At 40.3% G+C, this 61,898-nt stretch overlaps 1 protein-coding gene across 11 annotated transcripts; it reads right to left on the bottom strand.

Moving 5' to 3' along the window:
- Positions 1-11,523: 11,523 nt before the first annotated feature.
- On the bottom strand, positions 11,524-39,560 carry ALG8 (ALG8 alpha-1,3-glucosyltransferase; the record flags this gene model as incomplete). 11 transcript variants are annotated; one of them, XM_079709481.1, is made up of 13 exons in its annotated part: positions 11,524-12,044; positions 13,407-13,479; positions 13,821-13,918; positions 15,255-15,394; positions 16,601-16,740; positions 19,201-19,321; positions 20,132-20,235; positions 20,497-20,623; positions 23,945-24,012; positions 25,233-25,342; positions 28,417-28,610; positions 34,825-34,903; positions 39,418-39,560. In XM_079709481.1, 13 exons carry the CDS (start codon positions 39,510-39,512, stop codon positions 11,813-11,815), a joined length of 1,581 nt encoding a protein of 526 aa, XP_079565607.1. In that variant the 3' UTR covers positions 11,524-11,812. The 11 variants fall into 11 exon arrangements, with proteins under 11 accessions (XP_079565607.1, XP_079565611.1, XP_079565610.1 ...); XM_079709485.1 differs by having other exon boundaries at positions 15,255-15,360; positions 16,601-16,699; XM_079709484.1 differs by having other exon boundaries at positions 19,201-19,315.
- Between the last annotated feature and the right edge of the window lie 22,338 nt (positions 39,561-61,898).

Below are 61,898 nucleotides of genomic sequence, written 5' to 3'. Positions count from 1 at the left end.
GGGGGAACCTCTATACTGTTTTCCATAATGGCTGCACCATTTTACATTTCCAGAGTGCTTACAGGTTCTACTTTCTCCACATACTTGCCAACACTTCTTTTTTTTTTTTTTTTTTTTTTTTTTTTTGCGGTACGTGGGCCTCTCACTGTTGTGGCCTCTCCTGTTGCGGAGCACAGGCTCCAGACGCGCAGGCTCAGCGGCCATGGCTCACAGGCCCAGCCGTTCTGTGGCATGTGGGATCTTCCCAGACCAGGGCACGAACCCATGTCCCCTGCATTGGCAGGCGGACGCTCAACCACTGCGCCACCAGGGAAGCCCCGCCAACACTTCTTATTTTCCTTTCTTTTGATAGTGGTCATTCTACAACTGTGACTGTGGTTTTGATTTGCATTTATCCTGTGATTAGTGATGTTTAGCAACTTTTCATATGCTTATAGGTCATTTGTGTATCTTTGGAGAATTGTCTATTCAAGTCCTTTGCCCATTTTTAAATTGGGTTATTTGGTTCTTTTTGTTGTAGAAGTTCTTTATATATTCCAGATATTAATCCCTTATCAAATATATGATTTGCAAATATTTTCTTTCATTCCATAGGTTGCCTTTTCATTTTGTTGATTGTTTCCTTTGTGGTATAGTCCCAATTGTCTATTTTTGCTTTTGTTGCCTATGCTTTTGGTGTCATATCCAAGAAAATCACTACCAAATCTACTGTCCTAAAGCTTTCCACCTATGTTTTCTTCTAGGAGCCATCTTCCTGGCTCTTACAAATCTCTAGCCACTAGAATATAAATTCTTGAGTGCAGGAATATGTCTTTCTTGTTCACCTTTTTTTTTTTTTTTTTTTTTTTTTTTTTTGCTGTACGTGGGCCTCTCACTGTTGTGGCCTCTCCCATTGCGGAGCACAGGCTCCGGACGCCAGGCTCAACGGTCATGGCTCACGGGCCCAACCGCTCCACGGCATGTGGGATCTTCCCAGACCGGGGCACGAACCCGTGTCCCCTGCATCGGCAGGCGGACTCTCAACCACTGCGCCACCAGGGAAGCCCTCTTGTTCACCTTTTGATCTCCATCACCTAGCACAGTGCATGACACTCAATAGAAATTCAGTGAATTTTTTTTGAAGTAATAGTGAATTTGTTTCTCAAAGTTTTAGGAAGGATTAAAAGAGATAATGCCTAGCATAGTACCTGACATATAGTAGACTCTCAGCAGAAAGGACCACAATGTGGGACTTCCCCTTCGTGTATCACTTGAAGGGCTATCACAAATGGGAATAGAACCTCATTATGTATTGTTCCAGAGACCAACTGGTAAAAGTAAGAAGAAGAAAAATATTAATTCAGCATTAAATGCCCTAAGAAACAGCTGCACATGTGGGACAAGCTACTTTATGAGATGGTGAACACCTCGACACTGCCTAATCAGCTACCTATTCATTCAGGAAAACTGTTAAAAATAAATCCTCCTCGAATGCTCTTCTGAGAGTCTCTAGGATTCTAGGATTCCCATGATGTTGTACATAGGTATATTATGGGTCCTGTTCTTTTCACAGTTGTTTCTATATATACTATACTGTTTTTATTTCTGACTCCTTTAAACAAAGAAGAATAGGGAGTGTTGCTCATTGACCAGTTCTGTAAGGACTAACCTGCTGCAGTCGCTGATGGACAGTACACTCTCTGCTTCAGACAGAGGAAATTAAGACAACAGGATGCTCTATGCTTTGGACAACCAGTTCCCTTATAGTTAGATGTATATCTTAGGAAGAATTTTTGGATGACTTGAATTATATATATATATATATATTTTATACAGCAGGTTCTTATTAGTCATCAATTTTATACACATCACTGTATACATGTCAATCCCAATCACCCAATGCATCACACCCCCACCCCCACCCCCCACTGCTTTCCCCCCTTGGTGTCCATACGTTTGTTCTCTACATCTGTGTCTCAATTTCTGCTCTGCAAACTGTACCATTTTTCTAGGTTCCACATACATGCGTTAATATACAATATTTATTTTTCTCTTTCTGACTTACTTCACTCTGTATGACAGTCTCTAGTTCCGTCCACGTCTCAACAAATGACCCGATTTCATTCCTTTTTATGGCTGAGTAATATTCCATTGTATATATGTACCACATCTTCTTTATCCATTTGTCTGTTGATGGGCATTTAGGTTGCTTCCATGACCTGGCTATTGTAAATAGTGCTGCAATGAACATTGGGGTGCATGTGCCTTTTTGAATTATGGTTTTCTCTGGGTATATGCCCAGTAGTGGGATTGCTGAATCATATGGTAATTCTATTTTTAGTTCTTTAAGGAACCTCCATACTTTTCTCCATAGTGGTTGTATCAGTTTACATTCCCACCAAAAGTGCAAGAGGGTTCCCTTTTCTCCACACCCTCTCCAGCATTTGTTGTTTGTGGATTTTCTGATGATGCCCATTCTAACAGGTGTGAGGTGATACCTCATTGTAGTTTTGATTTGCATTTCTCTAATAATTAGTGATGTTGAGCATCTTTTCATGTGCTTCTTGGCCATATGTATGTCTTCTTTGGAGAAATGTCTATTTAGGTCTTCTGCCCACTTTTGGATTGGGTTGTTTGTTTTTTTAATATTGAGCTGCATGAGCTGTTTATATGTTTTGGAGATTAATCCTTTGTCTGTTGATTCATTTGCAAATATTTTCTCCCATTCTGAGGGTTGTCTTTTCATCTTGTTTATGGTTTCCTTTGCTGTGCAAAAGCTTTGAAGCTTCATTAGGGTCCATTTGTTTATTTTTGTTTTTATTTCCATTACTCTAGCAGGTGGATCAAAAAAGATCTTGCTGTGGTTTATGTCAAAGAGTGTTCTTCCTATGTTTTCCTCTAAGAATTTTATAGTGTCTGGTCTTACATTTAGGTCTCTAATCCATTTTGAGTTTATTTTTGTGTATGGTGTTAGTGAGTGTTCTAATTTCATTCTTCTACATGTAGCTGTCCAGTTTTCCCAGCACCACTTATTGAAGAGACTGTCTTTTCTCTATTGTATATCCTTGCCTCCTTTCTCATAGATTAGTTGACCATAAGTGTGTGGGTTTATCTCTAGGCTTTCTACCTTGTTCCATTGATCTATGTTTTTGTTTTTGTGCCAGTACCATATTGTCTTGATTACTGTAGCTTTATAGTGTAGTCTTAAGTCAGGGAGTCTGATTCCTCCAGCTCCATTTTTTCCCTCAAGATTGCTTTGGCTATTCGGGGTCTTTTGTGTCTCCATACAAATTTTAAGATTTTTTGTTCTAGCTCTATAAAAAATGCCACTTGTAATTTGATAGGGATTGCATTGAATCTGTAGATTGCTTTGGGTATATAGTCATTTTCATAATATTGATTCTTCCAATCCAAGAACATGGTATATCTCTCCATCTCTTGGTATCATCTTTAATTTCCTTCATCAGTGTCTTATAGTTTTCTGCATACAGGTCTTTTGTCTCCCTAGGTAGGTTTATTCCTAGGTATTTTATTCTTTTTGTTGCAGTGATAAATGGGAGTGTTTCCTTAATTTCTCTTTCAGATTCTTCATCATTAGTGTATAGGAATGCAAGAGATTTCTGTGCAGTAATTTTGTATCCTGCAACTTTACCAAATACATTGATTAGCTCTAGTAGTTTTCTGGTGGCATCTTTAGGATTCTCTCTCTATATATAGTATCATGTCATCTGCAAACAGTTACACTTTTACTTCTTCTTTTCCAATTTGTATTCCTTTTATTTCTTTTTCTTCTCTGATTGCCGTGGTTAGGACTTCCAAAACTACATTGAATAATAGTGCGAGAGTAGGCAACCTTGTCTTGTTCTTGATCTTAGAGGAAATTCTTTCAGTTTTTCACCATTGAGAATGATGTTGGCTGTGGCTTTGTCGTATATGGCCTTTATTATGTTGAGGTAGGTTCCCTCTATGCCCACTTTCTGGAGAGTTTTTATCATAAATTGGTGTTGAATTTTGTCAAAAGCTTTTTCTGCATCTATTGAGATGATCATATGGTTTTTAATCTTCAATTTGTTAATATGGTGTATCACATTGATTTGCATATATTGAAGAATCCTTGCGTCCCTAGGATAAATCCCACTGGGTCATGGTGTATGATCCTTTTAATGTGTTGTTGGATTCTGTTTGCTAGTATTTTGTTGAGGATTTTTGCATCTATATTCTTCAGTGATATTGGTCTGTAATTTTCTTTTTTTGTAGTATCTTTGTCTGGTTTTGGTATCAGGGTGATGGTGGCCTCATAAAATTAGTTTGGGAGTGTTCCTTCCTCTGCAATTTTTGGAAGAGTTTGAGAAGGATGGGTGTTAGCTCTTCTCTAAATGTTTGACAGAATTCACCTGTGAAGCCATCTGGTCCTGGACTTTTGTTTGTTGGAAGATTTTTAATCACAGTTTCAATTTCATTACTTGTGATTGGTCTGTTCATATTTTCTATTTCTTCCTGGTTCAGTCTCGGAAGGTTATACCTTTCTAAGAATTTGTCCATTTCTTCCAGGTTGTCCATTTTATTGGCATAGAGTTGCTTGTAGTAGTCTCTTAGGATGCTATGTATTTCTGCAGTGTCTGTTGTAACTTCTGCTTTTTCATTTCTAATTTTATTGATTTGTGTCCTCTCCCTCTTTTTCTTGATGACTCTGGCTAATGGTTTATCAATTTTGTTTGTCTTCTCAAAGAACCAGCTTTTAGTTTTATTGATCTTTGCTATTGTTTTCTTTGTTTGTATTTCATTTATTTCTGCTCTGATCTTTATGATTTCTTTCCTTCTGCTAACTTTGGGTTTTGTTTGTTCTTCTTTCTCTAGTTCCTTTAGGTGTGAGGTTTCTTGTTTCTTGAGGTATGCTTGTATAGCTATAAACTTCCCTCTTAGAACTGCTTTTGTTGCATCCCATAGGTTTTGGATCATCATGTATTCATTGTCATTTGTCTCTAGGTAGTTTTTGATTTCCTCTTTGATTTCTTCAGTGATCTCTTGGTTATTTAGTAACGTATTGTTTAGCCTCCATGTGTTTGTGTTTTTTACATTTTTTTCCCTGTAATTCATTTCTAATCTCATAGTGTTGTGGTCAGAAAAGATGCTTGACATGATTTCAATTTTCTTAAATTTACTGAGGCTTGATTTGTGACCCAAGATGTGATCTATCCTGGAGAATGCTCCGTGTGCACTTGAGAAGAATGTGTAATCTGCTGTTTTTGGATGGAATATCCTATAAATATCAATTAAATCTATCTGGTCTATTGTGTAATTTAAAGCTTCTGTTTCCTTATTTATTTTCATTTTGGATGATCTGTCCATTGGTGTAAGTGACGTGTTAAAGTCCCCCACTATTATTGTGTTACTGTCGATTTTCTCTTTTATAGCTGTTAGCAGTTGATTTATGTATTAAGGTGCTCCTATGTTGGGTGCATATATATTTATAATTGTTATATATTCTTCTTGGATTGATCCCTTGATCATTATGTAGTGTCCTTCCTTGTCTCTTGTAACATTCTTTATTTTAAAGTCTATTTTATCTGATATGAGTATTGCTACTCCAGCTTTCTTTTGATTTCCATTTGCATGGAATATCTTTTTCCATCCCCTCACTTTCAGTCTGAATGTGTCCCTAGGTCTGAAGTGGGTCACTTGTAGACAGCATATATATGGGTCTTGTTTTTGTATCCATTCAGCCAGCCTGTGTCTCTTGGTTGGAGCATTTAATCCATTCATGTTTAGGGTAATTATCGATATGTGTGTTCCTATGACCATTTTCTTAATTGTTTTGGGTTTGCTTTTGTAGGTCCTTTTCTTCTCTTGTGTTTCCCACTTCAAGAAGTTCCTTTAGCATTTGTTGTAGAGCTGGTTTGGTGGTGCTGAATTCTCTTAGCTTTTGCTTGTGTGTAAAGCTTTTGATTTCTCCATCGAATCTGAATGAGATCCTTGCCGGGTAATCTTGGTTGTAGATTCTTCCCTTTCCTCACTTTAAGTATATCATGCCACTCCCTTCTGGCTTGTAGAGTTCCTGCTGAGAAATCAGCTGTTAACCTTATGGGAGTTCCCTTGTATGTTATTTGTCGTTTTTCCCTTGCTGCTTTTAATAATTTTTCTTTGTTCTTAATTTTTCCAGTTTGATTACTATGTGTCTCGGCGTGTTTCTCCTTGGGTTTATCCTGTATGGGACTCTCTGTGCTTCCTGCACTTGGGTGACTATTTCCTTTCCCATGTTAGGGAAGTTTTCAACTATAATCTCTTCAAATATTTTCTCTGGTCCTTTCTCTCTCTCTTCTCTTTCTAGGACCCCTATAATGCGAATGTTGCTGTGATTAATGTTGTCCCAGAGGTGTCTTAGGCTGTCTTCATTTCTTTTCATTCTTTTTTCTTTATTTTGTTCCACAGCAGGTAATTCCACCATTCTGTTTTGTGGTCACTTATCCATTCTTCTGCCTCAGTTATTCTGCTATTGATTCCTTCTAGTATATTTTTCATTTCAGTTACTGTATTGTTCATCTCTGTTTGTTTGTCCTTTAATTCTTCTAGGTCTTTGTTAAACATTTCTTGCATTTTCTTGATCTTTGCCTCCATTCTTTTCCCGAGGTCCTGGATCATCTTCACTATCATTATTCTGATTTCTTTTTCTGGAAGGTTGCCTATCTCCACTCCATTTAGTTGTTTTTCTGGGGTTTTATCTTGTTCCTTCATCTGGTACATAGCCCTCTGCCTTTTCATCCTGTCTATCTTCCTGTGAATGTGGTTTTGTTCCAGAGGCTGCAGGATTGTAGTTCTTCTTGCTTCTGCTGTCTGCCCTCTGGTGGATGAGGCTGTCTAAGAGGTTTGTGCAAGTTTCCTGATGGGAGGGACTTGTGGTGGGTGGAGCTGACTGTTGCTCTGGTGGGCGGAGCTCAGTAAAACTTTAATCTGCTTGACTGCTGATGGGTGGGGCTGGGTTCCCTCCCTGTTGGTTGTTTGGCCTGAGGCAACCCAATACTGGAGCCTACCTGGGCTCTTTGGTGGGGCTAAAGGCGGTCTCTGGGAGGGCTCACGCCAAGGAGTACTTCCCAGAACTTCTGCTGCCAGTGTCCTTGTCCCCATGGTGAAGCACTGCCACCCCCGTCTCCCCAGGAGACCCTCCAATGCTAGCAGGTAGGTCTGGTTCAGTATCCCCTGGGGTCACTGCTCCTTCTCCTGGGTCCCGATGCGCACCCCACTTTGTGTGTGCCCTCCAAAAGTGGAGTCTCCGTTTCCCCCAGTTCTGTTGAAGTCCTGCAATCAAATCCCAGTAGCCTTCAAAGTCTGATTCTCTAGGAATTCCTCCTCCCGTTGCCAGACTCCCAGGTTGGGAAGCCTGACGTGGGGCTTAGAACCTTCACTCCAGTGGGTGAACTTCTGTGGTGTAAGTGTTCTCCAGTCTGTGAGTCACCCACCCAGCAGTTATGGGGCTTGATTTTACTGTGATTGCGCCCCTTGTACCATCTCACTGTGGCTTCTCCTTTGTCCTTGGACGTGGGGTATCTTTTTTGGTGAGTTCCAGTGTCCTGTTGATGATTGTCCAGCAGCTAGTTGTGATCCTGGTGCTCTCACAAGAGGGAGTGAGAGCACATCCTTCTATTCCACCATCTTGGTTCCAATTGGAAGAATTTTAATGAACCCTGATTCTTGCATCTTCCTTTACATAGAAAAGCACTAAAGTCATTAACCTGAGATATGTTCTTTGTAACTTGCAGTAATCTTTCACCAAGATGTATACTTGACTGTATGTATTCCCTAGCCCAAAAGTCACATATATACTTGAATCTCCCCCTACCTCTTCAGAGCTGTTGTCTCAGAGTTACTGCGAGGCCGTTTCCTAGCCTATAGTCCATGGTAACGTCCCTGAATAAAACTAAAACAACTCCTATGTTCTGTGTTTTTCTTGCAGTCAACACTCCTGAGACTGAAAAAGAATTTTTTAGTATATTTATTGACATTTCTATAAAGTGGGGATGCTGAATATGGGACTTTATTGTGAGAAACTAACGGCTATATTGATTCAGGTTTTTGAGGTTTATAAAATTGTTCTAAGTTCAGTTGCCATTAGCACAGTAGCCCATTTCTTTTTTTTTGGCTGCGTCAGGTCTTAGTTGCAGTGCATGGGCTCTTCGTTGCAGCACACGGGCTTCTCTCTAGTTGTGGTGCAGCGGTTCCAGGGTGCGCAGGCTCTGTAGTTTGCGGCATGCTGGCTGTCTCGTTGAGGTGCACGAGCTTGGTAGTTGAGGCGCATGAGCTCAATAGTTGTGGCGCGCGGGCTTAGTTGCCCCACGGCATGTGGGATCTTAGTTCCCCAACCAGGGATCGAACCTGCGTACCCTGCACTGGAAGGCGGATTCTTTACCACTGGACCACCAGGGAGGTCCCAGTAGCCCATTTCTTTGAACCACGAAAAAGGGAGTAGATGGGTCAAAAGTTTTTTTTTGTGTGTGTGTGTGTGTGTGTGTGTGTGTGTGGTACGTGGGCCTCTCACTGTTGTGGCCTCTCCTGTTGCGGAGCACAGGCTCCGGACACGCAGGCTCAACGGCCATGGCTCATGGGCCAAGCTGCTCCGCGGCATGTGGGATCCTCCCAGACCGGGGCACGAACCCGTGTCCCCTGCATCAGCAGGCGGACTCTCAACCACTGCGCCACCAGGGAAGCCCTCAAAAGTTTTTTTTACCATGATCATACTGGAAGAGTAATTTCATCAAACTACTTAAGAGTAAAACATCTTTTTCAAAGGTTATATTTTAATAGAATTTTTTTCTCCCATTAACTGCAAACAAGCTACATGGATTATACATAGGGGGCAATTCTCTCTGACACTGAAGTGCTTCCTCCACAAAGAATAGTTTCTAGGTGGAAATCATTAACAAGGAAAACTATGACAGTGTTGGGCTGGAAAGAGTGCATCTTCCATAGTTCCCTCCCAGTTCTGGCTCTCTCCCCTCAACCCAGGGAAAGATACGGTGACCAAGAATACCAAGTTCCTCCCACTTTTCTTTTTCTTCATCTTGTTAAATTTGGGTACATTGCAAATAAACTAAAAGCAGGTAAAAAATGGGCTTCTTATACATCTTGTTTAAATTTTGATAGTAACCTTTGCTTGCTCTTGACTTAATTCTAGATTTCAAAACATTGTGAAATGGCACTTTCATTTATTTAGTTAACTGCTGAAACCTAGGAATTTACTGTTGAAAACCACTCAGTTTTTGCAAAGTTTAAATACATGAATACAAAGTATAGTGCTTGGGACAGTCCCGGGCTGTAGGGAGGAAGTCTGTGTTGGCATCAACAAGCTTTTCCTCAGTCTCTGGAGCCATTGCCCTCCTGGTAATATAAGGGGTTGAATTGCTTTAAAGACTATATTTAGAGTTTGAATCCTTAAGTCAAACAAAAACTTACATGATGCCTAATATATAACAGATCAAAGCATATTTGCTTTGGTTGAAGATGCTTCAGGGCCCAGAGCCTCTAAGGCAGCTCTCAAGAACCTCCAAGGCTGTGCAGAACATTTTGGAAACCTCCACACCAGATGAGCTCTTCCAGTTCTGACATCACATCACTTTGACAGTAACAACCTACAAAGCATAATTAAATTTGGCCTTGTTGAGAGGCATCCAAATTCATCTTTTTTTGTTTGTTTGCATACCAATTGGCAAAGATATGAGGAACTACATTGGGTCCCTTGTGTTACTGCTGGTGCTACTAAACATTTAGATTTTAATCATGGCCTGTGTGGTGTGCTTCATTCATTCAACTGTGCCAAAAACTGGGACTATCAAGACAAGTGTGGTCTCTGCTGTCAAATTGTTAAAGTCTCCTGAGGAAAACAGATAAACAATTATTACAGCCATTAATAGTAGAAGTAGACCCCTGGCCTCGGAGCACATGGTGGGGTACTCAATTCTGGGGGAGGGGGAGAGAAGGTAGAGGGAAAGGGCTCGTAAAAATATCAAATATTTATTTATTGGACGCACTGCGCAGCTTGTGGGATCTTAGTTCCCCGACCAGGGATTGAACCTGGGCCCTCAGCAGTGAAAGTGCAGAGTCATAACCACGGGACCGCCAGGGAATTCCCTTAAATGATATTTATTGAACGTGTAATATGTGCTAAGCAGGGTTCTAAATTTTTTGTGATTTTAGAAATGAGGACATTGAGGCAACGGATGGTTAAATAACTTGACTACAGATAAAAAAAATCATGGAGGCAAGATCTAAAATCAGGCTGTGTGATTTCAGGGACCCTACTCTTTTCTGTGTGTATGTGCCAGGGAATTCCCGCAGGGCCCCTACTCTTTTTTTAAAAATATTTATTTTATTTATTTGGCTGCATTAGGTCTTTGTTGCGGCACATGGGATCTTCCTTGTGGCATGCGGGATCTTTAGTTGCAGCAGGCAAACTCTTAGTTGTGGCATGTGGGTTCTAGTTCCCTGACCAGGGATCAAACCCAGGTCCCCTGCACTGGGAGCACAGAGTCTTAACCACTGAACCACCAGGGAAGCCCCAAGGCCCCTACTCTTAATCATTACACTGTATTACATTTATATTTATAGATACGGTAGCAGTGAAGTTGAATCTTGAAGAAGTTCAGACAATCAGATGATAGGGTAGAAAAGTCAGTAGAGAGAGGAAAGAAAGGAAGTGGCAAGAATGAAAGGAAGCAGAAGTACGAAATAGCCGGCGCACTGGGAAATCTAAGTTGTTGGGACAGCGGGAGCATAGGGTGCAAGGGGGACTGTGGTGAGGAAAACAGGCTAGAGGGGCCGTACTTCCCTCCCCCTTTGGCAAAAATCCCCATCGTTATCTTTGAATGAGACTCAAAAGAAGTCTGGGAAAATAGAGTGAATTTAAGAGATGGGATAGCTGGATTAGCATCCCAGGATTCTATTGACCTTGGTCTCTCTCTGATCTTCTTAGGGGACAATGGGTAAATAAAATGTGTGAAAGTTCCTAGTGTCAGATAGATAAATGTTGGTTGAATTTGAATGTGCAGCAGGTATTAGGCAAATGGGGGTCTTGGATAAAGTGTATGAAGTACTCTCAAGGTGGGGGGAGGACAAGACTGGGCTGCAAAAAACCCTTAAGTCTTTTCACATGAGCAAAGTTTGAGGAGTAGCCTTATCAAAATTGCAGTACTTGCTTTTAGAATAAATGAACCGTACAAGATGTCCTTAACTAATGTAAGAGTAGATGTGGTTTATAGTCTCTGCTGACAGGCCAAACAGTTCATTAAATATTCTCCCTGGCTTTGTGAGTATTGTCAATGTATAATTTCAATGAAAAAAAGATCTCCTGGAACAAGGTGTACAGAATGGGGATAGTGCACACCACTTGCTTGTGTGCATGCCAACAGGAAAATGTAGGAGCTGGAAATGATCCAAAAATTTTTTGTGCAGTAATACAAAATGGTATTTTATTTATATTTCCCTTAGCACATAATTCTAATTATGCTTTATACCCTGACAATGGTTATCATAGGCTACAGATAATCATGCTGCTGATCAGACTCCCTCCTTGCCTAGAGCAAGCAAAGCAGTCTCAATGATCTCAGACAATTTTAATAGGGGAAGGCGAGATTTGTTTCAGATGTGTTTCACTGCTTATGGAGGACAAGTGGCTTCTCACCATGGTGACAATCAGGTTGCTAAGCTGGGCAAGGCCAAGTTTAGAAGAATGGTCCTCAAACAGATTTACTGAAATGAATGGCTCATGCCACCAGCAACTTTCTTCAAGTTCTGATTAATTTCCCATGAAATAATTGCTTGGAATACATCCAAGCAGTTCCTTTATTCATTGCTTCTTTGTCTTGCCAACAGGAGGGTCAGTCAATACTGAAACATACAGTTTGAACCAAGCATATGTGATGCCCACTGCACAATACACTGAGGTCAGTAACAAAGGGATAAAGGGGTACTTCAGCTGCCAAGAGGTGAAAGGGAATACAAATTCACAGAAGACTTCCAGAGGCCCCAGGCCAAGGAGGTAGAAAGTTTCCATCCAATTAAAAAGAGGTTTTTCTTTTCTGAAGAAAAAACGAGAGGAGTCTGATTTTAGATGAGTCATTCTGCTTTTGCAAACATTTCTCAGCTAAAGCTTCTCACCTGCACTGTCGTGATGTGAAGTACAGATAAAGGTAGAGTCAAAAGAATGAATAAAATTTCACATTTAAAAAAATGATAAAGATATATCATTACATTAACTCAACAATCCAAATTTACCCAACCATCATCTATGTTGTCACTTAGCTGAAGTTGCTGAGAGAGCATTAGCTATGCATTTGGAAGAGGAAAGGGGGCTGGATACTGTGATATTGGAATAAGAATACGGTAAACAATATATAATTTTTTGTTTTGGTAAAATAATATAAAATTTGGTATTTTAACCATTTTTAAGTATATAATTAAGTAGTATTAAGTATATAGACAATGTTGCGTCAATATCCACTTTCAAAACATTTCAACACCCCAAAAAGAATCTCTGGAAACATTAAGCAATAATAACTCCCTATCCAGCACCACCATTGCTCTCACCGGTCCCCATACCTACTAATTTACCTTCTGTCTCTATGAATTTGCCTAGTCTAGATATTTCATATAAATGAAATCATACAGTATTTGTCCTTGTTGTATCTGGCTTATTGCACTTAGCCTAAGTTTTCAAGGTTCATCCATGTTGTAGTACATATCAGAGCTTCACTCCTCTTTCTGGATGACTAATATTCCATTATATGTATATATACTATTTTGTTTATCCATTCATTTGTTGATGGACATTTGGGCTATTTCTACCTTTTGGCTACTGTGAATAAAACTGCAATGAACACTGATGTACAAGTATCTGTCTGAGTCCCTGTTTTCAGTTCTTTTGGGTATATACCTAAGAGTGGAATTGCTGAGTCATACGGTTATAATTGAGTTTTCATATAATTAAGCATTTGAGGTTTCAGGAACACAATCAGATATAATCCATAGCAAGCTTTAGAAAATTATATAGGTAACATTACGTTTAGAAAAGAAAAAAATTCCACCCATAATTCTAAGATATGTAAGAATTTTTTACATATCTTTTGGTTTTAAGCATCTGTATTTATGTGGTTTTACTCATAATGCATATTTTACATTCCATTTTTTAGTTTTCATATAAAGTTTTAATTTAAGCTGGGTAGTCCCTCCTCAAATATTCCCCCAAACTAAAGTCATGACCTATGTTGCCATGTGAGAGTGATGGAATATGGGTAATTTCTCCTGCTATCTGCTGGTATTTTGTAATGTTGTGATATTACTATTAAAACTTAAAAAATAAAATTTAAAAGGCTTATCAATCATTTAGGAGTAAACATTTCACAAAAGTAAATATAATTTTAAATGTACTTTTTTTAGATTACCTGAATAGAGTCTTCAGTGAGGAAATACTATAGATGGTAAACAGCAACATGAGTAAGATTTTAATGGGAAGTTCTGTCAAAAGAATAAAAAAGGACATATGACAATTAAGTTGGCAAGAGAAAAGTTTATGGTACTTAAGGGAATATAAGCACAATGACACAGCTATACAGTGCTAGGAATGCTTTCTGAGCTTAACTGTGCATTTTTGTGACATGTAAAGATACTGAGAATTAGGGACATGTTGGAGGTTTTATTTAAAAGAATGGATGAGCTCTCTCTTTCTAAGAGATTTTAAGTTTACTTAAAATACTATCTGTTTAAATCAGATAGTATTGATCAGACAGTATTGATCAGTAGGCTCTGATGAACAGGCATGGCAACTAAATAGATCTCTCTTAAAAGAAGCTATTTACCTGGTGCAGTGAAGAGCAGAGGGAAGAGGGAATAATGTCCTGTTGTGGTCAGAATCAGAAAAATTGAAGCATCTCCTGCTTTTCCCACAGATAAGAGGCTAAAAATAAAAATTCTTATAATAATTCCTTAAAACATCAAATGAAGCTTATACTTGCAAATAGCTGGAATAACCTGCATCTAATATTATTTCTAGAACTGGCTTATGCATAAAATAACATACTGATCTTTGTTACAAGTCCAATTCAATTGAGAATATTAATTTTTTTAGTGGGAAACTTAAAGCAATACAAAGAAGAATGCATCACACTGAGTCATGAAACATTCAATAAAGAATCTTGCCTCTCTGAGTAACTGCCTCCTCAAAGAAAGGAATATTGTGGGATTGGGAGCTGCCTAGTGGTGGCAGCTAGAGAAACAGGATTTTATTTCCAACCCTATAGTCCTTCTCTTGGACAATGCCCCATACCTGCTGGTGTTTAATAAGAATTCTAACTAAAGACATTAGAAGTTTTTCTCTATTTTTTAATTTGGAAACTCCAAGTTGCTAAATGAACCCAGACAAGCCATATACTGATCTGACAAATTTGATTAATGTTCTTTCAGAGCTTAAATGATTTCTCTCAGGATTTAAGAAAAATCTTAAGAAAAAGGCTAATTCTATTACCATCTATCTAATTGGGTTTCAGTTGTATATAAAATGGACACAACTGCATTTAAAATGCCTTTTTTTTTAGCATGGCACAGTGAAAAGATCTTAAGATTCAGCATGATAAGATTCAGGTTTAAGTCCTAACCCTGCTATTTGCTAGCTGTGTGACTTTGGATAAGTCACTTAAACTCTGAGCCCCAGTTTCTGCAGATGTGAAGACAGGGGGTGATATCCATTTATACTAATTATCTTAAAGGTTGTTGTGAGGCTCAAAAGAAAGAATGCAAAACAAAACAAAACAACAACCCCCACCCCAGAAAAAACAACTAACAACAAAAACAGTTCTGAAAAATCTGAAGTGCTGTACGTGTTAGGTATTATTCCATAATGGACTCAATCCTTACTCTGACTAACAACACTTAACAAGGAACTGTGGGACCTTATTTTCACAGGTGTGATGACACCAAAGTCCATGCTTTTTCCATACTATGCTGCCATTCAATAGCCAGAAGTAACAGCCTGGTATCATGGCGCTTAATCACTACAGTATCCCTTACCAAAAAATGCAGGGACAATACAGGCAGTTTTGCATACCTTAGAACCTACACAGGTACAAGGATCCCAAGTTAAATATCCCCGTTCTGTCCTGGTATAAATCTGTTCCCATGTGTCTTTGCCTTTGCCTATCCCACTGAACATGTTAAGAAGCAACAGATCAAACGGAAAACAATAGGATCACTGTGAAATATGCCAGAAATGTTGACTGACTGAGCTATCTGCTTACCTCATTGGGAGAACTGCAAGGAGTATGGCTTTTTCATGGACGTGCCACCCAAACATGAAGGAGCTCAAGGCACAAAGAATTAGACATCGGAGAAAGCCTCTGGGCCCTTGAGGTTTAAACCAAAGACAGAAAATAGAGGGCTAGAAACAATAGGCAAAGATAAAACTTCAGTATCATTTAAAATAGGCTTTACTGAAACATTGTTCAGGTGAATATAATTTACATCATCTCTGAGAAACAGTAGCTCTTAAGACTATTCTCCATCAAACTGGGATAATTTGCTTTGTGAACAGTCCACCAAAAGTTAACATAAAAACAACTACTCAGAAAAAAAAAGGCATTTGGAAATATATATTTAACACATTAAAATTAATTTTATTCATCAAAATTAATATGAAATGATAATTAAGTTCTAGGATATCCAGTATAACTCCTAATTACACCTTCATAATTAGTTAATTAATAGTCACTGAACATATTAGTCAAACTACAAAAGTTCATCAATATTGTGGCGCTAATAATAAATTAGATCTTAGCATATTAATAAACACCTAACTTTGTGGGCTGGAGTGTAATTTACAACAAAACCACGGCCTTCCATATGCAGCTTACAAGGCTGAAGTTTTAGGAAAAAAGTTTTAAATTCAGAACATGTGGATAAGTAGGCCAACAGAGCTTAACTACCTACCAGTACTGTCACGTAATTAAGTGGGGTCAGGTGTCTTGTGAATAGATTTGATTGTTCAGAAACCAAAATTAAAACTGAGTGTAATTAGATATGATTAAGTTATTTATGTTGAATTTTACTAAAATTGTATCATGAAATTGAGGACATCATGATCACTAACAAATAAAAACAGCTACGAATGATGCCTATAACAGCATCTGATTCATATAAGATTCTTATCTGATGCTCAGACAGCCATTGTTGACTCTCTCAATTCATTATCATTGTCACAAAATATCCATGCAGTACAGACAAATTTAGAGTTTTTATCAGTTAGCCACGTATGAAAACAAAAACCTGATGTCCCTACTACATTGTCCTCTTTCTCCACAGTGTGGTCCAAGTTCCCTCCCCTGGGCTTTTCTTTCTTCCTCATCTGACAGTGAACAGATAGTCTATTAGCCTCTGGTGAGAACCTCTCTCATAGAGGCTTTACTAGTAATCCTTCCTTACAGTGTTCAAAGTTACCCTAAGAATAGGAAATGCCTCAATCTGCAGCAGGATTACAGCCATGGAATTTATCCTACAGTTGGGAAAACTTGAAAGTTAAAATTCAACCAGCCACACAAAAGAAAAGCAGAGAAAACTCAAGAAATGAGGATCACGTGTGAATTCTTACCAATATGGCAATCAGAGTGCAGATAAGGGTGGCCAAGGGTGTCACTGAGGGAAGGACTGTGTGTTGGAACTGCTGAACTAAACCACTTGTCATTGAGGCCTTGGGAATCTTGCTGGGGTCAAGAAGTTTCAGTTCTAAACCTACAGAGTAAAAAGACATTTTATTTTGTTTTGTTTTGATTAATGGCACAGCATATTTTGCCAATGAATTCCTTGAGGAAAAAAAATAAGCTACTAAATCTTAAGACTGTTTCAAGGTCAAGATTTCATTAACTCAGTCCTGCACCATTCTACCTAAAATGCCTCTAGTTTAGACTGCAGCTGTCTGTATTGGAACAGGAAACCTTGCTGATAGGCAGCATGAACAGCAATATGCTCTCACCTCTAAAATGAAGCAAGCTTTCTAAAATACAGGTCTACCATGTCACAGGCCAGCTTTGAATCCTTCCTTACCTATGGGATAAAGTCCACATTCCTAAGCATAGCACTAGTGTCTTCCATGATCTCGCCCCCTCCCACCTCTCCAGCCTCATCCACTCCACCCTGTTAAATACAGCTTGGCCACAATGAGCCGACATACCACTCTGACACCTGTGTCCTTTTGCACAGACTACTCCTTTTGCTTAGAATGGCCTACTCACTTTGCAAAGTTAACTCCTAATTCACTTACTCATCTGAGAAAGCTCCTAACTCAGGAAGTACAGCTGATTTTCTTGTGGGCTAGGGTCTGTTATGCATGTCTCTGTGTTCACCACACTGCACTGTATCTGTATGTATGTTCATTTCCTCTACTATACTCGGTTCCTTAAAGGCAGGAATGACAATTAATTTATTTCTATCCCCAGCACATAGGAGTTTTAAATACTTACTAAATGAACCAAGTCTGAGGATAATGATGCAAGTCCCAGCCCAAAAAATCTAACAGAACAGTCAGGGACAGTCTGAGCACCTGAATGGCCCTGTCTAATGCCATTGAAAATTAGTGAAATGTGGGAAAGGTGTAGACTACCAAAATATTTTCTATTCATTCACCTTGTCCCTTTTCCCTTCAGCCTGATGATTCTCTCTTAAAGCTAATAACTATCTGCCTGAAACAGAGTTGCCTAACCTGCCACTGACTTTCCATTCACGACCTCCTTGAGGAGGCAGATACACAAGGTGAGGTACAACAGTTTCCTGACTCAGATAAGGCAAGCGACCCTTGTACCTCATATCATGCTGGTTGTTTAAAGCTTTTAGAAATGTTAAGAACTTACTTTATAAGATGCCATGTACATCAAGGCTGGACTCAGTGGGTGAGCAATAATACCAAATTATGATTTCCTGTAAGTACGTAGCCAAAACAGTAATAGCAGCCACCACGCATTAAGCATCTACCATGTGCCAAGGGCTTTGTAGCCATTACTTTTTGCCCCCCTGAGGCACAGAGAGCTGAGTAATGTGCCTAAGTCACACAACTAATAGGTGGAAGAATCGAACCCAGTTCTGTCTGGTTCCAAAGCCCCTGCTACTGACAGCCTAGCACTTCTTTATTGTTGCATTTGTTTCTCACACAGGTTTTTTTTTTTTTTTTTTTTTTTTTTTTTGTGGTACGCGGGCCTCTCACTGTTGTGGCCTCTCCCGTTGCGGAGCACAGGCTCCGGATGCGCAGGCTCAGCAGCCATGGCTCACGGGCCCAGCCGCTCCGCGGCATATGGGATCCTCCCAGACCGGGGCACGAACCCGTATCCCCTGCATCGGCAGGCGGACTCTCAACCACTGCGCCACCAGGGAGGCCCTCACACAGGTTTTTACGTTTTTAAAGGTTGTAAACAAAATCTTATGTGGCCTGCAAAGCCTAAAATATTTACTGTCTGTCCCATTACAGAAAAGTTTACCTATCCTTCTCTTGATCCTGCCATTTTCCATCAAGCTAGGCTGTATTCACAAATGAGAGGCTGTGAGTTGTTCCACAGAGTTATTTTCAGAACCATCTAAAGGTTATAAATTCTTTTTCATCACACCTGAAACTTAAAAGCATAGCCTAAGTTTTCCCTTTCTTCTCATCTCATGTTAAAATGCATGGCCATCATTTTCCTTATTGGTTCAATACCCAGAGTCACAACTTACACATTCTTCTTTCCTGCTTCTTCACATTTTTAAGTTTAAAACTAAGGCTATAACTACTGAATAACGTTTTGCTTAAGGTAAAATTACCTTTTAAAAATGTCTAAAAAGTTTATTTTTTTCCCAAGGAAAGGAGCAACAACCTCACTGCCACAAAGAGCTTTTATAAGGAATGCAGTCTGTTTCCTGCACTGAAGTCTCGGTCCCTAGAACCACTCCCCTGTTCATTCTGAAAGCTGAAACGCAGGGCTGGAGAACAAACAGCTCAGCCACATTCAAAACACAAAATAGGTTTTTCCTTTTGTCAATGTGACTAGTCCTTTCAATATTCACAGTCTAAGTAAGAAGGCTTAGGGAATTCCATGGCAGTCCAGTGGTTAGGACTCGGTGCTTTCACTGCTGGGGCCGGGTTCGATCCCTGGTCAGGGAACTAAGATCCCACAAGCCGCACAGCATAGCCAAAGAAAAAAAAAGTAAGAAGGCTTGCTACCATACCGATGATGGACAGCACTTTGTCCAAAACGCTGTACAAAGCCCAGAAGTTTGGGGCCCAATACACATGGCAGAGGCCCCTCTTGAAAGGGAAGAGTCGGGAAAAGACTTGAGGCAGTTGGTTCTGTTGAAAAGAGATTAAACAGTGATCAATCTTTTCTAAATTCAAAATGAGAACTAGGGTACTGTCTATGGCATAGCGTGTAGAAAGTTATGAGGTCTGAGTTCTGGTTTTTGTACAAGGAAGTAGTTGTGTGATCCTGAGCAGTTCACAGAACCTCTTTTTTGTCCAACCTTCTCATCTGTTAAGTGGGACAAGATACATCAGAGTACTTTGAATACCAGTCCAATACTATTATAAGTATAATAATGGAAGAATTTATAAGGGGCAAAGGAGAACACAGACTGCAGCTTTATCAAGTTTACTGAAGAGAAGGGGACGGCAGGGAAGGCTTGATGAGAGATGCAGTGTTTCCCAATTTTAGCAGAAATTAAAACTAATTAGTTGAATTCAGCATGAGGGAAGAAATGAAAAAAGAAAAACACCTGTTGAACATCTGTAACATTCTAGGCACTTTAGAGTGTTTGCTGTCAATGAATGACTGTGAAAGCACTGTGAGTATTGATTTTAAGGTTACAAATAAAGTACAGCAAACAAGCAAATTAGCAAATATGGAAATCTGTGGCTAATTATTAGCAACTCTGTGTGAGTGTGTGTGTCTGTGTGAGACATATAGTTAAACATACAAATATATGCACATACATATTTGCATAAGCACAGAAATGTCTGAAAGAATAACATCCTATCTTTGGGGAGTCATAGTGGGAAGGAGTAAAAAAGGAGTAGTTTTCCTTATTTTATATATTCCTGGCTTTATTATTTTTTTCTAAATAACAACAAACATGTATTCTTTATAACAAATAAAAGACTTACCAAGGCTAGAAAAGGACCCAACGAAAGAGCAGAAACTAGGAAAACGATTAGTCCCAGGGAAATAAGACGGAGAAAACTGAAGCTGTTCCATCGGATGGACCCATCTACAGAAAAGGAACATTATCATTAACCAGGAGAATGGAAAGCCATAACTTATACAATATGCCCAAACTAGAAGTATCCCATGACAGTACACCAATCTTTATGACGTGGCAAGAGCAGAGAAAAATCAGAATGGGCAAAGGGTTTATAGGATCAATAGCTGAGAGATACCTGTTGTGCCTCATAAAACTCTCTCACAAAGCAAGCCATCAAATCAAGATAAAATAAAGAAAAAATAAAATAAAATGATCACTAAAACTTGCCTGGTTTATTTGCAGTGAAACAGTAAGATCGCAGTAAATATACACCGTAAGCTGGTGCTACATAGAGGTAGATGTGCTTGAAATGTAGGAGAACAGCAAAGAGAAATGCTCCTTCCATATGCCTTTTCTAGGAGATTTAAAAGGTAAATAATTCAAAATTCAGGGTAGACTAAACACAATAACGTGGTATCCCGGATTGGATTCTGGAACAGAAAAAGGATGTTAGTGGAAAAACTGGTGAAATCTGAGTGTACCAAGGTTGGTTTCTTAGTCTTGATGAATGTACCATAAGATGGTAACATTAGGGGAAAATGAGTGAGGGGGTACAGGAACTCTATTATCTTTGCAACTTTCCCGTAAAGCTAAAATTATTAAAAAAAATAAAGTTTATTAAAAAACAAAAACACTGGAGACTGGTTGCACAACAGTGTGAATATACTTACCATTACTGAACTGTACATTTTTAAATGCTTAACATAAATGGGTGAGGGGCGGAAAGAAATAGGTGAGGGAGACTAAGAGATTAAGTACAAACTTCCAGCTGAAAAATAAGTGAGTCATGGGTATGAAATGTACAGTGTGGGAAATTCAATAACGATATTGTCATATCTTAGTATGGTGACAGATTGTAACTAGACTTATGTGGTGATCATTTTGAAATGGATAGAAATATTGAATCACTATGTTGTGTAACAACTAGCAAAAACAAACAAACTGTAAGAAAAAGAGATCAGATTTGTAGTTACCAAAGGTGGGGAATGGGGGAGGGAGAACTGAATGAAGGCAGTCAAAAGGTACAAACTTCCAGCTATAAGATAAATAAGTACTAGGGATGTAATATATAACATGATAAGTATAAATAACACTACTGTATGTTACATATGAAAGTTGTAAACAGAGCAAATCCTAAGAGTTTTCATCAAAATTTTTTTCTATTTCTTTAATTTTGTATCTTTATAAGATGATAGATGTTCACTAAACTTATTGTGATAATCATTTCATGATGTATGTAAGTAAATCATTATGCTGTACACCTTAAACTGTATGTCAGTGCTGTATGTCAATTATATCTCGATAAAACTGGAAGAAAAAAATGGTTTAAGATGGTAAGTTTTATCTTATATGTATTTTACCATATTGAAAAAAAAACATGGTTTTGAAGATATACAGGCATATGTCGTTTTATTGCGATTTGCTTTACTGCGCTTCACAGATACTGTGTTTTTTACAAACTGAAGGTTTGTGGCAGCCCTGCGTTGAGCAAGTCTATTGGTGACACTTTTCCAACAGCATTTGCTCACTTCCTGTCTCCATGCTACATTTTGGTAATTCTTGCAATATTTCAAACTTTTTCATTATCACTATGCTTGTTATGGTGATCTGTGATCAGTGATCTTTGAGGTTACTACTACAACTCACTGAAGGCTCAGATGATGGTTAGCATTTTTTAGTAATGAAGTATTTTTAAATTAAGGTATGTACTTTTTTTAGACAGTGCTATTGCACACTTAACAGACTATAGTATAGTGTAAACATAACTTTTATATACACTGGGAAACCAAAAATTTCACATGACTAGTTTTATTGCAACATTTGCTTTATCGTGGTGGTCTGGAACTGAACCTACAATATTTCTGAGGTCTGCCTGTATTTGGAAATACTTAACAAATGAAATATGATGTCTGGGATGTGTTTCAAAATAATCCTCTGTGTGTGTGTGTTTAGATCACTGTACTATTTTCTCCATTTTTGTATATAATTTAAAATTTCTATAATAAAAAGGTTTAAATGTAATATAAGGAGAACAGAGGCAAGTGATTCCAGCCAGCTTTGATACTGAGCCTAGTCGGTTCATAAATTCATTATTTCAACAAATATTTATTAAGTACTAAGTTTGATGCTGAAGTACAAGATACATCATCATAACAACACACTACAAATTCTCCTTAAGGAACCTAGGGAAGTTAATTATCTTCACCCTCTTATAGTTATACAATAGCTGGAGTTGATTTCCAGAGAGGACCTGGGAATGAGAGTACCAATGATTACACGTAAAGCTATGCTAACAAAGAATCACTTAAATCTTATATTACACATTAGGTAACATAAACTACAATCAGGCTGAAGGCACCAAGTATTGTGTCAATAGTACTAGATCTAACAAACTACCTAGGAGAATTAAAGGCATTCTGATTTAGGAAAAAAAAAAACCCTCTAAACTGAGTTGACTATAACTAAAGAAGTCTGCATTCTACCTACCTCACAGGAATTTTGGAAGGATCAAATGAGATAATGGTCCTGGGGTCCCGGGGTTTGGAAGGATCAAATGAGAAACTGCCAAAGGGAACGTGAAAGGCCAAGTTCCTCCTTTCACTGTCTCATCAGGTGTGGTCTGGAATAGATGCGTTAGGAATGATAAGGCAAAAACAATGGGATGCTTCCAAATCTCTCCACCGGTTTTATTATTTATTTAAGATTCAGGGAAAGTCTAGCTGGTTCTATAGCTAAAGTTTAGTTCATTTGTTCAACAACCATCCAACATTCATTCATTGAACACCAATTATGATCCACATTATACCACATAAAAAGTATAATGTGGCTTTTTATGGTTAAAAGAAAAAAACTTATCCAGACATTTATAGTTGCCAAAGAACTTTAAAGTAGATTATTGAATTTGATCTTTCCAAAGTCCCTGTGAGGTAGGTGGTCCCATCTTATAAACAGAATGTATCAAGGGTAAATTTTATCTTATGGATGAGAAAACTGAGGCTGAGAGGGTTGATGGTTGCCTTGGGTTAATGGTTCCCAAACCTGATGGTGTATCAAAACTCCCTGGATATTCCTAAAACCCAATCCCAGAGATTCTGATTCAGTGTACAGAGGAGTGTCCCAGAAATCTGAATTATCCGCTTTCCTCCTCTATGAAAGGAGGAAACTTTTCACAACTTCACAGAATAGTTACAAGGTTTACTCAATAATATATTATATATAACGTACCCAATCTGAAGCAGCCAATGCTTTTGAATAACCCCTGTCTGAGTCACACAGCTTATTAGGGTTATTCAGGATTTCAACTCAGGTCTTCTGGTTCCAAATTCCATACCTTCCATTACACTATGCTACATGCTGCTGATGGTTAAAGCCCCACCATCAGTTACTACATAGTATAAACTGCTGAAGATTTCATTCCTGGATAAATGATCCCAACCAAATATAGAAACTCAAGTTTATTTTAGGCCTGCCACACTCTAACAAGTTTTTAGAGTATAATTTTCTCATCTGTAAAATGGAGAAAAGTATTATTAAAAGAGAAGATGGAATTTGTGAGAAACACTCAATAGAAGTGTCGATAGCACTTGGCAACTCAAAACAGTTGGTCAAATAAACTTACCTATCACCTTTACAAGCTAAAAACCAAACTAATATAATTAGCCTATTTTGTGTTTACCTGAAATAATCGTGCAATAGAGAGTAGCATTAATCCAGATAAAAAACCATTGTACTGGAAATGAATATCTGGACTTAGGTCAAGGAAAGAAAACAGAGGATGCCAATTTCACAGTGAACTGTGCCAGCAGACTAAGTATAAAAATTGCAAATGCTTCCTTTATAGGTAAATTAAAGACAAAAATATTACTACCAGTTTGGACTTTTCATAAAAGTGTTTTCTATAAACAGCCAAATCCTGGACAAACTTTTAAATTAAAATTTATGTTTAAGAAGAAAACCAGGAAACTTTCCCATATTTTCTGTACCTTAAAGAGCCAGCAACTAAAGGAGTTTTTTGTTTTGTTTTGCGTTTTAGAATCAGGGATAAGAAAGGAAGGGACCTAACAGCTACTGAAGGCTACTGCATGTAGCATTCCATTGTTTATAGTACACATACAGTGAACCTGTGAGGTAGTTAGAGCTCAGAGCATTAACCCACTCATGGCCTAACACTACTTGAATTTCATAACTGAGATTCAAGACCAGGTCAGACTTAAACCGAAGTCTCGGTGTTTTCTTCCACACCTGGCTACCTCTATGAAAACTGTAGAAATTCGGCTTCTATCATTCGGATTTTAGTTACATTCAGGAACCGCCCCCCCCCACTTTTTCTTTTAAGATTTTTTTGATGTGGACCATTTTTAAAGTCTTTGTTGAATTTGTTACAATATTGCTTCTGTTTTATGTTTTGGTTTTATGGCCACAAGGCATGTGGGATCTCAGCTCCCCATCAGAGATCAAACCCGCACCCCCTGCATTGGAAGGCGAAGTCTTAACCACTGGACTTCCAGGGAAGTCCCCCATTCAGACCCTTTGGATTTAAGAGCTTTGCCTATTAATATGTCATAAGCCAAGATGGCAGAAAAGCATGAAGGCCTGTCTGTTTCCATATGGACACTGTGATACGCCGTTTCCTATAAAAGGTATTTAGAATAATGTGTTATAAACTATTTAAGATATGAGTATTAGATTAATCTAAAGACAGTTAACAAGTCCCAGTATATTGCTTTACTGGCAGTTTAACTGGTTCTTGCACGTCACCACTAACTTTTCAGGGACAAAGTGCTCTAACAACCAGAGTCTGATAAAGTTGGGCAGAGAGCACAGTTTGGGGAACTGACTAACCCACCCCACATCCACTTTCAAAAGCAGCTCACATTTCAGAATCACCATTACAGAAAGAATTAATCTTATACTTAGTATATATCAAATAAGTAAGGGAACAGCACATAAAACGTCAAGGATACGGTCTACAATTAACAACCCGAAGTTCCACAGCAGTAATACTGATAGAATAAACTTTGGCTTCTCTGTAAGTTCTTTGCCTGCTTTTTTCCCGTCAATGCATTTACAGCACCTATATTGGAACATGAGGAAAGAATCAGAAACAAATTTAATCTTCATTAGAACACCATAATACTTCTTCAGAGTACACTCTGATACACTCTGATGCATTTGATTAGCCATTCCTGATAAAGTGTCCATGTCATTCTTTTTTTTTTTTAATGTGGAACTATTTTATTTTGAAAATGATGATTAAAAAGTGACACTGAGGCTGAATAGCAGTCAGAAAACCCAGGTTTATATCAACCCAAATATGAAGAAAAAAAAAAGGAAGAAAGAGATGGAAGAATGAAGGAGAGAAAGGATGAAGGAAATGAAGCTAGTATTTATGGAGTACTCAGTGCATGCTAGATGCTTTCATTCAGAGTATTAAATTTACTTCTCAAGGACCATGGGAGGTTTTTTTTAAAAAAGGAGGAAAGGGACTCCAAGAGAATTTCTTGTAGTCCTTCAATATGACTGCACCCAAATCACAGCTCTAATGTTGCCAGTTATTAATAGGGAGGAAAAAGAAAGGTGATGGAGTCCAGTTCTGGTGATGCTGACAATTTTCCAATTAAGGTGCCCTTAGGTGTCACCTCTCCCAAGAAATTCCAGTGGGTTGGAAAAATTTTAGTTGCTTCCCTGTCAGTTTATTAGATTAGACACAAGGATTGTGTCCATGCCATTCTTGACTGTTTAAAAAGGTGGTAGCAGAAAGAAAGGCCTCAGGGCCAGTTCCATGTCTCTTTCTCAGCTATGCTGATTTGAAACAAAAGTCTTCATTTTTTTTTTTTTTGAAAACAAAGTCTTCATTTAATAAAGTAAACAAACAAACAATAAAACCATCCACCAAAAACCCAAATGTAAGGATTTTGAAAATTGAGAGGGCACACACTATTTTAGTCCTTAAAACTAAGAAATGCAGACCAGAATGATATAGCATTCCAAATTATATATTACGATACCAGCCAAGTTAAGAATAGACCTGTGAGGACTTCCCTGGTGGCGCAGTGGTTAAGAATCAGCCTGCCAATGCAGGGGACACAGGTTTGATCCCTGGTCCAGGAAGATCCCACATGCCGTGGAGCAACTAAGCCTGTGCACCACAACTACTGAGCCCATGCGCCATAACTACTGAAGCCCATGCACCCTAGAGCCTGAGCCCTGCAACTACTGAGACCATGTGCTGCAACTACTGAAGCCCACGCACTCTGGGGCCCACGTGCCACAACTACAGAGCCCACGTGCTGCAACTACTGAAGCCTGCACGCCTAAAGCCCATGCACCGCGACAAGAGGAGTCACTGCAATGAGAAGCCCGCGCACCACAACGAAGAGTAGCCCTCTCTCGCAGCAACTAGAGAAAGCCTGTGTGCAGCAACGAAGACCCAACGCAGCCAAAAATAAATAAAAAATTTTTAAAAAATATATTAAAAAAAGAAAAAAAGAATAGACCTGTGATAGTTTGGGAGAGGGTGGTGGAGGGAATTGAAAAAAAAAAAAAAAAAAAAGAATAGAGCCGCAAACCTGCAGCTCTTGATTGCCCAAATAATTTTAAAAACTCCTATGAAAAAATGTATGTTATTTAAAGGTAGAGATATAGTAATTAAGTGACAATACCAGGTGACAAAACAGTATGATGCCATTTTATTTTATAAAAATTAAATTCAGATACAGGAAAGAGGCTGAAATAATATGCACCAAAATGTTGATAGTGACAGCTGTAAGTGCAGGAGTATGGGTCATTTTTACTTTGTGTGTATGTATAATTGCTTTCTGTTTTCCAAAATTTTGACAATGAAAAGGATGTATTATTCTATAAAAAGATTAAAAAGAAATGTGTTTCATTTGAGTATCAGCAAATTCTAAACCAAAGAAATCTAAAACCAAAAGAAGACATAATAAAGATGCAACTAAATAGGGGTTAGCAAAAGGTGTCCTGCTTTTCCTCCATGGAGCCTCAGTTTCCTCATAAATAGAGATAGTAACCTTACAGGGTAATTGAGAAAATTAAGTAAGTTACTAATCTATACAAAGTGCCTTGTTCCAGATTTTTATCTTACTTAACTGTTCCCTCTACATTGTAGATGGAAATGAATTCTACTCCCTCTCTCTGCCTGTATACACTTTCCCTGAGAGTGTGAATTTAAACATTTTGAGTTAAAACGAGTACATTTACATATCACCTTCCCTTTCAACTCTTGCCAGGTCATAAAGAGAATGAAGGTCAGGGTGCCAAATAGCAGTTATTCCATGAAAATGAGCAGGGGTTAAAACATCCCCAAGGGACTCTTTACTGAATGGGGCAAGAGTTCAGTCTAGAAGGCCTCACAAACAGAAATGATCTATTTATGACAAAGGTCATTGAATGGACACCAGTTACTGCTCTGTCACAATCACACCAGCAGGCTTAAGTATTAGGACAGAATAGAAACCAACATTAACTGGGAAATCACTACTTGGAAGTCACTGTGCACAATATTCTACGTACGTGTATTCACCTACTTAAAAGTAACTTATAAGTAAAATATGCAAAACATAAAAATATAAAATATAAACATAACTTAAAATTAGTGATGAGTCTTCATGAAGCAAAGAATCCAGAGACTACAACTGAAAGCACTTAGTAAGATTTCTTGAGTTTACTACAATGGAAACTCCATTGGTGGTTAGCATTATGCATATGTATGCATGAGTGTGCTGTGCTGTATGTAGGTATGCATATCCCAAAGAATAGGGTAGGTCATGGCAGCCTCTGCTGCCAGGTAGTCTGCTACAAGGAAGGAAAGAGAAGCATGTAGAGCCACTTTGGGCAGGAGAAACGGTCCTGGAACTCTACTTGGGACTACTTTTCACAACATTCACGATGTCTTGTTCTACCTCTAACTTGTAACCCCACCTTAGCCCCCATTTTCTTCCACAAGATTCAGCTAGACTGCTCGCTGTAATTACTCATTGTGAAGTTTGAAACACAACCATTTTGGACTGTTCTAGCATTTGCTATTATATGAACTTCGTTTGCCCCAAATGAGGAACAAGTTAATACTATTTAATACTATAATATTTCCTCAACACCTTCCACAGGAAATGACATTCTCAGACTTACTCATGGACAGCATACACAAAGAGTGTATCTGTGAAGATGACGGAAAATCTCTGGAAGAGTAAGGTCCTTGAGCTGCAGTAATTCAGATTACGGACATTCAGCATCTCTTGATCAAAATATTTGGCAACATGTGACAGCGCATACTCAAACCATGCAAAAAAGGGGGGGTAATCCAAGGTCCACTCTGAAGTTGCCTGTGGTAAAAATTGAAGATAGAACATATCCTAAGTAACTGAATAAATAAAGAAGGTGCAAAGGTTGGAAATTTTCATTCTCTCATCTTTAAAAAAAACACATGATGAAATTATACTTAAAATATGCATAAATAGAAAATTTTCTGTTAAGACTGAGCAGAACACCAATAACCTAAGTTATTTAATACAGTCTTCAATTTCCTTAGAGTCAACTATACTTCACAAGAAGTTAATTTGAAAACTTTTAATAATAAACTTAGTTATGACATGGTTCTACTCATCTAAATATAAAAAGGGAGCTAAGGCATAACGAATGATTTACTAGCTTGAGTTCAAGTTCTGTCCCAGAGATTCAATTTCCCTATCTGTAAAATGAGATATTGTGAGGACTAAATAAGTTAATACATATGAAATACATTTATAAACGAAAAAATGCTACACTGATGCTACTTATCTTTTGTTCCACTAGGTCATGAGATCCTTGAGAGCAGAAACCACCCTGTCATTTCTGTATCCTGAGCATTTAGTAAGTTCCTGATATATTATATAATTATTAGTTAAATGAATGGATGGTCACTAATGATTAAATGAAAATATAGATCATATGAAAAACATATAAACTTTATATAAAAATATAAAGTATATATAAACTTTATGATGCTATATTTTGTTGTTTTGTTTCAGTTTCTGCATTCATACAAGGATGACAGTACCTACTTCATGGGTTATTAAATTTTACATATAGGGCTTCCCTGGTGGCGCAGTGGTTGGGAAGCCGCCTGCCAATGCAGGGGACACGGGTTTGGGCCCTGGTCCGAGAGGATCGCACATGCCGCTGAGCAACTAAGCCCATGCGCCACGGCTGCTGAGCCTGCGCTCTGGAGCCTGTGAGCCACGAATACCGAGGTTGAGTGCCACAACTACTCAAGCCCGTGCGCCTAGAGCCCGTGCTCCGCAGCAGGAGAGGCCACTGCGATGAGAAGCCCGCGCACCACAGTGAAGAGTAGCCCCCTATTCCCACAACTGGAGAAAGCCTGTGCGCAGCAATGAAGACCGAGTGCAGCCAAAAATAAATAAATAACTATTTTTAAAAATTACATATATATATATACACACACAGAGTATTGAACCAGATATAAACTAGGTGTCAGCAAAAATTATTAATTGTTATCATTTAAAACATTATTACTATCCTCATAGCATGTCCCTAAAACTAAATATGACCTTGCACCTAGAAGAGCTGAGATAGTAATAATCTCCCTACTCTGCATTTGTTGCTCTTTTCAATGGAAAACTCCTCTCTTTCTGGAAGTGCACTAAGGGTTCACTAGGTACTAACTGAGTGCCCACAGGGACTACTATTTAGGTTCTCTCTATAGTATAAAATGAGGCAAGAGAGACTCAAACTGCTTATTAGCTCTTTGTTCATGATAAGGATGAATGAAAACTTTAGGTCTCAATAAGAGTAGCCTATTTACTCCCCCTGCAGGTATAAAATGCAAAGGCCAACCCAGAGGCTCTCTGTCTAGGGCACTCAGGCTATGAACCCACCCATTAAATTTTCCTTTATGAAAAGTTCCTTCTCTAATCCCAAATCTCCAATGTGGGGTGATGAGCCACTGAACTATGGAAAGAAAAATGAGAAATTCTATTTTTCACTCTTATCCTTCTTAATTTCTATTTTTAAAAGTATATTAATAGGGCTTTGCCTTTATAATTTATAAAGACGTCTTGGGTAGTGAATGCTCAAAAATGATTTCTGGCTAGGGAATATATTTTTTTAAAAAGTTTAGAAATTACTGGTCCATATAATTTCAAGAAATTCAACATGACTCTAGACTTTATTAACATCTGTGGTTTCCAGCCACAGCCTCTATGTCAGAGCTCATTCTACCCTTAAAGAGCCATTTATTTTATTGGAAGTCTAAAAGATTTTCCTACTTTATTTTATTGACATATTTATTACTTTAAATAAAATAGGGAACAGAAAGCATGAAGTGCTGGGAGAAGGAACAGGTGCTGCCTGAGATGGTCATTTATCCAAAACAAAATGTCCCTGTCCTTCCCTTGCCATCCCCAACCCCACACCACTCAGGCACCCTCTGTTATGTTGGTCCTTCTCCCCACAAAGACTTCCCAAACCTAGCCCAGAAGGCCCTCCTGACCTCAGGGATTTCCAGCTGGGGCCATCATCTTACCTAAACAGCTTTTGGGCAGCCAGGAAAGCGATTAGCTAACATTTCCTCCCAAGTGAAGAGTTCTGTCACTTATATGTGGTAGAGCTGGGGCTCAAATCTGAGTCTCCGACTCCAAATCCATTAGCTCGGGAAGCTACCACAACAGAGCTCTTTCTTCAAGTCCAAAAACATCCAACCTCATTTTTACATACGAAGATGTAAAAATTAATAAACAGAAACCTCAATTAAGATAGAATCAGGAGGGCAGAAGGGGGAGGTCTCAGGCCCTAGGAGGACAGCAGAGCCCAACAGCAAGAAGAAAGTCTCTTCTTTCCTGCAAAGAGCTCAGACTGTCACAGCTCAGCCAATGAAAAGCCACGGACTCTGTTTACTCTAGCCCTCCCAACTTCCTTTTTCCCTCTTTGAAAGAATTCTCCTTCCCTCGCTATGCACTACGTGGGGACTAGCATATGACTCACTATGGTTGCAGACCCTGAATTGCTATTTCCTGCTGAACCTGAATAATCCCATTTTTGCTGGAGAAATAACTGGCAGTCTACTTGTTTTAGGTCAACAAAGATTCAAAACCATTGTGTTCATTCCACAAATATTTATTATGGGTCTTTTTAATGTCTTTCCCAACCAATCGACCAATCAATTTAATTTGAGGCCAGAACAGAAAGGTAGGCTAGAAGTCAAAGCTAAGAAGGGCTCTACAAAGCAATCCACTGCTCACATGTCCACTCTCCTTAGTATGGCAGAAAGACCTTCCAGACCTGAGGCATGTGCCTCTCCAGCCTTATATCCTACTGTGAACCTTGCACTTGAGTTTTGTTTCTTGTTGATTTCTTTTGTTGTTATTGCTGAGGAGGGCAGGAAGAACAAAGAATTTTACCATTACTAGAATCTCTTTTACATAAACCTCTTCTATCTAAAACAAGCCAATAACAGGAGACAGCTCTGGCCTAAATACAGTTTTAGGAGTACTAATAAGATAACAGGTAATAGTGAAAGTTATAGGACTAAATGAGAGAACAGCCAGAAAGAATTATAGAATTAAAAGAAAAAGGGCAGCAACTAACACAACAATGTAAAGCAATTATACTCCAATAAAGATGTTAAAAAAAAAAAAAGAAGAAAGAAAGAGGGACCACAAAGAGAGGCAGAGGGAACCAGCTTTTGAAAGAGTGTGTAGATGAAGAAGAGTGAGCAAAGGAGACTAAGGAGGGATAGTCAGAGACCAGGGAGGAAATGCTGAGACAGGAGACTGCCTTTTCATTTACAGGCTGAAGGTCATTATATTAATAATGCTAAGTATTAATAACCTTTAATAATATTTAATGAGCACATTTGTTCTAAGTACTATGCTAACACACCACATACATTATATTCATTTCATCCTAATAATTATTTATTATCATTTAATAGTTGGGGATACGGGGGCTTTGAGAGGTCAAGTAGTTTGCCCACAGTTGCCCAGCATAGGTATTAAGTGGCAGAGCTGAAAGTCAAACCTAGGCAGTCTGAAATCACAGCCCAACCGCTGGACAACTAGGCCACACAAAAAGTTTCCTCACTGGTATGCATACAGGCAAATGGAAATACTTCACACTAAAGAAACTACTTAAAGTTCCTTAGCATTCTTATGAAATACTTGTAGTGTTATTATGTGAGAAGGAACTTGGTCAATTTTTCTCAAGCTTTTTCAGTGCAAAGGACTATTCTGACCTGACCAAAAAACCCAAAAAGCAACAACAAACTCACAGAAAACTTTACAGCTTGTCTTAAAAAAAATCTTCCTGACAGCAGAGTGCTGTTTTTGATCAAGTCATTTTTGAGCTGATGTCTGTTTTCCATGAAGTATCATATGCAAGTTAGTAACTCATACCAGAAATAAAAATATAGACATGGTTTTTGTAATAATAGAATAGAATGGTTTGTACATTACCAGACACCTACACATCACATTTGATTATTCCTGTCCTCATAAATCACAAAATGTTAGGGAGAGACAGGATCTTAGAAATAATTCATTCCAAATCCTCATATGCCAGATGAGAAACAAAGGCTCAGAGAGATGAAATGTATTTTCTATGCTGATGCAGAGCCAGGTCTTGAATCCAATTTTCCCTCTTTCCCAATCCAATGTTCTTTCAAAAAGCATGTGGCAAATATTATAATTTCCCATGTATAATTTGGGAAATTCATTTTGAAGTAAAGGGGTTCCCTAATAGTTCCAGAGGGCAGAACTGAATGAAACTGACTCCTCCTAAAACCAAGTTCCCTTGCACAGTTTATGATTAACCTCTCTATCCAAAACTTTATTCCCTTTCTTGTCCCACCATGTTCTCCTCAGGAATTGAGGAGTGTCAAAGAAAAGGGGGGACTGGAACCGAGTAAGACCCTGTGGGGCCTACCCAGGTATAAGACCCTTCCTGTCCCCCAATTCTTTTTTTTTTTTTTTTTTTGTTTTTTTTTTTGCGGTACGCGGGCCTCTCACTGCTGTGGCCTCTCCCGCTGCGGAGCACAGGCTCCGGACACGCAGGCCCAGCGGCCATGGCTCACGGGCCCAGCCGCTCCACGGCATGTGGGATCCTCCCGGACCGGGGCACGAACCCGCGTCCCCTGCATCGGCAGGCGGACTCTCAACCACTGCACCACCAGGGAAGCCCACCCCCAATTCTTGTTTGGCCTTCCAAAGAGCAAACTCAAGTAGTTAACGATTAGAACAATAGAGTCACAGGACTCCTAGTTCCTTCTGAATGAATATACACAACAATTGGACTCATATCTTTGAGTTGTTCTGCAGAAACTAAGACCCCTGCACTCAGTGGAGGATGGTGACTATATGCTGACCACAAGCACATAGACCTCAGACTGGAACCAGAAGGTTGATGATTAAGATTCCCAAAACAAGGACTTCCCTGGTGGCGCAGTGGTTAAGAATCAGTCTGCCAATGCAGGGGACACAGGTTTGATCCCTGGTCCAGGAACATCTCTGTGCGCCTGTGCGCCAAACTACTGAGCCAGCACGCCACAACTACTGAAGCCCACGCGCTTACAGCCCGTGCTCCGTGACAAGAGAAACCACCGCAACGAGAAAGCCCGCACACAGCAACGAAGACCCAAAGCAGCCAAAAAAAAAAAAAAAAAAAATTCCCAAAACATCACCCTATGACCATACCACCAACCAATTAGAAAAATGTCCATGAGCTGATCATGCACCCTGTGACCCTCACCCTTACTGTGGCCTTTAAAAACCCTTGCCTGAAAGCCATTGGCAAGTTCACAGTCATCAGCGATGGCAGCTGCCACCTGATGGTGAGCTGGTGAGCCCTGAGGGAACTCAGAAAGGAAAGAATACCTGCCACTTAGCTGTCCTCAGACTGCAGCCACTCCCTACCGTGAGCCCTGAGGAAACTCAGGATGTGAAAATACAGGATACTGGCCCCAGATAGCTGAGGTACATATCAAAGGAAGGATTTCAGTGAGCCCAGACTCTTGCATCTTCCCATATACAGAAAAGCGCTAAATTCCTTAACTTGACATATCTGGTTTCTTTAATTAACAGTAATCTTTTGATGTTCCCGACTACCTGCCCTTTGTTGCAAAACTCCTATATATCCTGGCTCCTCCCTCACCCCCTAGGAGCAGTTTCTCAGAGCTATCTGAAATGCTGTCTCCCAGGCTGCAGTCTTCATTTTGCCCCAAATAAAACTTAACCCACAACTCTGACGTTGTGCATTTTTTTAAGCCAACAAGGTCTTTTGAGCACTAGCTGCCTGTTCTCTTTGCCTGGCACCCTGCAATAAACACTGTATTTTCCTTCACAATAACCCAGGATCAGTAGATCTGCTTTGTGCCTGCCATGCAAGGGGACCGAAGTTCGGTTCGGTAACATGAGTAAAGACTACAATTTTAATAAAGATTTATTCAACCTATGATCACAGGGAAAACTGTTTGAATATCAATAATACTTACATGATTTCACACATCATCTTAAAAAAAAACCCAAAAAGGTGAAAATTAAAACTTACCTCATAATACCACTGTGATATTGGCAAACTGTGGGTGATAGCAAGCCAGTTTCGGTGCACTTCAAAATCTGTGGAATGGCTACTCAAAACAATCAGATGAATAAAATGAGATTTCATAACATTTATCAATCTCACATTTCTAAAATTATGCTTTTAAATGGACCAACACCCCCTACATAGTCACAGCTCACTATCCTATAAAGACACAAATAGGTATTTTACATAATCCTGAAACACTCACTTACCTGGAGGCCAGACCTCCTTCTGGAAAAGGTGGGGAACCTATTTAGTAAGATGTTATGGAAAAACCCAAATGAACTTTTTGGCCAACCCAGTACTAAGTGAAAAGAGTCTCTGAGTCATCTAAAGCAGTGGTCCCCAACCTTTTTGGCACCAGGGACCGGTTTTGTGGAAAACAATTTTTCCACAGAGTGGGCAGGGTGGGGGGATGGTGTTGGGATGATTCAAGCACATTACATTTATTGTGCACTTTCCTTCAATTATTATTACATTGTGATATATAATGAGATAATTATTCAAATCACCATAATGCAGAATCAGTGGGAATCCTGAGCTTGTTTTTCCTGCAACTAGATGGTCCCATCTGGGGGTAATGCGAGACAGTGACAGCCAAAGTGTGTTGCTTATGTCTGGTCTACTCCATAAGATGCAGCTTAATTGTCACTTGCCACTCACTGATAGGGTTTTGATATGAGTCTGCAAGCAATTGATTTATTATGGTCTCTGTGCAGTCAAACCTCTCTGCTAATGATAATCTGTATTTGCAGACACTCCCCAGAGCTAGCATCACCGCCTCAGCTCCACATCACATCATCAGGCATTAGATTCTTATAAGGAGCACGCAACTTGGATCCCTCACATGTGCACCTCACAGTAGGGTGCTCCCATGAGAGTATAATGCTGCCGCTGATCTGACAGGAGGCGGAGCTCAGGCAGTAATGCGAGTGATGGGGAGCGTCCGGTAATTGTCCGTGGCCTGGGGGTTGGGGACCCCTGATCTAAAGGGCTGACCAAAAGCCCATACATTTTCTTAAGGGAGGCCCTCAGACTATTGCTCAGAGGTGACTTATTCTTGTTCACAAACAATTCTAATAAGATTCATTATCTGGCAAAGGCCTCACACAGAATCTGGACCTTCAAGGATGAGCAGGAGTTCATCAGACAGAAAAGGTGGGAAAAGGCCCCAGCCCTGCCTTTCTCATGTTCCAAATTCTGTTTACTGGTCCCCCTCTCACTATATATAAATATATCCAAGTATGTCCCCTATATATAGGGGAGGAAAATTGTTTTCCCTTCAACTCTTCCAGGTTCTGTGGCTGGTCTAAGAATTAAATTGACCTAAGACAGAATAACAGGAGGAAAAAAAAGACAATTTAAATTACATACATATGTACAGGAGCCCCAGAAGATATAAGATGAGACTCAAAAGGTGGCCAGGTGATTGAGGCTTATCTACCATCATGAGAGCTAAGGAGAGGGGTAGGGGTCTGGGGCTTCAAAGAAGGGGGAAGGCAACTCTTGGGAAGGTGAGAAGAGAATGTTTGGCAAACAAAGGTTGCTCTGCCTTGCAGCTAAGTCTCTCAGATGAAAAAGTGATCTCTGGTAATAGTTACTTTCCAGGTACAGGCCTCCTTTCTAATGTAAATTTCCCTTGAAAGTAACTTTTACTGTTTTCAGAGCTTCTCCTATGTCTGCAGTTCCTCAAGATAATAAGTCCTGAAAAATCCTTACACCAAAGAGGCATATTTTGGGGTGGCATATTCTGGTGCCCTTCACTCCTCTTTAGCAGGACTTTATTTTTCTGTTTATTACTCTGCTTTACTTCCCCTCCACATCTTACACAGCACCTGATATGTGGATGGGCTCAATACATTCTTGTTGAATTAACCACTCACCAAAGTCAACAATGAGTTCCACAGCAAAACCTGATTTACCTTTTCTAATGTTTTATACAACATTTCCACTGTGACAACTCTCTCGTGAGTTTCTTAGCCAACCCCTTCTATGTCTCTTTCATGGCTTCCCATTCCAATACTCATCAAGCAAATGTTGATGTTCTTTCAGGTTCAGTTCTTGGTCTTCTTATGCAGCTTACTCTGCTCTGCACAATCTTATTCACATTTATTGCTTCCACTAAGAACTGTGTAATGATGACTCCCGAATCACAGTATACAACCTTGGTCTCTTTCCTGAGTTCTAGAAGAGAGACATCTCCAACTTCCTGCTGACAACGTCACCTGAATTTCCTACAGATTTCTCAAAATCACAATTCACAGCTGATCTTATGACCTAGCAATTACATTTCTAGGTATACACTTGTAGGGGAGCAAAATCTGGCAACGCAAAATGTGTCTTTTTGGCATGAGGATTGATTTAAGCTGATTATTTTTAAGAAACAGGAGACTCAGGAAGTCTTTCTTTTTACCTCCCTCTTAGCTGCCTAAAAAATTTATATAAAGGGCTTGTTCCCAGAATAGAGCTATCACCCCTGATATCTGCAAAGAATATGGGCTACCTGTGATGAGGGAAACTCACCAGAACCTAGAGATCAGAGTCCACTCTTGTCTCTTCATGGCCCAGCAAACATTTATATGTGAATTGCCTTTCTCCCCTTTGAAGTCCCAAACTACTACCCCCAACATCCTCTTTTGTCTTTAGCTGAAGATGGTATTTAAGGTGAGGGGCTTCAGCCATTTTGGTGAGTTACTCCATTTTCCCGAGTCTCTCCCATGTACATGTTATTAAAATTTGTTTGATGATTTTCCCCTGTTCATCTGTCTCATGTCAATTGAATTCTTAGACCAGCCAGAACCTGGCTAGAAAGGTAGAGAAAAATGTCTTCCACCCCAACATACTCAATAGAAACACATACATATGTTCAAGAAAAGACATGTACTGGGTCTATCTTCAGGCCTACAATTATATGTCAGAGACCTTTCCTGACACCCAATCTAAAGTAAGTCCCCTTGTTAGTTGCCTTATAGGATCCCATTCTTTCCTTTCATAACACTTAAGACAGCATTGTTATGTAATTACATATTTGTGTTGATTTATTTCTGGGACTGTTACCTTCACTAAACTATACCCTTTATAGGGTTAGGGATCATGTCCATTTTGTCTTCCCCTCTAGTACCTTGCCACAGTACCTGGTTCATAATAAAGCAGTTAGTAAACATTTTGGTGAATACTTTTGCATTTATCCTGTAGCTTCCCTCTCACATCCCAGGGGTTTCCTGTTTGAGAAGCAGAGCATTAACTACAACTACATACATTCTTAATCCTGGATCAACAGCAGTATTCAAAATAACAACCCTGAAGACACAGTTCTAGGCTGAAGTAACTAAAGCAAGGAACATCACCTTATATCCACGGTTTAAAAAAAAAATTCCCTTTCATTCTGATTTGAAAGGAATTTCCCACATTTTAGAAGGATTTTTCCAATTTGCTTTTAAAAGAGAAAGATGTTTCTTATTTGTTTTCAGTTCTGCAGAAAGTTCGACCAACGCCTTCTTTTCCCAAGTTCCTGTAAGTCATTTTGCTGAACCTACATATACACTTCATTGCTTATATACACATCAGTATGTATTTACATTCTATACATACAGCTCTTCCATACCCAACGAGAGGTCACCAAGAACTTGAACCAAAGGATACCAATAAACCAAACACTAAACTGGGAAGGGAGCAAAGGAATGAGGGGAAAAGTCAAGGGAGAGGAAATAGGAAGGATGAACAGATGTGGAAGCCAATATTAATAATATTAATAAATACAGAGTACCCATTGTATACACATTACCACTGAGTGGTAGTTTCCTAATGGGATCCCATGCTTTCAGTCTTGGGTCTGCATCCATTTGTCACACAGTAGTCTAACCCTGTGTGACCTGACTACTGCCTACCTCATCCTGTGTCACTGTCCTCCTCCCTTACTGCTCTTCAGCCACAAGGCTCACTTTCTGTTCCTGGAATGCTCTCAGTTCTTTCCTACCACAGGGCCTTTACACTTACTCTTTCCTATGCTTGAACTACTTTTCACATTGCTTATTCTTTTTCATCCTTCAGCTTTCAACTCAAACATCACCTCCTAAAAGAGGAGAGTAAAGCCTTGCCCGGTAGCCACTCTCTACCTCTTTTACAGACCTCATCGCAATCTGAAACTTTCCTGTTTGTCTATCTGGCCCCACCAACTTCCCCAGAAGTGTCTTTCTCAAATGCCTCTCCAGGACTTAGAACAGTGCCTAGCACAGGAAGCAGCTGATAAATACTGTACTGGCTGAATGGATGCTGGAGGTGGGTGTTGTTTATCTGCATGTTAAGGAAGAGGACCTTAAGGTCAGAAACATTAAAGTCAGACAGTGCCAGCCCTGACCCCAGCCATCAGGGCTATGATCTAGTGCACAGGTGAAATAACACTCAAAGGGCGGAGTGGGAAGCATAGCAAAGGGGTAGCAGCGACCACATGACTTCAAGTTCCCTTTCCTCCTCTCACCCAGGGGCATCCACGCTGCTCTCTCCCGCCCTGACCGACCGCGGGGCCTCCCCGCCCAGCCCCGGGCCGTGCGGGTCCCTTACTAGGTGGGGATGAGAAGGCATTTGAGGAGAGTCACCCCGAGCGCCAAAGCCGAAAACCAACTGCTGCCACCTGTCGCAACTCCGAGCGCCGCCATTGCTACGGCGCAACCCGCTTTCAATCAACTTGACCCGCCTCCGCGCTCCCGCGCATGCGGGGAAGGCCCTCTGAGGCGGCACCCGTGAGCTGCGCGCATGCGCTCAGCCGCTCAGCTGCTCAGCCGGCGGAAAGCCGGGAATGGAGCGTTTAAACCTCCCGCTCCGGGTTCTTTCTCCGCTCCGCCTCAGTCTCCGCCAGGGAGGGCCACCCTGAGTCTGCGCGGTTTGTACGGCGACAAGTTTCACGTGCTACTTTATGCTTTGGTGCAAATAGTTGCTGGGCGTCTGCTCTGGGTGTTGATTTTGCATATTGTTGGGGTACCTGGTGAGAGAAAACTATTTTTTTCCTGGAGACGTTCACATATTAATGGAGGAGACAGAATTATAATCCCAGAGTAACAGTAGATAAAAGTACTTGAGGATACTGGAGGCGCCTAATCCAGACACCTGGAGTATTAGCTCCAGGCAGAGAATGGCCTGGGCAAAGGTACAGATGGGAAAACATTCTGTGCTTCTAGAACTCTGAGCTGGGCTCTGGGAAAGTACCTGCCTGAGGGGAACCCACTGTGGAGGCAGGCTAGAGCCTAGTGCTTCTTCTGTCTCTACACTTGGGGGATCTTGTTAAAGTTCAGATTCTCATGCATTAGGTCTAACAAAGTCCTACATGGTGTGGATACTGCTGATACCTGGGACGTAAGAGCCGAGGCAGAAGGAATGGAGCTAGTCTTGTCACCCTCATGTACTGTCTGATTTTGAACAAATGACTAATCTTTCTTTTCTTTTTTAAAAAAATATTGATCGGGGTACTGTTTATTTACAATGTTGTGTTAGTTTCTGCTGTACAGCAAAGTGAATCAGTTATACATATACATATATCCACTCTTTTTTAGATTCTTTTCCCATATAGATCATTACGGAGTATTGAGTAGAGTTCCCTGTGCTATACAGTAGATCCTTATTAGTTATCTATTTTATACATAGTAGTGTGTAAATATCAGTCCCAACCTCCCAATATATCCCTCCCCCCAATGACTAATCTTTCTAACCCTATTTTCCTTTTTTGTAAATAGGAGGTTAAAAATGGTGTCTGCCTCATAAAGTGGTTGTGAGGATTAAATGAGGACACTTATAAATTGCTTGATATGATGTCAGGACAGAATAAATGTTCAATAAAAAATGTTTCAGAGAAGTTAAGTACCTTGCTGAAAGATAAACATCAGGTAGGTGACAGTGTCACTCTCCTCAGATGAGTTTATGCCCTCCTGCAATTTCAAATGCCACCCACATGAATATGACATTCAAATTTATATCTCAGGGGCTTCCCTTCTGGGCAGTGGTTGAGAATCCACCTGTCAATGCAGGGGACACAGGTTCGAGCCCTGGTCCACGAAGATCCCACATGCCGCGGAGCAACTAAGCCCGTGAGCCACAACTACTGAGTCTATGCTCTAGAGCCTGAAAGCCACAACTACTGAGCCCAAGTGCCACAACTACTGAAGCCCACTCACTTAGAGCCCATGCTCCGCAACAAGAGAAGCCACCGCAATGAGAAGCCCACACACCACAATGAAGAGTAGCCCCTGCTCGCCGCAACTAGAGAAAGCCCGCACGCAGCAATGAAGACCCAACGCAGCCAAAAATAAATTAATTAAAAAAAATTTATATCTCAAGCCTAGCCCTTTTCTTTCACCTCCAGACCATTATATCCAACTACCTACCTGACATCTCTTAGTTGTGTTTTTTATTTTTATTTTTTTTGCGGTACGCAGGCCTCTCACTGTTGTGGCCTCTCCCGTTGCGGAGCACAGGCTCGGACGCGCAGGCTCAGCGGCCATGGCTCACGGGCCCAGCCGCTCCGCGGCATGTGGGATCTTCCCGGACCGGGGCACGAACCCGCGCCCCCTGCATCAGCAGGCGGACTCTCAAACACTGCGCCACCAGGGAAGCCCTCTTAGATGTTTTAAAGGCACCTTGCATTAGCTTCCTAGGCTGCTGTAACAAATTATCACAAACTTAAAGCAACACAAACTTATTCTCTTACAGTTCTGGATATCAGAAGTCTAAAATCAGTCTCACTAGGCTAAAGTCAAGATATCATAAGGGTTGGTGCCTTCTGGAGGTTCTGAGGGGAGAATCTATTTTCTTTTTCAGCCTTTAGAAGTTCCCTGCATTCCTTGGCCCCTTCCTTGTATCACTCTAACCTCTTGCTTCTACTGCCACATCTATTACTTTTCTAGAATCAAATCTCCCTTGCTTCCCTCAAATAAGGACACCTGTGAATGCATCTAGGACCCTCCCATCTCAAAGTATTTAACTTAATCACATCTGCAATGTCCCTTTTGCCGTATAAGGTAATATTCACAGGTTCCAGTGTTTAGGACACAAATATCTTTGGAGGCCATTATTCAGTTTACCACACACCTCAAACTCAATATATCTAAAACTGAACTCATGATCTTTCAGTATTATCCACTCAGAGAATGACACCAACCAACCAATTCAGTTGTTCACCTCCCCTGCCCTGCACCTGAAAACTCACTGTGAACTTACTAACTCAATACCCATTCCCAATCCCCTTTTTCACTTCTTCTAAAGAGTCTAGAAAAGTTAAAACAGTTGATTTTCCAGCTTCCCTGGCAGCTAGGTGTGGCCTGATGACAGCTCTGTCTAGTAGGACTTAGAAGCCTGCTGGGGGGTTTCTGGGAAAGGGTTTCCTTTCCTGATAAAAGAGGCAGTTGTTATGGATTTTGCTCCTTTTTTCATTCTTCCTGCCTTGGACTTGGTCATGAGGCGTGGAAGGCACATCTTGCTGGCCCTGACATCACTGCACTGCTAAACAAATCCCTCCTACCTCCAGAATTTTTATCTTCTTATTATCTGAGGAAACACATACACACATCATCATCATCCTTATGTATTTGAGCCACCGTTGGTCATTGTCTGCTCCTTGCAGCTAAAGTATTTCTAACTGCTATTGCCAAGTCCTGTCTATTTGACTTCCTTAATCCTCTCACATTCATCCACTCTTCTCCACCCCCTATTCTCTTCTCTAGCCTAACTGATTTGCTTTCAGCTTCTGGTACATGCCACGTTCCCTCCTGTCACTGCACCTTTATACATTCTTTCCCACTTTTGGAATGTTCTTCCTTCTTGTTAAAAAACAATTCAACTGAATAAGCCTTAAAGATCTTCTTGGTTTTATTCAATGATTTATGAATCAAGCAGCATCCAATCTAGCAGACAGAGAGGAACTCTGAAGAGCTGTATGGAAAAGACGACTTTTATAGGCAGAGGGGAGCAAGAACAAAGAAGTTATGTTAGGCAAAAAAGCAGATTGGTTATTGCAAGTTTACTTTCCCTATAGGGGATGCCAGGGGTTTTTAGGGCAGATTACTCAGCTAATGCTGATAAGGTGATTCCTGATTTTCTGGTTTAAGATTCCATTTCTGGGAGGACAAAACTGTAATTGAGTCAAGTCTCAGTTTGGTGGTGTGGAGCTTAGCATAAGTGATTCTATTTTGGGCCTGTTGTCTTGTTTTTAACATCTCCCTAGGCTAGTTACCTCTCCATTCTTTAGCTCTCAGATCAAGCACCACCTTCGCAGGAAACCTTCCCTGACCTCCCTTTGTGCACCTGTCAGCTGAGTGCAATCACACATTTATTTGTGTGATTATCTAATTCCCCATTAGGAATTCATACCATGAGTGCAGGGACCTTGTCTGTTTTTACTCACTATTGTAGCAGCAGAACTGGCACAGCAGCTGGTACAACATATGCACTCAATATTTGTTGAATGGCATGAATGTCTGGAACATGATTCCAACCCATGTCTTTCCTACCCGTGAGTCCCTGCTTTTTTCCCTCACAGTACACCACCCAGAATGAGTAGATTTCAAACCTGGGGAGATATTGTGCCATTTTTCCAACTGCATTTGCCCCCTTTGTGTCTCTGTGTTGCATTTTGGTATTCTTGCAATATCTCAAACTTTCTCATTATATTTGTTATGGTGATCTTTGATGTTACTGTTGGGGAGAGGGAAATTTCCCCCTCTACCCTTCTTGAGTTTTTGCGGCTGGACTAATAATAAAATTGACACAAGACAGATTAACAGAAGAAAAATAAATTTTGACTCATGCACATGGAAGTCCCATAGAAATGGGACCTAAGAAGTAGCCATACAGGAAGCTTTCATGTTTTTTAGACAAAGAATAAATTTGTGAGGAATTGACAGGACTAGGAAACTTAGGTTTTGGGTGCCCAATTAATGAAGAATCTAAACAGAGCTTGGGCTTGGGTTAGTAAATTAAAGAAGTAACAAGGTTTATTTATATAGGCTTCTGGGTCCCGAATTTCCTATCTTTGGCAGTAAGGGTGTCCTTCTACCTCCAGATGCAGGGGTGCACCTTTCACATGAGAGATTTCTTTCCTGCTTTCAGGGAGACAGCAGGGAGAATCAGTGTCCCTCTTGCATTGGCTATTTCTTAAGTAACTTTAGTTCAAAATAATCAATATACCATTGAGGCACATTTTGGGGTGGCCTACCTTGGGCTCCAACATTACTATTGTAATTGTTTTGGGGTGCCACGAGCCACGCCCAAAGAAGATGGCGAACTTAATGGATAAATGTTGTGTGTGTTCTGACTGCATCACCAACTGGCCATTGCCCTGTCTCTCTCCTATTCCCTGAGACACAACAGTATTGAAATTAGGCCAATTAATAACACTGCAATGGTCTCTGAGTGTGCAAGTGAAAGGACGAGTCACACAACTCTCACTTTAAATCAAAAGTTAGAAGTGATGAAACTTAGTGAGGTGGGCATGTTGAGGTAGGCCTCTTGCACCAAACAGTTAGCCACATTGTAAATGCAAAGGAAAAGTTCTTGAAGGAAATCAAAAGTGCTACTCCAATGAACACACAAATGATAAGAAAGCAAAACAGCCTTATTGCTGATATGGAGAAAGTTTTAGTGGTCTGGATAGAAAATTAAACCAGCCACAACATTCCCTTAAGCCAAAGCATAATCCAGAGCAAGTTTCTAACTCTCTTCAATTCCATGAAGACTGAGAGAGGCAAGGAAGCTGCAGAAGAAGCATTTGAAGTTAGCAGAGGTTGGTCCATGAGGTTTAAGGAAAGAAGCCATCCCCATAACATAAAAGAGCAAGGTGAAACAGCATGTGCTGATGTAGGAGCTGCAGCAAGTTATCCAGAAGATCTAGCTGAGATAATTAATAAAGGTGGCTATACTAAACAGCAGATTTTCAAAGTAGACAAAACAGCCTTATATTGGAAGAAGTTGCCATATAGGACTTCCATAGCTAGAGAGGAGAAGTCAATGCCTGGCTTCAAAACTTCAAAGGACAAGCTGACTCTCTTGCTAAGGGTTAATGCAGCTGGTTACTTTAAGTTGAAGTCAGTGCTCATTTACCATTCCAAAAATCCTAGGGCCCTTAAGAATTATGCTAAATCTACTCTGCCCATGCTCTATAAATGGAAAAATAAAGCCTGGATGACAGCACATCTGTTGAAAACATGGTTTACTGACTATTTTAAGCACACTGTAGAGCCATACTGCTCAGAAAAAAAGATTCCTTTCAAAATATGACTGCTCATTGACAATACACCTGGTCACCTGTGAGGTCTGATGGAGATCTACAATGAGATTAATATTTTTCATGTCTGCTAACACAACATCCATTTTGTAGCCCATGGATCAGGGAGTAACTGACTTTCAAATCTTATTATTTAAGAAATACATTTTGTAAGGCTATAACTGCCACAGACAGTGATTCCTCTGATGGATCTGGGCCAATTCAATTGAAAACCTTCTGGAAACTATTCACCATTGTAGATGCCATTAAGAACATTCTTCTTTAAAGATTATTTTATTATTTATTTATTTATTTGGCCGTACTGGGTCTTAGTTGCGGCACGTGGGATCTTTTGTTTTTTACTTATGGCATGCGAGATCTTTAATTGTGGCATGCAGGATCTTTTAGTTGTGGCATGTGGGATCCAGTTCTCTGACCAGCGATGGAACCTGGGCCCCCCATATTGGGAGTGTGGGGTCTTAACCACTGTACCACCAAGGAAGTCCCAAGAACATTCTTAATTCATGGGAAGAAGTCAAAATATTAACATTAACAGGAGTTTGGAAGAAGTTGATTCCAACCCTTATGGATGACTTTGAGGGGTTCAAGACTTCAGGGGAGAAAGTAACTGCAGATGTGGTGGAAATAGCAAGAGAACTAGAATTAAAAGTGGAGCCTGAAGATGTGACTGAATTGCTGCAATCTCATCATAAGACTTTATTGGATGAGGAGTTGCTTCTTATGGATGAGCAAAGAAAGTGGTTTCTTGAGCTGGAATCTACTGGTGTTGATGCTGTGAAGATTGCTGAAGTGACAACAAAGGATTTAGAATACAGTAGTACATAAACTTAGTTGATAAAGCAGCAGCAGGGTTTGAGAGGATTAACTTCCATTTTGAAAGAAGTTCTACTGTGGGTCAAATGCTATCAAACAGCGTTGCACGCCTCAGAGAAATTGTTTGTGAAAGGAAGAGTCAATCGATGCAACAAATTTTATTGTTTTATTTTAAGAAATTGCCACGGCTACCCCAACCTTCAGCAACTACCACCCTGACCAGTCAGCAGCCATCAACATCAAGGCAAAACCCTCCATCAGCAAGAAGATTATGACCTGCTAAAGGCTCAGGTGATGGTTAGCATTTTTTAGCAATAAGGTATTTTAAAATTAAGGCATGTACATCATTTTTTTAGACATATTACTGTTGCACAATTAATAGACTACAGTATAGGGTAAAGATAACTTTTTTTTTTTTGGCTGCATCAGGTCTTATTTGGGGCACACAGGCTCTTCAGTGTGGCACGCAGGCTTCTCTCTAGTTGTGGTGTGGGTTTCTCTCTAGTTGTGGCGTGCAGGTTTTTTTTCTCTCTCTAGTTGTGGTGCGCGGGTTCCAGAGTGCATGGGCTCTGTAGTTTGTGGCATGTGGGCTTTCTCGTTGAGGCACATGAGCTCAGTAATTGTGGCACGTGGGCTTAGTTGCCCCGCGGCATGTGGGATCTTAGTTCCCCAATCAGGGATCGAACCCATGTCCCCTGCATTGGAATGAGGATTCTTTACTACTGGACAACCAGGGAGGTCCCAAGATAACTTTTATATGCACTGGGAGACCAATAATTCATGGGATTGCTTTATTCCAATATTCATTTTATTGTGGTAGTCTGGAACTGAACCTGAATATTTTCGAAGTATGCTTGTACTTCCTCAGTTGTGACTTATATTCTTACCTTGTAAACCAGATGGGAAATTCTGCTTCTTTCCTGGTTTCCAGGCAAATCTGCTCATACACAGTATTTATGAATACAGAAGACTTCCTTGAAAAGCTGCAGGTCACACAGCAAATCCTTTAAAATCCTTAGGAGTCAGTCTGGCCCTCCTCAGTCCTCTTTGGCTCCTTGGCCACGTGGTGTCCCTCCTTTGTTCTTTCCTTGTGTAGTACCAGTCTTCCCATTTCTCTGGTCTTCCCTTACTCTCTGAAGCAAGAAACCTCTTCCACATGCAGAGCAGTTTCAGGGCACTTTCTGCTCTTGGCCTCTTCTTCTACCCAAGAGCTTATCAAGGTTTTTTCCCAAACGAAGTCAACTCCTTTTCAAAGAGGGATTCTGGGGCCAGCATTTGAGATAATCATTTCCCATTCCTGTGCCTAATTATATGTTTATGAATGTTTCACCCATGGGTCTGAATCAGGTCTTACATGGTTTGTTTTGTTTACCCCAGCTTCCTGCACTGAGCCCTCAATACCATTTGTAGAATAAGTGAATTGATGATTGAGAGAATGATTGATTGAAAAAACTGAATCAAAGAATGAATAGGTTGATGTTAATTTGATCTGATGGTTCCCAGGGATCTTTGCTATGCAAAAGAAAGGGGCTGACTAAGGGTCTAGCCCTAATTCTAGTCCCAGTTTTGCCTCTAACTTGCTGTGTATCCACAGGCTCTCACATTTCCTTTCTGTACTTTGGTTGTAAAATGAGAGGTGGCTCCTAGTTATTCCTTTCTGTTCTATCAACCACACCTCATTCTTATCCCCACGTGATACCTGAAGCTTCACCGTGGGGACCTAGTTGGCCTGCTCGGTAACTTATTATTAAAACCCACCTGCCTGGCTAAGAAGTGCTTTCAAAGCAGAGGGCCCACCTAGAATTGTTTTAGCCCATGCTTCTTGTTCAACAATACCTGATTTTACCACCTACACTTTCCTCATCCTCCTCTAATGCCTTAGTTAAGCTGGATGTTGAATGAAGTCCCTTTCATCCCTTCCCAACTTTATGTATTAAATACCATCAGCCTTTTCCTAAGCCCAGCCCTCAAGCATAAGGGCTATGTGTATGCACTTCCTTAACCAGGTTTATTGTCTCTGGAATTTCCTGAAACTTTCTGTAGGATTTCTGAAGGAAGTAGAGACCCCATGTGGTATTTTTGGCAAGGTTGTGGTTTTAGCTGCTTTTTCACTGGGGTCTTATAACTTGAGCAACTCAAGATGAGTCCTCAGAGGCAAGTGTTTGTGAGAACTGACCAGTTTTCATTCATTCCTAGATCATTTATATCACTAAGCCACTGTGCCAGCAACTAATATTTTAATTTTAGTGTCAAAGAATATCCAATATTACCTTTCATATGGTATATTTTGTTAGTGGTGCTGTAATAGGGAAGAACAAAATTTGACTCCACGTTGGATCTGTTTCTTTTACCTTAACCTTTGCTTTCTGTTTTTTTTTTTTTTTTTTTTTTTTTTTTTACTATAATCACTAAAAGGATGTTGTCTATAGCTATTAGACAACATACATAATGGTCTCCCTTGGGGAATCCTGCCCCTCTGCCTGAATGTTAAACTAAAGTGCTTTTGTTCAGCTCACAGGGAAACATTCTGACCCTGCCCACCTGTGAACAGCTGCAAGAAAGAAGAAATTAATACATCCCCTCCCTGAGGCTGGCCAAACCAGGAGATGTTTTGCAAGACTTATGGCCTTTTTATTTTACTTCCTCACCTCCTCCCCCTCTCTGTTCTATAAAAGAAACTAGCATCCAGACCCTGATAAATGGTACTCTAGGACATTAGTCCGCCATCTTCTCAGATGCTCGGCTTTCTGAATAAAGTCCCTATTCCTTGCCTCGACACCTCATCTCCCCATTTATTAGCCTGTCATGTAGTGAGCAGAGCGAGCTTGGACTCAGTAACAAATTTAGCTTAGCCAGCCAGGAGTCTTGCTGTTCCTGGCTAGCCAGCCCTGATCAGGCAGTTTTGGGGCAAGGCCCTAGTAGCTGCTGGGACCATTTGTTTTAAGGATCTTCCCTTCAAAAAATTCCTTGAAGTGGCACTGGCCACCCCAGAGCTCGGCATTTGGAGCAAGGAATCGACAAACTTCTGCAAGTCGACAGACTCAATCTTTGTAGGGTAAGTCGCTCCAGTGTGTACAACCAGGAACAAATTCCCCCTTCAATTTGTTTTGCATTTGGTTGGTGCACCCTGTTGGAGAGGGGAATTGTTGTTGGACTCTGCCTGATTTGGAAACCAGTTCGTTGGCTTCTGTTTTGTGTGCATCGATGTTGGAATTTGTTTGTGCTTTTTGTGTTGGAATTTGTTTGCATCTATTGTGTTTTGGTGTTATCAAACTTATAAAAATGGGAAATACTTCATCTATCTCGAAGGAAAGCCCTTTGGGGTGTATATTAGATAAATGGGCAAAACATAGCTGTGAGCCTATGACTAAGAAAGAGATGAGATTCCATACGTAGAAGCGTTTATGCTATTGCATCAGGAGGAAAAGAAGTCAGAGGGCTGCCATCTTATGGTGCAGCAGTCTGAAAGAAAACCCAAGGGGGAACCTGTTCTACAAGGGGAAGAGGGAGAAAATGAGAGTGGGGACATGTTACTTCAAAACTTAAACCCCCCTCCGGCCTATCCAGCTCCCCCACTGGCCGAACACGCTGCACCAACAGTTGTTCCAACTACCCCCCCATGTCGCCAACATATTCATTCCTTTTACCGCCTCCTGTTTCCCCTACCCGTGGAGTTGAACAGAAATTTCTATGTTAACCCCCAGGGCACAGGGACCTGGTTTAGTATCACCATCTAAGACCTGACAGGGCACCCAATTTGGACTGGGAGCCACTTCCACAGCAGGGCAATTTCCCTTGTGCCAATATCCTGTAGGAGGCCTTAATGCAAATGGCCAACCAGCTGGGTTTCTATGGATACACAATTCATTCTTGACCTCAGATTTGCTTAACTGGAAAAACCATAACCCTGCTTACTAAGAGGACCCATTCCATTTGACTGAACTTTTCACCTCTATATTTGCCACTCACCATCCCACTTGGGCGTACATTCACACTCTTATGAATATAATGCTTACTGGGGTTGAAAGGAGGAAGGGCTTTGGGAAAAAGATTGCCTTAGACTAAAGAATAAGAAGGAGAATAATAGAAGGAACACAGGAGCCTCTCATATAAGAAAGAGAGGAACACTCTGCTAATGAATGAAGAGGCCAGGAGACTCCCTTGGGCTTGAAGCGTCTGATTCTAATTTCCCCACAGGAGCCCCAGGTAACTATGACAGTGGGGAACAAATTGATTGACTTTCTAATAGATATGGGTGCCACATATTCTGTGGTAAATACCAAGGTGGCACAGAAAATGCCTCTCTATCCCGGTCATGGGAGTTTCTGGAGAAATACAACCTCTAGCATGCTAATTAGGGGACCCCACCCTTAAACATAGGTTCTTATATATGCCAGAGTGTCCAATCCCCCTTTTGGGACAAGATATCCTTTGTAAATTAAATGCTAAAGTAACTTTTTTGCCAGAACAGCTTGACATTGGGGTCCCACTGGAGCATGCTTTAATGGCACTAACGGAAACCCAAGAAAAGGAGAAAGAGCTCTTTCCCCCTGAGGTCTATGAAAAGGTAAGGCCAGAAGTATGGGCTGACAGCACTCCGGGGAAGGCCAAAAATGCAAGACCCATACAAATCCCATTAAAAATGGATGCTGGGACACCTAATCTAAAACAGTATCCTCTGAGACAAGAGGCCCAAAAGGGAATTCAGCCAATTCTGGAAAAGTTTTTGAAAACAGGACTGATTAAGCCTTGCAAGTCCCCATATAACACACCTATCCTCCCGGTCAAGAGGCCAAACTTGGCAGACTATCACTTTGTCCAAGATTTATTGGCCTGTCATGTGGCGAGCAGAGCGAGCTTGGACTTGGTAACAAAGGGGTTCAATGTAATCAACCTGTTACAAAGAGGCTAATTGGTTTCCTTAAAGATTAGAGCTCAGCATTGATCTCTGCTACTGGCTTTTTAGGTATTTTGCAAAGGCAATAACTAGATCAGTTTTAATAAGAGGGAACCCATCCTGCTAAGCCCATGCATAGCCTTCTTCTTTGTCATCATAGCCACTCAACTCCTGGCCCCATTGTGCTAGCACGGAAGTAGCTGAGGAGAGAGGCTGACTGACATCCACAGGACAAATCATCCTCTCTCCTGGTTGTTGAGCACTTTCTCTATGGTGGATGTTCTCTTATGGCATTAACTTGGGATACAAAGACCTATATACTAACTCCCACATGTCCATCCACGTGTTTCTTGCCCAGATTTCTTTAGTCCACTCTTCCAATGGTGGTTCTTTCAAGTCTCTGACCACTCACTTCAAGCCATTCACCATTGGTCAGGAGACCGTGTAGAACTGTACCTCAGGCCACTTTTCTTTCTTCACAAAGTAATCAACTAAGAGTACTGATTGTATCTGTCCAGGATTTTCCTTAACTACTATCCTTTACAACTACCCTTTGAGTCATGAAGCAGCTGTCCATTTTTGACTAGTACCAACAAATTGTACCAACCCATCTCTGAAGTAGGTTTGGGTTTTTCCCTTCTCTGTCAGTTGGTTATGTGGGCCCATCCCCTCTCCCCACAAAGGCCATAGGTGTGAATTGAAGAAGAGGTCTTACTGCAACAGAAATAGGTGACATGGGAATCTAGGCATATTGTAATTGTGCTTTCTGGACCTGCTTGGGTCTGATACCAAATGCAACATCTCCATCCTACAATGGATTGCTTTTCCAATCCTTATGGCTTGCTGGATCTGATAATACTCACTCATGATGGGCAGCTCCTGTCATATAGTAACTTGGTGTATTGATTTCCTATGGCTGCTGCAACAAATTACCACAAACTTAAAGCTGTGGCGTAAAACAATGGAAATTTATTGTCTCACAGTTCTGGAGGCCAGAAATTCAGAATCTGTATCACTGGGCTGAAATCAAGGTAACAGCAGGACTACACTCCCTCTGGAGGCTTGCGGGGAGAATTTGTTCCTTGCCTCTTCCAGTATTTCTGGTGCCTGCCAGCATTCCTTGGTTTGTGGATGTATTACTTCAGTCTCTGCTTTCATGGCCACATTGCCTTCTCCTTTTCTTTTTTCTGTGTGCCAACTCCTGCTTCTCTCTCATACAGATACATGTGATTGCTTTTAGGGCCTACTTGAATAATCCAGAATAATTTCCCCATCACAAGATTCATGACTTAATCACACATGCAGACTCCATTTTGCCATGTAAGGTAGCATTCACAGGTTCCAGGGATTAAGACATGGATATCTTTTTGGAGACTACTATCAGCCTACCACATGTGGTATCCCAGTGTCAAGCAGTTATTCTCAACTAGGACCCTGTAACATGTAGGATCTGGTTTTCAAATGATGAGTGGTTCTGTGCCATAGAAGACATGGTCTTGCTACAGAACTCTAGGGCTTCAACTCTCCTTGTAGGGTTTTTCAGAGATTCTATATAACATCCTCATGCCCCACAGATCTTCTAGGTCATATGCCTGAGTGTTAAGGTAACATGAACTGCAGACTGAACCTGCTGCAGAACCCTCTCTTGCCTTGAGCAAAAAAACAGAACTGGCAGCCTTCCAAGTCATCAGGGAAATGGACCAGAGCAGCACTTGTAGTCCAGTATATGCCACCTTCAAAATCCCCCAAGCATGTGGTTCTTCCTCAGTGATAGGAATGCTAGTGCAAAAACTTGTCCTTTACCTTAGATGGAATGTTTTGCATACTCTAGGTCATTGAACCGCTAAAAGCTTCTTTAACATGTTGAGCCTTGAATCTTCATGGAGTTTATCTCTCTGTAATAATTATGTCTTATTTGGGCATCTAAAGTACTTTCTTTTCCTGCTCACCAGCACCACTGGCATGATGCCCTCATTCTAGAGGACCTCTGTTAATGTTCTCTGCAATGAGAAGATGACTAAGGGGTCTAGAGACCACTCTGTGACAGAGCAAGAGAGTTGACATAAACTTCAGTCAAGGTAGTGAGTGTAGACTAGTATCCTTTCCAGATAAAGGTGAAGTGCTTTTGAGCTTATTTACCAATGGGAATTGAGAAGAACATGTTTGTCAGATCAGTAGTCATATTTCAAGTGCCAGAGGCTGTGTTACAGTAAAGGTATCCCATTAAGCATGGCAGCTACAATTAAAATTACAAGTTGGTTAAGTTTATGATAGTCCACCATCATCTGCCAGGGTCTATCTGCTTTTTGCAGAGGCCAGAAAGGTGGCTTGAATAAGGGTATAATGGGGATGAACACTCTTACATCCTTTAAGGCTGTCTGTGCTAATCTCTGTAATCCTTCCAGATGCAGTGTTGCTTATAATTTTCTCCCTTGGCTTGATGGGGCAGTGGGCTGTCTGGGTAATATCAAGGGCTTCCACTTTGGCCCCTTTGGCTTTAATTTTTTTTTTTTTTTTTTTTTTTTGCTGCGTTGGGTCTTAGTTGCGGCACGTGAGATCTTTGTTGAGGCGTGAGGGATCTTTTTGTTGCAGTGCACAGGCTCTTCATTGTGGCACGCGGGCTTCTCTTTAGCTGTGGCATGCAGGTTTTATCTCTCTAGTTGTGGCGCACAGGCTCCAGGGCATGTGTGCTCTATAGTTTGCGGCACGCAGGCTCTCTCACTGAGCTGCGTGAGCTCAGTAGTCGTGGCACATGGGCTTAGTTGCCCTGCGGCATGTGGGATCTTAGTTCCCCGACCAGGGATCGAACCTGCGTCCCCTGCATTGGAAGGTGGATTCTTTACCACTGGACCACCAGGGAAGTCCCACCCTTTCTGCTTTAAAGGTTTCATTCCTCAAATCAGGAAATCAAGGCAAAGATTCTTATATCTGCTAAATATATCTCTACCAATCTCCACTCTCAGAAACTGGGTAATTAACTACAGGGTAGATCTATGAATGCATTTCACCTCGTGCAATGGACTTGGGCTAGAAGTCCTTTTATCACTTGGCTTCCTTAATTCCCCACTCTAACCAGAGGCCTATAGTGGTGTTTTGGTTCTCCTAGTGTAATCAGCATCAGCTCACACTCCATATCCAACAATCCTGAAAACTGTTTTCCCCTATCCAGCCTTGTATTTCAGCCCCCTAAGTCTAATGCCTTCAAGATCCATTCCCACATATGTTCCCCTGGTTTCTTCCAGTATTTATCAACGAGGGTCTGCAATACCTTCAGTGTAGAAGCTGTCTCCCCCCAGAGATGGTTATTAGCCTGGCAGCAGATGGGGCAATAGGGTCAGATATTGAGGAAGAAGACAAGTACCTGCCTCAGTTAGGGCCTTTATAGCATCTCCAGACAAGGAGAGACTATCTTATGGCAAGAGAGAAGGGGCTGTTTCTGCTGGAACAGAGAATTCTGGAGAATCTGAAAGTTTAAGATTCTAAGGTTGCTCTGCCAAAATGTCCCCATCTCTGTTAGGATTCCATCCTTTGTCAATTAGGACCTTGACATTGACACAGGAGACTCTTGAGGTTGTGTATTCAGTCTCTTTTGTAGCTCTGCCACTAGTGCCATACTGAGAAGGGCTCTCAAAAAAATGAAACATGAAGCCTAGTTTTTAAAGAATCTCTTTTACTATTTTCTGATTATAAAAATACTATGTGTTCATTGTAGAAAATTTGTAAAGTATAGAAAGGTATAAAGACATAGAAAAAATTATCATACATAATTCTACCACTCAGAGGCAACTGGTGTATTTCCTTCTAATCTTTTTTCTGTGCAAATTTTAACCTAGTTGAGCTCATTACATATATGCAGTTTTACCCGTTCACGTTAAAACAGTCACTTAACACGAGAAAATTTCCCATGCTATTACAATCCTAATTTTTAGTAGCTGAATTTGAATATATTGAATTTGAATATGAAAAGTGAATATAGCAAAATTTACTGAACTGTTCTTCTGTTATTGGGTATTTAAGTTGTTGCCAATTTTTTGCCATAAGTACAAGAACACAGCTTTCAGAGACAGATGTATTTGAATTCCAGTCTTTTTTTTTTTTTTTAATTCCAGTCTTGATTCTGCTTACTAGCTTTACCAGCTATGTAGCCCTGGGTAAATTACTTAATTTCAAATTCATCATCTGAAAATGGGGATGACAGTTCCTATCTCATAAGTTTTCTGTGCGGATACATAATATGTATAAACACCAAAAGCAGCTCCTGGCACATAGCAGATGTTCAATAAATAATACTGTGATAGGACATATTTCTGCAGAAATCTTGGTCCCTATTTTGGATGACTTTCTTATCCTAAATTTTTTGACTCCCCCAAACTGACCTCCATGGTATAGCATACTGATTAAGAACAAAAACTTGGGAATCAGACTGTGGGGCTTCAAATCTTGGTTTTACCAGTCACAAGCTGTTGAACTTTGGGCAAGTGGTTTAACCTGTGACTCAATTTCTTTATCTGTAAAATGAGGAAAATTATAGTATGTATCTCACAGTGTTATATTGAGAATTGAGTTATTATATGGAAAACACTTAGAATTGCGTGGCACGTGGTAAGCACTAGTTGTTGTTATTATTATTTGGTCAACTCCATCATTCACAATTTCTCACTGGCTGACTTTTTCCTCAGAATCCCCATCTATTGCTCTGTGACTTTTAAATTTTTTTATATTTATTTATTTATTTGGCTACATTGGGTCTAAGTTGCGGCATGTGGGCTCTTTGTTGCAGCGCCCAGGCTTCTCTCTAGTTGTGGCATGTGGGCTCAGTAGTTGTGGTGCGTGGGCTCAGTAGTTGCGGCACACAGGCTCTAGAGCACACGGGCTTAGTCGCCCCACGGCATGTGGGATCTTAGTTCCCTGACCAGGGATTGAACCTGCATCCCCTGCATTGGAAGGCGGATTCTTAACCACTGGACCGCCAGGGAAGTCCCTTCTCTGTGACTTAATTCCCCACTTCCTCTTCTCTCTTCTCCCCCCACCAATATCAAATTCTTATTTTATACTGTCTCTGTTTAGCATTTTCCTTCCAAATTATACCTGAGGGGCTCAACTTTTCTGGAAAATGCAATAATAAAAACATTTACCTAGCACTGACTCTGTGCCAGGCACTGTGTTAAATGCTTTATATGGATTAACTCATTTAATTCTCACAGCAGTCTCATGAGGTAGATGTAAATATTATGCCTACTTCATAGATGGGGGACATTGTAGTTTTAGAAGGATGTGACAACTTACCCAAGGTCTTACTCTAGGAATTGGTAGAGTCTGGAATTGAATCCAGGCCTGTGGGATTCCATATCCTGTGCCCTAACCATTGGAGGATGGCATTGCACAGTGGTTAAGATTGTACACTCCAGTGTCAGACTATGTTCAAATTCTGGATTTGTTGCCTAGCTAAGTAGCTCCTGAAGGGATTTGGCCATTCCATTTGAGACAGAAGCATATGTGGTCTAGTTGTGTTTTTAAATAGTGCTTCTTCCAATAACCAACATAGAACCTGCCACAGAACAGATGCCTCATAAACATTTGCTCAAACAAATAAATATATGCAAGACACTATTACAGGCACCATGTGGTTGTGAAGGTGATTGATTTATTGTCTTTGCCCTCAAGGAACCCACAGACTAGGAGAAACTAGTCAGGTGCTTAAATCACCATAATATCAGGAAGAATGTGCTAAATGCTTCTGTATAAAAACAAAAATATCTCTATAAAAACAAAAAATAGTTATTTGGTTATTACAGCCAGCAAACCGTCATGGCATAATAACTGTAGAAATAACAGCTAAACAAAGTCTCTTGATATGATCAGTGTATTTTCTAAAGTCTGAAAGAATCAGTCCCTTGATAATTTTGGCCAGTTTTAGCCTCATATTTCTGTTGTCATGTTTGCACTTTCTTTTGGTGATTTACCAAGGTAATTGACCATTTTAGAATTAACAATTTAGTTATGCTGAAAACTTAAGACAACAACAACAGCAAAAACAAAAAAAAAAGAGGGAGAGGAGGGTGGGAGGGAGACACAAGAGGGAGGAGATATGGGGATATATGTTATATGTATAGCTGATGCACTTTGTTATAAAGCAGAAACTAACACACCATTGTAAAGCAATTATACTCCAATAAAGATGTTAAAAAAAAAAGAGGGAGAGAGTAATTCAGTTGGAGGCATCCACTAAGGTTTTCTGGAGAAGTTATTATTTCAAATGGTCTTAAAGAAAAGGTTACCTTTTTCAGGATGGAGGATACAAGGAATGGCATTCTAAGCAGAGAGAATAGTAGGCAAAAGGCACAGAGAAAAGAGAGTTTGGGGTATGTTGAAGGAATGGCAAGTGTCTGGGTAAAACTGGAGTGTAGGTTGTATAGGGTAGGAGGAGGAGTGGGGTAGGGGCCAGGTGAGTCTGACCGTGGACGTCACTGAAATGGACATTCTGGACTGCTTAGCATTCATTCACCTACTTCTAGTAACAACCCCTGATTTCCATTCAGGAATCTACTCCACCTTATTCTCAGTCCATGTTGGTTGGGTAGGCAGGCCCCATCCCCATACACAGTTCAGACCCAGAGCAACTGATGCTTGGCACATCACTGATAGTAGTGACACATCTCCACATCAGACCAATCAGAGCCCCCAAAGTTCAGTTTTTCCTACAACTTATACTTGAGATATGGGAGAAATGAGTTCTCTTCTTCCCTAGGACTGGACCTAGGAGTGTGCAGGCTGGAGCTACAGCAGCCATCTTGCCACCAGGAAGGGACAGCATGACCAAGAAAGGGATTACAAATTAAAAAAACAAACAAAAAAAGGAAAGCAAAGATGAGAGTTGGAGGGAGAGAAACTATTCCTGGTGAAACCAGAACTTCTCTTAACTTCTCCAGTACATGAGGCATAAGTCCACACACTCCCGCTGCCCCCTTAATTTTTCTTAGGCCATTTTGAGTTGCATCTTCTGTTGCTTGCAACCAAAACAGATTTGACAAACATAGTCCTGCTAGGAATTTTTATTCTGGTATATGATAGATTCAATGAAAGGATTCACGTAAGCTGTGACATGAACCCACTTGTGCTTTGTCACGCTCACTCTGACTTCAAATGTTCTGAAGTCAGACCTAGATTCGAACTACATTTGTATCAATTATTAGCCCTGTGATCTCAGGAAGTGTATCAGTCAGGATTCTACCAAAGAAACAAAAACAAAACCTTTAGGAGGAAAAACAAATTTTATATATATATATATATATATATATATATATATATATATATATATATATATAGAGAGAGAGAGAGAGAGAGAGAGAGAGAGAGAGAGAGAGAGAGAGAGAGAGAGGAATGAGAGAGAAGAAAGAGAAGGGTCAGGGGATTGGTTGCAAGTAATTGGCTTTTGGGATTGTAGGGGCTGGCCAGGCAAGTCTGGAATCTGTAGGGCAGACCAATAGGCTGGAAACTGTCAGGCAGAAGCTGAAGCAGCAGTCCATAGGTGAAGTTCTTCCTCTTCTAGGAAACCTCATTTCTGCACACAAGGCCTTTTTAACTTATTGGATCAGGCCTCTGCAGATTATCAAGGATAATCTCCCTTATCTAAAAGTCAACTAGGAATTCCTTGGTGGCATAGTGGTTAAGAATCAACCTGCCAATTCAGGGGACACAGGTTCGATCCGGTCCAGGAAGATCCCACATGCTGCAGAGCAACTGAGCCCATGTGCCACAACTATTGAGATTGTGCTCTAGAGCCCATGAGCCACAACTACTGAGCCCATGCACCACAACTACTGAAGCCCATGTGCTCTAGGGTCCGCTTGCCGTAACTACTGTGCTCGCGTGCTGCAACTACTGAAGCCCGCACGCCTAGAGCCTGTGCTGTGCAATAAGAGAAGCCACTGCAATGAGAAGCCCGCGCACCGCAATGAAGAGTAGCCCCCTGCTCGCCACAACTAGAGAAAGCCCGCGCGCAGTAACAAAGACCCATCGCAGCCAAAAATAAATTTAAAAAATTAAAAATAAGTAAGTAAATAAATAAAACATATTATAAAAGCTAACTGATTGTCCAGAATACCTTGACAATAATACTTAGATTTGATTAATGTTTAATTAAAAAACTGGATACTTTAGTCTAGCCAAGTTGACACATAAAATTAACCATCACAGGAAGTTACTTAATTTCCTTAAATCTTTTGTTTCCTCAGCTATAAAATTGAGATACTGATCCTTACTTACCTCATACACGAAAATATACGTAAAGCAGAACTTTAAATAAAGCATGGAGCATAGTGCTTGACACAGTAGCAGCTCAGTTTATGGGAAAAATTGAGGACGACTTTGAAACAGTTTAGAAGTGCAGGGTTTGGTTTAGATAAGAATATTTTTTTCTAACGTGAATACTTTTAAAATAAACATAATATAAGTACATGGGGAAAAAAAATCAAACCAGTTCAAACTGGTAGTCACTGAAAAGTTAGTCTCCCTCCTACTTCAGAATCTCAGGCCCTTTACTCAAGTAATCATTGTTGAAGGTTTCCTACCATCTTTCCAGAATTTTGTTTTACATGTGTACATATACACACACCTTTAAAAAAATATTTCTGTGTATCTTAAAAATTTTTTTTTAATTTTAAGTTTTTAAATTTTTAAATTGAAGTATCGTTGATTTACAATGTTTCAAGTGTACAACAAAGTGACTCACTTCTCTCTCTCATATATATATATATATATATATATATATATATATATTCCTTTCAGATTCTTTACCATTATAGTTTATCACAAGATACTGAATATAGTTCCCTGTGCTATACAGTAGATCCTTGTTGGTTATCTATTTTATATATAGTAGTGTGTATCTCTTAATCCCAAACTCCTAATTTGTCCCTCCCACACCTCCCTTTCCCCTTTGGTAACCATAAGTTTGTTTTCTTAGTCTATGAGTCTATTTCTGTTTTGTAAATAAGTTATTCATATCATTTTTTTAGATTCCACATATAAGTGATATCATATGGTATTTGTCTTTCCCTTTCTGACTTACTTCACTTAGTGTGATAATCTCTAGGTGTATCCATGTTGCCGCAAATGGCATTATTTCATTCTTTTCTGTGGCTGAGTAGTATTCCATTGTATATATGTACCACATCTTCTTCATCCATTCATCTGTCGATGGACATTTAGGTTGCTTCCGTGTCTTGGCTATTGTAAATTGTGCTGCTATGAACATTGGGGTGTGTGAATCTTTTCGAATTAGAGTTTTTGTCTTTTCTGGATATATGCCTGGGAGTAGGATTGCTGGATCATATAGTAGCTCTATTTTTAGTTTTTTAAGGAACCTCTGTACTGTTTTCCATAGTGGCAGCACTAATTTACTTTCCCACCAACAGTGTTGGAGGGTTCTGACACACACACCTTTTTTCACATCCAGCTTCCCCCACTGCACCCCCGGAATCTTGCTGTTTTAATTTAACAGTACATCTCAGAGAATGTTTCATTTAGGCACATACATATCTACTTCTTTTTTAAAATGGCAGCAAAATGTTCTATTGTGTGGTTTAACGATAATTTATTTATTTAGTAAGTCCCCAACTGATGGTCATTTAGATTACTAACATTTTTTGCTATAATATATACAAGAGTAAACATCTTGTACATATATCTTTGCATAATGTACAAGAATATCTGTAAGATAAATTTCTAGAACTTGAAGTGCTGCATTAAAGTGTTTTTACATTTAAAATGTCAATAAATAGTACCAACTTGTCCTTCAAAGAGATCACATTAGTTTATCCCCCACCAGTAGTATATAAGGGTACTTGTTTCCCTACCTTCTTATCAACACTGCCACCCTGGATTTAAACCCACTTTTCCCCTTTAAAGTACCAAAAGGCACATTTAAAAGAACAGGTATCATGACGATCCCTTCTCTGGGCAAGAAGTACAGTTTTGTTTGGGTTTTATCTTTGTGATAATAGAGCTGGGCCTTCTGCCCTGTCCTGTGTTCTCCACTCTGAAGGGTTGGGGCAGATGACCTGACCACAGAATAGCTCTGGGTCACCAGGCAAAAGGGTAGGACAGACCCAGGCCTGTGCCCTGTCCGATGATGGAAATGCAAACAAGCCCAGTTCTATAACAGAACACAGAGTCATTGTCTGGAAACCACAAGTTGCTGACTTGCTTCTGCAAACAACAATACTCAGAAGCTGAGTCCAGGAATTCTAAAGCTGCACCCTGCATCAAGGGCTGAGTGGGGGAGGACACTTTTAGAAAAGAACCCAGCAACAGAGGCCCTGGTGGTTCTTCCTAGAGAGTCACCAAGAAGGCTCTGTGTCCCCTTTGCCATGCCTTCTAATGATCCCAGAACACTAGGCTGCCAGATCTGGAGTGGATCAGGAAATTATCCTACCCTAGGAGAGTCCAGGTAAAGTGCCAGGGCAGTTCCAAGAAATATATGCTCACTTTCAGTGGGACAGTACAGTGCAGTGATTAGTGACCACACCTGAGCTCGAATCCCGACTCAGTCACTCACCAGCTCTCGGACTGTGTGCATAGAACTTCACCCCTCTCAGCCTCAGTTTTTTCATCTATAGAATGGAGATAACACTTAGAAAGACGTTGTGAGGATTCAACTGATTGATTATGTTTGTAAATAACAGCATGGTGCCTGGCTCTTTGTAAGGGCTTAACGAAATATTATTATTGTTGTTATTAATAATAACAATACGAGTTTGGGGTAGGGGGGACTAAGGAAAGCTTCCTGGAGAAGGGGCCATTTGAGCCAGATCTTAAAGATTTGGGAAGATTTGGTACATTGTAATGAATAAAGAAAAAGAATGAAGTTCATATGTAAAGGCTCTCTTACAGCTTCCTGGGTCTGACTCAGAGACATGCAGAGGCCTCAGTGGTAGGTCAACATGGAGAGGAGGGCAAGGTACAGACAGGGGACCTACTTTGGAACATTGCCCAGCAGTTCTACAATTGGATAGATGGGTCCAGGGGCCAAAGTGTAGATTGAATCAGCCCTCAGTGGCACTA

This window comes from Hyperoodon ampullatus, assembly GCF_949752795.1.
Source record: "Hyperoodon ampullatus genome assembly, chromosome: 7".
Taxonomy (NCBI): domain Eukaryota; kingdom Metazoa; phylum Chordata; class Mammalia; order Artiodactyla; family Ziphiidae; genus Hyperoodon; species Hyperoodon ampullatus.
Note: the sequence above shows the minus strand (reverse complement) of the source record. Positions and strands in the feature narration are given on the sequence as shown.